At 34.2% G+C, this 69615-nt stretch overlaps 2 protein-coding genes across 2 annotated transcripts; both read left to right on the top strand.

Annotated features, from left to right (window-relative positions):
• The first annotated feature begins 43214 nt into the window (after positions 1-43214).
• On the top strand, positions 43215-49189 carry LOC131159781 (glutamate dehydrogenase 2). The gene is made up of 9 exons (XM_058114949.1): positions 43215-43696; positions 43785-43898; positions 45478-45699; positions 45841-45915; positions 46018-46134; positions 46283-46533; positions 47106-47181; positions 47295-47381; positions 48810-49189. The coding sequence occupies exons 1-9, from the start codon at positions 43589-43591 to the stop codon at positions 48993-48995; spliced, it is 1236 nt and encodes a 411-aa protein (XP_057970932.1). The 5' UTR covers positions 43215-43588; the 3' UTR covers positions 48996-49189.
• A 101-nt stretch (positions 49190-49290) lies between these two features.
• LOC131159782 (light-harvesting complex-like protein 3 isotype 1, chloroplastic) lies at positions 49291-52080 on the top strand. Its single transcript, XM_058114950.1, has 3 exons — positions 49291-50710; positions 51203-51340; positions 51424-52080. The coding sequence occupies exons 1-3, from the start codon at positions 50698-50700 to the stop codon at positions 51690-51692; spliced, it is 420 nt and encodes a 139-aa protein (XP_057970933.1). The 5' UTR covers positions 49291-50697; the 3' UTR covers positions 51693-52080.
• The last annotated feature ends 17535 nt before the right edge of the window (positions 52081-69615 follow it).

Below are 69615 nucleotides of genomic sequence, written 5' to 3' on the forward strand. Positions count from 1 at the left end.
AGACGTGCGATTGGTCTCATAACACCCTGGGCCCCACTTGGCGGGTTCGGGGTGTTACATATATAATATGTGCGCTAAAGATCCAAGCCTTTATTTAATATTTTTTTAGAAAATATCCCTAAAAAAAAAAACTTTAATATTTAATATTTCAATCAAATTGTTTTTGCAATAACAAAATATCAAGTCTTTGAATGAAAATAAAAACTTGAATATCGGCAAATATTCAACCTTTAACAAAATCATTTCTCAAATAAATTTTTTCAAATTATAACACAAGGATTTTTCTTCTCAATAAAAATAGTAGATATATAAGTATGAGAGATGAAAAATCTTTAAGATATGTATATATTGAAACCATAAATCAATCACTTATTTATCAAACCTCAATCACCAAGGATTGCTTGCAAGATGTGAAGATGAAATCTCTTTGAAAAGCTGAGATGATTTGCCCAAAGAGTATGGATGCAGTAGAGTGTTCGCAAAGTCTTGGAATGGAGGCACACTTAGCACAAGATGTGAAAATAGGTCTCTAAGACTCTTTCTTCTTGTGTTTTTAGGGTTTTGGGAATGTTTAAATAATGTTCTCGCTATCAGATTATTTTCTAACCGTTGGATCATGGAGATTAAAGGTTAATCTATCTGTGTTTGCGCTAAACTGCCATTTTGTGCTGAGACATTAGTCAACGAGAGCACACCTTCCTCGACGAGTGTACAACACTCGTTTGACGATGAGAACTTGAGTTCATCGATGAGAGAGCTATCTAAAATTTTTGGGCTCTCAGTATTTTCTCATCGACGAGAAAAAATTGTTCATCGCTGAGTGGCCTTATGAATTCGTTGACAAGGCCATAAGGTTCATCGACGAGGCCTCTAAAATTTGCCTCTAAAAATTCATTCAACCTAGAACTAATGTAAATGAATCTTTCATGAAATGCATGAGTCCTAAGGTCAATCTAGGGTATATTAAAGCTTCGAATTATATCATATGACATATGTAAATACATTCAATTCTAAATACCCATTCCAATTGAAGATTTTGAACTTGAAGTTTGCTTTTTCATCCTTTTACTTTTTTAGTTCCATGGACTGAGCCAAGTGATATGTACTTTAGGTTCCCCGTGGCTTCCATATCATGCTTACCATTTGTGCATTCTAAATCAAAATCATGTTCACAAACTCAATTGCACAAGTCAAATACCAAGTGATTTGTCATTATCAGAATAGGATTGGACTCATAGAGTCAACAATCTCCCCCTTTTTTATGATGAAAAATACACGAGAAAAAATGGGTTATGCCTAACAAGGCTCCCCCTAAGATAATGCATAATTTAGAATTTAGTAATATAATTTACACACAAGGAACTTCGTACATGTAGCGACCTGCTTAATAAACTGGGTATTTTTTTTTATATACTATAACATCCTACATGCTCTGATACCCAATTGAGTTAAGCCTATCCATAAACTTAAACAGCAAGAAGCAGAAACTGAATAAACATAAGCATAAACCATTATATACAATACAAAACCAATACCACTCACCAGAGTTCTACATGTTTTCCCAATATACACATATATCTTAATTCTCCAAAATACCCTCAACTAGCTAGGGTAATACAAAAATCCTCCCAAAACATACTCACTTTTCTGACAGGGCACTACAGACGCCCCTTTATTTGCGAGTCTGATCTGCTCGCCTACCTAAATCACCTGAAAAATGTTTCAACACTGGGATGAGCCAACGCTCAGTAAGAAGAAATATGCTATTACTAGTGTGTGGCAAATGAGCTACTATATATCATGAAATCTGTTTTCATATAAATATGAATAACTGAATGCAAAAGTATAGTGTAAATAATAAAATACACCACCCCTTTCCATGTTTCTTAACATAGTAGTATTATAGGTTATAATTCAAAATACTTCTAGTGTACATAAGTAGAGTCCCTGTTTCTATAAATCCGTACGTATGTAATAGTAAATGAAATTGTTCCCTGTGGCTATCTGTGTCATGACATGCCCCCTCATGACAAGGTTGTGCAGCCCGTAGGCTGGATTTACCCTGGCTGGCCAACCAAGAATAAATCACAGAACTCCGTCAGTCGACCTACGCACCTCAACCCATATCTAGATGGGGAGCCTAACCTCTTCAAGGGCCTAGGTGGTCGAATTTACCACGTATTATCTGAATAGGTGGTTGTACTCATAAAGTAACATAGTATCTGTAGCAACGGTACCGTGCTCTGTAGCTACAAGTCCAACAGGGTCTGATATCATATAATACTTTTCTATACATATCTATCTGATTTACCATGATTCTGAAGTATTCGTAATAACCATGATGCTGCATAATTGTACTGAAATTCATACATCGTAATATTGAAAATTGAATAATCATAACACTGAAATTGTATAATTATAATGCTGATATTCGTGTAATTATGGTACCGAGATCCGTATAATCATGGTACTAAAATCCATAAAATCATGGTACTGAAATTCACATAATCATAATACTGAAATTCGTAAAATCATGAAACTAGCATTCGTAAAACATATACCTGTACCATATTCATATTCACAAGTCACACCATACATAAATACATAATTTTCATAATTAAATAAGTTGTATAGTATTTTAAGAAATACCTAGCATAGCATATTTCTCTTACCTGACTACTGGAAAGCCCCTATGGAATACTAGCCTAACTCCCGCAGGGCTTCCTACAAAACACCCTGAAAACAATATATGCCAGAACATAATATCAGTATTTCTCCGCCTACATTATTTTCTATAACTACCATAAGGCCAAAAGGAGACTAAAAGGTCTTACCCTGAATTTGGAATGAATTTCAACTTTGTTTTCCCGATGATCCGCTTCGACAAATTTGCAGAGAACTCTGCCAGGAGCATTGTGGTACCTTTGGATCATCGATCTGGAGACTGGTGGGGCCAGAATCGAAAAGAGAAGGGAGAGGGAGGCGTAGAGAGAAAGAGGAGAGGGAGAGGCGAGGTGAAAATGATAAAAATCCTGGGTTTCCTCTATTTATAGGATCAGGTTCGTCGATGAGACACGTCACCTCATCAACGAGCGCTTCATAAAATTCGTCGACGAGACCTTGTATTCGTCGACGAAATTTAGAGCAGCCCGAACCATCTCTCGGTATTTTCTCGTCGATGAAGCCCTGTGTTCGTCGACGAAATCCTTTATACCTTCATCTACGGCCTCCTTCTGTTTCTGTATCTATTTCTCTCTCTCTCTCTCTCTCTCTCTCTCTCTTATTATTTAAATACTTTTATTTTTCGGGTCACTAAATTACACATTGTAGAATATGCAATATTTTTGCTAGTACAACTTCTCCCACTTTCATTCAAAATTATTTTTGCTAGTATATACTTATATACTTCTCCCCCTTTTGACATCAACAAAAAGGTATTTAAAAAATTGTTCTAACATAAATATATCTCATCTTTAAATTTTTTTTCTTTATGTGTCAAAATTGTGCTGCGAGATATATCTCCCCCTATGTTACTCAACTTACTTCTCCCCCTTTCTAAGGTATATCTCTGTTGTTGAATCAAATTTCAATGTGAACATACACAACAATTCAATTTACATAGACATGGATAAGCAAATCAATCCATTAAAATTAAAAAATTTATGTGAGCATCAACATATGTCATGTACCCATAAAGAATTTAACATGCAATAATCATTCGTTAATTTTAATACCAAATGTGAGAAAAAAAAATTTAGTCTAGTGTAATAACCATTCATTAACATGCAATAACCATTCGTTAATTTTTGCCAAATGTGAAAATTTTAACCAAATGTTTATTTTAATTGAAGTTGCTCCCCCTTAATTATGTAGTCTAATGTAACTCTAGGCAACTTCTCGACTATGCATCAAGCCTAATTCACGTCTAATTTGGATAAACCTATCCTTTGGAAGTGGTTTTGTGAATATGTCTGCCCATTTTTCATTTGTGCATACAAATTCAAGCGCCACATCTCCTTTTTGCACATGGTCATGAAGAAAATAATGTCTAATTTCTATATGTTTGGTTCATGAATGTGATATAGGGTTCTTTGAGATGTTTATTGCACTCATATTGTCACATTTTATAGGAATTGTGTCATAGTGCAATCCAAAATCCATAATTTGTTGCTTCATATATAGCGTTTTAGCACAACAACTTCCAGCCACCATATATTCTGCTTCGGCTATGGAAAGAGCAACTGAATTTTGCTTCTTTGAAAATCAAGATGCTAAAGAATGTCACAAGAAATGACATTTGCTGCTCATACTTTTTCTATCTACTTTACTACCAGAAAAGTTAGCATCTGAATAGCTAACAATCTCAAATGAGGTATACTTAGGATACCATAATCCAAGTTCCATAGTTCTAATCAGGTATCTAAGTATTCTTTTGACAACTAACTAGTGGGACTCTTTAGGTGTAGCTTGAAATCTTGAGCACAAACATACACTAAACATTATATCAGACATGCTGACAATCAGATATAGTAAGCTACCAATCATCTCACGATAGACCTTAACATCTACTGGTATGCCTTGCTCGTCTTTGTCTAATTTTACTGAATAGCTCATAGGTGTTCCTAGAATTTTACCATCTTCCATATTAAACCTTTTTAGCAAGTCTCTAATATACTTCAATTGATTTATAAAAAATCTATGTTTTGCTTGTTTTATCTAAAGTTTTAGGAAGAAGCTAAGTTCTCACATCATGCTCATCTCAAATTTGTTTTCAATACACCTTACAAACTCATTGCACAACTTTTCATTTGTTGCTCCAAAGATGATATCATCTACATATATTTGTGCTAGGAGCAAATTTTCATTTTTAACTTTTATGAAGAGTGTTGTGTCTATCTTCCCTCTGATAAATCCATTATCCAGTAGAAAGCAGCGTAGCCTCTCATACCAAACTCTAGGAGTTTTCTTTAACCCATACAAGGCTTTAGTTAGTCTATAAATATGTTTTGGATACTTATGATTTTCGAAACCTAGGATTTTTTTCTACATATACTTTTTTCACTTATGTACCCATTTAAAAATGTGTTTTTGACATCAATTTGATATAGTTTGAAATTCTTAAAAGTAGCATAAGCTAACAATATTCGAATGACTTCCTTTCTAGTTACAGGTGTGAAGGTTTCCTCAAAGTCTATTCCATCCTCGTGGTTATATCCTTGAGCTACTAGTCTTGCTTTATTTCTATCAACTATTCCATTTTCATCTTTCTTGTTCTTATATATCAATTATGTTCCAATAACTATATGATCCTCGGGTCCAGGAACTAATGTCCAAACTTTATTTCTCTCAAATTGATTTAATTCTTCTTGCATAGATATCACCCATGATTAAGCCTCAATTGCTTCACTCACATTCTTAGGTTCTTCTTGAGATAAGAATGCAAAATGATTAATCATATTTCTAAGTGAGGATCGTGTAGCTACTCCACGTGATGGTTCTCCTATAACTTGATCTATAAGATTATTCTTTATGTACTTTCATTCTCTAGGTAGCTCATTTACCTCTCTTTCTACTTGATTATCTTTAGAAGATGTTTCCTTAACTTCATTTCTCTTATCTGAATTATTTTCAATAGACAATGTTTCAAATTCCTTATTATCTCAATTTCGTCCTCATCAGTCTTTTGAGCAAATGGATTAGACACATTAAATACTACGTGAATGGATTCTACAACGGTTAATGTTCGTTTATTATATACCCTGCAGGCTTTACTATCTAAGGCATATCCTAGAAAAATACCTTCATCAGATTTCACATCAAACTTTCCTAAATGTTCATTGTCTCTAAGCACAAAACATTTGCAGCCAAAGACATAAAAATATGAGATGTTTGGTCTGTGTCCATTCCATAATTCATAATGAGTCTTATTTAGAGATGGTCTAATTAGAACTCTATTTAGTACATAATAGGCAATGTTCACTACCTCAGCCCAGAAGTACTTAGGTAGCTTATGTTCGTTAAGCATAGTTTTGGTCATTTCTTGTATAGACCTATTTTTTTTTTCAACTACACCGTTCTCTTGTGGTGTTCTAGGAGCTAAAAAGTTTTGAGATATTCCTAATGAATCACAGTATTCTTCCATACCTTGATTTTTAAATTCTCTACCCCTATCACTCCGGATTTTTGTGACTGTATATCCCTTTTCATTTTGATTTTTCTTGCATAGTTTAATAAATTGTTCACACGCTTCACCTTTGTGACCTAAAAATAGTACCCAAGTAAATGTAGAATAATCATCAATGATAACAAAAGCATATGATTTTCCTTCTAAACTTTGAATTGGGTTTGGACCAAATAAATCTAAATGTAGCATTTGAAGTGGCCTAGTAGTAGAGATTACTTTCTTCTTCTTAAAACTAGATCTTGCTTGTTTTCCTTATTGACACGCATCACAGATTTTATATTTCACGAATTTTGTTCTATGCAATCCCTTAACTAACTCTCCCTTAACTAGTTTACATATTAAGTCCATGTTTGCGTGTCTTAGTCTCCTATGCCAAATCCAACTAATATCAATCATAGCAAAGAAACATGTCACATATTGAGAAGTTAAGTTATCAAAGATGGTGGTATATACATTTTCATGACAATCAGCAATAAAGAGAATTTTGTTATTAGTTTTGTACTCAACAATGCATTTGTCATGTTCAAAGGATACTCTATAGCCTTTATCACACAGTTGACTTATGCTTAATAAGTTATGTTTTAAACCATCAACCAGTAAAACATCATCTATAATAAGTTATGGATCTTTACCAACTTTACCTACTCTGATGATCTTACCTTTTGATTGTCCCCAAAAGTGACAAATCCTCCGTCCTTTGGTGTGATGGATGTGAATTTAGCTTTATCCCCAATCATATGCCGTGAACATCCAGTGTCTATATACCATCTATCCTTTGAGGAGGATGATCTCAGGCATACCTACAATAGACATTTAAGCAACTATTTTTGGTACTCGTTTTTTCTTGGGTCCATGGGGGTTAGTGCTTGAATCTCCTTTAACTCTTTATACCTTTTTAATTTTAACATTTTTGTTCTTAAAAGGACAATCAAATTTTATGTGGTCCATCCTTTTACATTTAAAGCATGTGGTATATTTATAGGAATCTTTTGATGGAGTATAAACTTTTGATTCTCTTACAAAATAACCCATGTAAAGATGCTTTTGTTTCACATTTTCTTTTCCATTAAAACCAAGTCTTTCTTTATCTAGGAAATTTCTTGTGCCCCAAGAAGTATTTCAAAATTACTTTGGCCTTCAGTGAACTTTTGGATAATTTTAGACTTGTCTTTGAACTTTCTTTCCAATTCCACAATTTTTAAATCCTTTTCTTCACAGATGCATGAGACTCATTCTGTTTTTCAATAAGTTTTGAGAGTTCTTTTCCTTTACATTTCAAATTAGAAATTTTCCTAATTTTCTTCCCAAGCATTTTAAGAGTCTACAAATATTCTTGTTGCAATTCATTATAGGAAAGCATGTTATTTTCATTTTTAGAATCACTCGAATAATTAGAAGATGTTGAGAAAGATGATTGTACCTCAAGGTCATCATATGCCATTAGACACAGATAGGCTACTTGATCATCACTGGACTCAGTGTCTGAACTGCTCGTGATGTGCTTGTCCCAACCGACTTTTAAAGGCTTCTTCTTTTTCTTGGAGGATTTATTTAGTTTAGGAAATTCATGTTTGATGTGTCCAACCTCTCTGCAATTGTAGCAAGTTGGCAGATTGTCCTTCTGTTTCCTCTTGCCTGACTCTCCTCTTTCTGATTTCAAGTTCCAGAATTTTCTGTCAGACTTCTTATTCTTCTTCAGGAACTTTTCGAACTTCTCTGTTAACAAGGCCATGCCATCTTCCGATTCTGAGTCACTTCCTTCACTAAAGCCGTCAGATGATGCCTTAAAAGCTGTAACTCTCTTTGCTTTATTCTGCTCATTTTTCCTTTCATTTATTGCCAGCTCTTAAGTGATTAGCGATCCGATCAGTTCATCTACCGACATCTATTTCAGATTCCTTCCTTCGGCTATAACAGTAGCTTTAGCTTCCCAAACTGGTAGTAGTCCCCTAAGGATTATCCTGATCAACTCATAAGCAGGGTAAGATTTACCAAGAGCATTTAATGAATTCGTGATGCGTGTGAATCTAGTGTACATGGATTGAATAGATTCATCAGCAGTCATTTTAAATACCTTATATTCACTAGTAAGCATATCAATCTTACTATCTTTTACTTCCTTAGTGTCTTCATATGTTACTTCTAATTTTTTTCATATCTCTTTAGCAGTTTTACAAGCCATCACCCTATTAAACTCATTAACGTCTAGTGCACAGTATAGAAGGTTTATTGCACTAGCATTTATGAACAGATTTCCAGTCATCCTTTGTATATTCATCTTCATTTACTTTATCAACTACTTTCATAGGAACATGATTTCCTTTAGAAACTATTCTCCACACTTTCCAATTAACATTTAAAATATATATACTCATCTTTCGTTTCCAGTAGGTGTAATTTACACCGCAAAAAATTGGTAGTCTAGTGGACAAGTGTCCCTCACCAAATGGGGATACACCGATGTGTGCCATTGTGATCTTTTACAAAAATAACGGTTAAGTCTATGTAACCTGACTCTGATACCAAATGTGAATTTTGGTGTTATCCCAAGAAAGGGGAGGTGAATTGGGTATTTTAAAAAATTAAGTCCTTCAAGTTCTAATTTTGAAAACTTTCAATTACAAACTTGCAAGCTACTTACAACTAGCTCAATGTTTTACAATTAATCAAGTTAATGTAGGTTTTTTTCAATTAATCAATTTTACCCAATTACTTTGCAGACCTATTATATACTTAAAACATTCATAATAATCAAATAAATAATATTACACGGAAATTATAAAGAGTGAAGGGTAAGAGAGATGCAAGCTCGATTTTTACGAGGTTCGGCCTACCTTGGTGTACGTCCTCGCCTTGAGCAACCCACTCAAGGATTCCACTAAAAACCCGCTCCTTTAATTGGGTCAGATATTCCCTTACAGTCTGCTACTTACAAGAGGCGTAACTTCCTCATCAACCCCGGTTCACAACCCGAACTGTGAATACAATATAACGAATACAAATTTTTTGCAAAACTCAAAATTCTTCTAACCAAGTTAGTGAGTATAATAGAATTCCTAGTTCATAATCATATGATAAAACATGAAGCTCAATGAGTTTATGCAAAGTGGTCAATGAATCCATTTTATAATCCTTGTATAAATATAGATATGACTATTCAGCTTCAAAGATTTAATCCAACTTGATGGTCTTTGTAAAAATATACATAAATTAGTTTTGTTCCAAAGATCTAAATCAAAAATATGATCTTCATATATATGCTCTAAAGATCAAAGACTTTATTTAATATTTTTTAGAAAATATCCCTCAAGAATATGTATTTAGGAGCTCTTAGAATTTTCAATCAAATAGTTTTTGCAATAACAAAATATCAAGTTTTTGAATGAAAATAAGAACTTGAATATCGGCAAATATTCAACCTTTAGCAAAATCCTTTCTCAAATAAATTTTTTCAAGTAATAACATAAGGATTTTTCTTCTCAATAAAGATAGTACATATATGAGTATGAGAGATGAAAAATCTTTGAGATATGTATATATTGAAACCACAAACCAATCACTTATTTATCAAACCTTAATCACCAAGGATTGCTTGCAAGACGTGTAGATGAAATCCCTTTGAAAAGCTAAGATGATTTGCCCAAAGAGTATGGATGCAGTAGAGTGTTGGCAAAATCTTGGAATGGAGGCACACTTAACACAAGATGTGAAAATAGGTCTCTAAAACTCTTGCTTCTTGTGTTTTTAGGGTTTTGGGAATGTTTAAATAATGTTCTTGCAGTCAGATTAATTTCTGACCGTTGGATCATGGAGATTAAAGGTTAATCTTTCTGTGTTTACGCTAAACAATTGTTCTGCGCTGCGACATTCATCGATGAGAGCATGCCTTCATCGACGAGTGTACAACACTCGTTCGTCGATGAGAACCTGAGTTTGTTGACGAGAGACCTATTTGAAATTTTTGGGCTCTCAATATTTTCTCGTTGATGAGAACAAACTTTTTGTCGCTAAGTGGCCTTATGAATTCGTCGAAGAGGCCATGGGGTTCATCGATGAGGCCTCTAAATTTGCCTCTAAAATTCATTCAACTTATAACTAATGTAAATGAATCTTTCATGAAATACATGAGTCCTAAGGTTAGTTTAGGATATATTTGAGCTTTGAATTATATCATATGACATATGTAAATACATTCAATTCTAAATACCCATTCCAATTGAAGATCTTGAACTTGAAACTTGCTTCTTCATCCTTTTACTCTTCTAGTTCCATGGACTGAACCAAGTGATATGTACTTTAGGTTTCTCATGGCTTCCATATCATGCTTACCATTCCTGCATTCTAAATCATAATTTTGTTCACAAACTCAATTGCACAGGTCAAATACCAAGTGATTTGTCATTATCAAAATAGGATTGGACTCATAGAGTCAACAAAATTCAATTTCCATATACTAGAATATTCAGAAAAACGTGTATATAATTCCTATAATCTCATATTACAATTTAATCCGTTAATTTATAAAAATTCTTGACGTAATTTATTCCCCTTACCTCACCCTAGGAGAAGTACCTAAGAAGTCCAAACTAAAATCTGCTCCGATTAACTTACTAAGGATCAAAGCTAAGACCCTGTAATGGTGTCTGATCGTCAATTTGGCTAAAGATTTGAGAGAAATTGAAGAGAGAGAGAGAGAGAGAGAGAGAGAGAGAGAGAGAGAGAGACGCCTTGAGTTCTCTGGATCCTTTACCGGAAGGAATGAATTCCTTCAGGTTACTTTAAGTATATATCTACTTTAAGTGTATATCTATATTATTATAACTTAATTAATATTATATTTTATTAATATTATATATATAGACACACACACACACATTACTCTAATCCATATTTTAATATCTATAGTTATATATCCATCATATCATTTATTTAATTACTTTTGTTTTAATAATGTTTAATTAGTTAATTGATTAATAATTATTTTTTTCCCTAGTTACTATATCCTCCCCTCCTTACATAAATTTCGTCCTTGAAATTTGCTAATCAATCATTTTACGTAACCATAAAATTATTTGACCATCATTATACCATAAATTAAATATACTCCACAGATATGCATAAATATGTTACTTAATATTCAAATCCTCAATTAAAAACATCAAGCACCCAACTTGACCACAAACTGTCAAATCACAACACTTAAATTACCAAGATTCTCTTTTAAAGATTTTTCTCCACAAATCAACCAACCTAACCTTCGAGTTCAAATTTCAAGTTCCAGTATCTCTACACAGAAACATCACCGTCGATGGATTTACCACGATTTTCTGAAACTCTCGACTAATTTAAAAAATCACAAAAGACCATCAAGGGGTTTCTACCTCCAGTCCATGAAATAAAACTCAAAATTCCTACCAGTATCCTAATCTACCAGTTTCTATCCTCGTCTTAACTCGAACCTATACTCTGGTATTAATCCGTCCTAGAGCCTGCAGAATCTAACAACTTAAAGCTCTAATACCACTTTGTAACGTCCCGAACCCGAAAGTGGTGTTCGGAGGGTTATTCTAAATAAATCTCTGATACCATAATATAAAACAGCAAAAGATCTCCATAATAAATTACCGGAGTACTTGTTTATCCCAATACATTACAATATTCATCTCAATATGAACAATAAAGATCTAAATTCATCAAAACACAAATAGATAATAACAATAACAATTCTAGACAAGATCTTCTATTTCACCCACGCTTCCACTGCGCACTATGATTACTGCTATACTTCTCATGGCATCTGAAAAAATGATATAATAATGATGGGGTGAGACACCTCTCAGTAAGTATGAAATAAATTATCATTAGTCTGTGGCCAATGAGTTTAGTGTATACAAAATATAACCATTTGTTAATCAACAACAACAACTGTTAAGACACTTATAGACTGTATTTACAAATGCAACATCTTTTATAAGCGAGAGTTCCCGAGGATTGAGGAGATTCCACGCCTATGCACGTAACGCCCCTTTACTCTAACACTTTATGTAACCTTACCCATTTAGTTTGGGTGTGGCTACAACTGATACCTATCAGGGCACTCGCCTTACTCAGCAAGCCCTCGATGGAGAGTTTACTTCGCCCCAACCACATGTAATACCGCATTATAAAATACATTTAATACTTTACTATAAATAAATTTCACATGAAAACTATAACTCACGCCTATATAAATAATATAAACTGTAAGTTGTTAATACTTTTGCAACTATAAGATGTGTAATGTAAATACTTTGCAACTATATTTTGTGAACTGTAATTTATGGAATACTTTGCTATGTTATACTCTGTTAAATATGCAAATATGAATATAAGAACTCACTCTCAAATGGATAAATGACATGCTTCCCCCCATGATGGGTTGTGCGGCCCGTAGGTTGGGCTTAACCCTGACCGACCTGCCACTAGGCTAAGTCAACTATACTCCTTCTCTGCTAGTACGACTGGCCTTCCCATGTTGGTCTAGACTCCAGGGGGAACTCTACAATTCATTGGCCCAATCGACTATTTAATACCAACACTCTCCTCGAGATGTGTGATTGCGCTCTACTCTTCATTACTGTAGCTACGGTACCAAGCGTGATATGGTCCATCAGAGTTCTTAAGCAATGCATTGCAATTTAACAATAATAATACCCTATACTTTACTTTCTTTTCCACAATTCCAAAAATAATATAATACCCACACTTTTCAGTATATCAATATATCATACTATAAACTCATAACTTTAATTTAAACAATAATATTATTTCTCATGCCACACGATTTGAGTGTTTCTCATAATTATATAAACTATTGGAAAACCGATCGTTCTATTTCCAATATTTGTTTTACTGAAAACACAGGTTTAATCATCTCCACAATTTATCTAACTCAAAATATATTTTTAACAGAAAAACGAAGATAACCAACCCCACTTACTTTAATTCTTTTACAAAATATATATAATAAATCAAATTAATAATTTTAACCGGTCAAATCATTCAGAAAATCTACTACAATAATTTAGATATCAAATATTTTAGTTCAATCGGTTAGACTTTAAATTACAATTATTATAAAATCCCTAGGCTCACAAATACCAATTTAATTAACTCATAATAATAATAATATTAATAATCCAAAATTCAATTTCCATATACCAAAATATTTAGAAAAACGTGTATATAATTCATGTAATCTCATATTACAATTTAATCGGTTAATTTATAAAAAGTCGTGACATAATTTATTCTTATTACCTCACCCCAAGAGAAGTGCCTAGGAATCCCAACCTAAAATTCACTCTAATTAACTTGCTAAGGATCACAGTCAGGACCTGTGGTGTTATCCGATCGTCAATTTGACTAAAGATTTGAGAGAGAGAGAGAGAGAGAGAGAGAGAGAGAGAGAGAGAGAGAGAGAGAGAGTTTACCTTATCCTTGGAGTGGTGCATACGACACCCTAATCACAAATTCATTCCGATTAAAATGTTGGTGGTCGAGATAGGAACGCAGTGGTATTTTCCATTCTTTAATCGACTGGTATTTTCCATTCTTTAATCGACCGAGAATTTGTCAAGAAAATGAGGAGAGAGAGAGAGAGAGAGAGAGAGAAGTGTTTGATGAGAGAGAAAGAGAGAGACGCCTAGAGCTCTCTGGATCCTTTTACCTGAAGGAATTCATTCCTTCAAGTTACTTTAAGTATATATCTATATTATTATAACTTAATTAATATTATATTATATCAATATTTTATATATATATACACACACACACACACATATTACTCTAATCCATATTTTTATATGCATACTTATATATCCATCATATCATTTATTTAATTACTTTATTTTAATAATATTTAATTAATTAATTGATTAAAAATTAATTTTTTCTCAAGTTACTACAATAAATGTCTTAAAAAATAATAATATTAAATACAAATAATAATATATGTTAAATATAACAATAAAATATTTTTTATATGAATTAAATGCTTATAGCTAATTAGAGACTATTTTATAACTACAAGTACCTCTTAAATAATACAAACTAAAATAAAAAATCATATTTATCATGTGAATTAAATGCTTATGGGTACTAATAGTCAATACCATTTTTTTATTCAACCATGAATATTTTATGAGGAAGCTAACTCCACACGATAAAGGCAAGCTTTTAACGGATGTTAGACTAACTTTAGTTCATTTTTTCAACATTATATAATCATCGTATTGCAATTGGATTTAGATTTGTGCTTTGTTTGGTTCAAACCATAGACTAATCCACACAAAAACAAAAACAAAGACAAAAGCAAAAGCAAAAACAAACACAAATTTTAGCTTTGAGTGGAACACGTCAGCTACATATATAATTTTATATATGTTTTTTTATTAAACTATAATAAAATTTTGAGATTAAAATACAAATATTTGGTTTGATTTTACTATATAAAAAATTACTGTATTCAAATAAATATCTAATAATATATTTTGAGATATCTTGGAGGAAGATAATTATAAATTAAACATTGACAATGTACTTAACAAAGTAGGGGTTTCTAAACTAACGATCTATTTTATTGATATTTTTTTATAGTGCGTCCCCCAGAATATAAGGCTCTTCACTTTGTGATGGTAAGGAGAGGGCTATTATAGTATATGCAACCTTACCTCTACTTTTATGCAGAGAGATAATTTCCTTGGACTCGAACCTATGACCAATCGGTCACACAGAAGAAGCAACCATACCGTTAATCTAAGGTTTGCCCTCACAAGATGTGTTTGCAATACTGCATGTTTTTTTTTTATTTAAAAATTAATTTTATTAGAAAAGTATCGTTCTGAAGGATAAAAAAGTGTTGAATTTGAAGAGTACTAATAATAATATTTAATATTCAGTTGTATCTAAAAATAAGTATTGATCAGAATAACTTATTAAAAAAATAATGTTATCGGAATAGTCACTTTTATTATAATAATATTTTATTAAATTTTAACATATAATCAATGTATTATAGTGTAAAATAAAATACACAGACACACACACACACACACACACACACACACACATATATATATATATATATGAAATTATGTTGAAATGTCACTAAATGAAATAACATTTGTAATTAATATTTTGTACTTAATATTTATAATTAACAATTTTAAGTAAAAAATTTGTATTAAATAAACCAATATTCGTATTTATTTACATTAATGGGTGACCATGAAAGCTCATTTTAAAATTGATTTATTAAATGAGATAAGTGTGAACAAATTATAGTTAGAATAATTTTTTATGCTAAAAAGAAATTAAACCAACCTCAAGCAATGTTTTTTACGCTAATAAAAATCGAACCAATCTCAAGCATTGTTTTTTAAACTTCTTATAAATAAGAAGTTTCTAAAATTCATTTGATTAACTATTATTGATTTTGGCCATTAAGAGACATTCCAATGGTTAAAATTTAAAAATTTAACATTAGAGGTCTCGATTTTGAATCTTAAAGATATGAAAAAAAAAAAACAAGTATGAAATAAAGATAAGCTATCTTCCATTTTTTTCCATGCTCATGTGTTCTTTAAATAAATGTTTCAAAAATTTTCAAGTAAATTTTGAGAAATAACTCAAGGTGATTTTTTGCTGCTTATGCTTATAGGAAGTCATTGTTCATGCATAATGACTTTTTTGTTTTAGACTCTATGCCTCCTCTCTGTCTCTCCATTGCATTGTTCTTGGGAAAACTTTGTTCATGATCAAGATTAATTTTTGGTAATCGATCCGGCCGTTCAAAAACTCAGTCTACAAATTGTTGGGAGCGGAGGAGTTTAGGGTGGACTTGATACACATGAGTGAGTACTAACTTGATCCAAAAGTTTATTGAGTATTGAACCTAATCATGTATATAAGCACTCATCATCCACTTTATTTTTCTAATGTCAGATAAACTTACAAGTAGAATTTTCAATACAAATCTAAAATTAAAGTACCATATATTTGAAATTGGGCTCGAAATCTCTAAAACATTAAAATTTCGAGCCACATTAAAACTGGGCACTCTATCATCCTCCTCCTTGTGCAGCCTCCTCATGGCCTGTCTTCCAACTTGGCCTATTTGGCCCTTACACCCCTCACAATTTTAAGACTTAGTCTTTATTTTTTTAATGTTTTGGAGTTGTGAATGTAACTTTAAAGGTTTGCCTTCCTCTAAAAAAATATAATTTTATTTTAAGTTTACTTTATTTAAAAAATATTATAAAAATATTGTTTTATATTAAATTATCATTAATCTATTATCAGTCTAACTAGCTATACATCCAATAACTTAATCTCTCTATTCGCTCAATGTTTCAATTAAGTATTAAGTTTAAATATATTAATTAGAATTCTGCCATACACTACAAAAAAACTAGTTTTTAGTGACGAAAATATTAGTGACGGATTCAATTTCGTCACTAATAGTGTCGTATTAGTGACGGTTTATAAGAACCGTTACTAATAGTGTAAGCATTAGTGATGGTTTTAGCAACTGTCACTAATACGACACTATTAGTGACGATTTCAAAACTGTCACTAATAATTTTATCATTAAAAACTGGTTTTCCCGCTCAATCTATCATGGGAAATCATTTTTCGCGCAGAAATTATCTCAAGAAAATATTAGCGACAAATCTTGGGGTATTAGTGACGGATTATATTCGTCACTAAAAGTCAATTATTAGTAACGATTAAGTAACCGTCACTACTATTATTATATTAATAAATAAATATAATTTATTTAACACTATTAGTGACAGTTTAGAGGATTCGTGACTAATAGCCAATTATTAGTGACGGTTTTAGGAACCGTCATTAATAGTTTTCTTATTTAAACGATATCAAAAAAATTATTTAACACTATTAGTGAAGGTTCAGATGAGTTGTCACTAATGGCCAATTATTAGTGACGGTTTTAGGAACCGTCACTAATAGTTTTTTTGATTTAAAAACTATAAAAATAATTTATTTAACACTATTAGTGATGGTTTATAGGATTCGTCACTAATAGTCAATTATTACTGAAGGTTTTAAAAATCGTCACTAATAGTTTTTATTTAAAATATATGAAAATAATTTATTTAACTATATTAGTGATGGTTCCTAAGATTCGTCGCTATTAGTCTATTATTAATGACGGTTTATGAAACTGTCACTAATAGTGTTTTTATTTTAAAAATATAATAATAATTTAGTTAAAAATATTAGTGACGATTTAGAACATTCATCACTAATAATAGGGTATTATTGACAGTTTAGAGGATTCTTCACTAATAATCTGGTATTAGTGATGGTTTTGTAAATCGTCACTAATACCCTAACCTATTAAATTTACCTTCTTCGCGCGATTTCCTAATATGCCTCCATTTTCCCTCACATTTCTCCCTCATTCCTAATCTCCCGGGTTGAACCCCCCTACAGCCATTCCCGCCGCCACAAATTGCCACCACCATTGCTTCTCTCTGCTCGCCTGAGGTCATTCCGTCAGGTTCTTTTTCTTCTTGTTCTTCTTCTTGTTGTTGTTCTTCTTCTTCTTCTTGTCATTGCTGAAATTTTTTCAGTAGTTCCTCGAGAGAAGTTTTTCATTCCCTGTTATGGATTCCGTTACTTTTTTGGGGTTCTTATGTTTCACTTACCATGATCTCTATTTTTCCTTCACTAAACCAAGAAAATATTGAATTAGTGAATTTATTTGAGTGGTCTTGTCCTCCCTTTGTTGTAGGGTTTCGTTGAAGCAGAGAGATGGAAAGGATGAAGATAATGAAGCACTTGAAGTGACCGTTTACAATTATTTTGTTAATTATCGTCACATAGAATTGTGGTATTCAATAGATCTTCCATGTATTAATGCGGGGAAGTCAAAGCGATCCACATTCATTCCTCTTGAGGTGAATTGTTGGGGTTTTTTATTTCTTTTTATTTGAGAGATTTGCCTAATGATTGTTTTATATATGGTTTAAATATGTGGGCACTTTTCTTGCAATAGCTTTGTTCGTTGTTTTCATTGCAATGGTATACAAAAGCTCTAAACACCCTACAAATTAGGCTTCACTAGTTGGAGAAATCAAGACAAAATCCCCAAGAAAGGATCATAGTTTTGGGTGATGTAGGTGTCTCGACTGAAATTGTAACTAATGATGTAATACTCATCATGATTTGCTTAGAATTTTGGTCAGTATTTCACGGGTTTCTTGTAGACTTTAAAAATCAACAATTATGATGCTGAGCCTATGCTACGTTCTTGCGGGGTCTCAATTAGTTCCTAGTTTGCTCAAGTAGAAGGTCGAGTTTTGTCGGCACCCAGGGTGCGTATGTTTTTCATTTAAATGAAATACTGAAATAAGTTGTAAAATTGTTTTAGTTGTACGTATAGATTGAATTTTAACTTGACCTTCCCTTGCATGGAATGCTGAGCTTGGTTTTGTATCTTATTTGATCTTATTTTGTTTTATTGCAGTTGAAAGTAGGAAATGGAGAGGATTTCTTCCCTCAAAAATGGGAGATGGAATTTCAACAATAAGATGTTTCTCCTTATGTTCTGTCATATTAGGATCTTAGTTCAACTGATCTCACAATATTCTTTGTGCTTTGTTTTAGAAACTAGTGGAGCAAGTAAAGATTGAACGTTGGGTTGTTGTAAATTTCTCAGCTCGATGTGATATATGTGGTCTTGTGAGAGATCTAATCAAATGTGGAGAAATGAAAGGAACTATAAGTTTTATTACTATGTTTTTTGCAATATAAGAGTCGAGATTAATGGAAGTTCTTAGTCATGTGTTCTGTAGGTCATTGAACCTCCATTCAATGTATTTGAAGAGAACCCTCAGTCTAGACGGGCTCCACCTATTGTTAGAGTGGAGAAAATGTTTGAAGATATACAATCTAAACTTCCCGGAGCTCCAAAATTCCTTCTTTGCTTTCTTCTGAAGAGGAAGAACTTTGATCTTTATGGTTGTGGCTAGTTTGTTTTGTATTTATAAAGTTAATTTGTGGTTGGTGCTAATGAATCTATCTAATGTTTAAGGTCCTTGGAAGTGAAAGAATCTTACTGATTTTGGAATTGTCACTCAATGCATTACTCCTACTAGAGTTAACGACCAGTATCTTACAAATGTTCTGCTCAAGATCAATGCCAAGGTGTATACTTCATTAATTTGTGATTTTTAATTATGCAATTGAGCTAGTTTGAGAGATCTTTTGAAACTGTTCATGGAATTAAGATGATTACAATTCAGAGCTTGTCCTAGGTTTTAAGGGATCAAAGCCCGTACACATCATATTAAGTATATAGCTTGTCCCCCAATGAAGTTCCAGTACTTTCACCATCTGAGAAATATTTTTCCAGCTTCTTTGAGATAGACTTTGTAATATTGTGCAAAAGTTTCACAGAAGTATTACTCATTTTTAGTTTTAACTTCTTGAATGAATTAGGTCGATCATGAAAATATTTTCTCACTTTTCTTAGCTAATAGAAGTAACCTCTTTCAAATCTAAAGGAAAGATCTATATGTTTGACCATGGACTGAGATTATTGTTCTTAACATAGTGGATGGAAAAAAATTGGGAGAGATGTCATTGATAGTGAACCAGGCGTATATACGGATTACCAGGAGCTAACCATCTGAGCAGAGGAATTCGAGGTTGGTATCGGCTGCAATTAAGCCGGAATGAGTTCATTCTGCAACAGCCATGTCTGTGCATGCATAGGTGGGTTGCTCGTGCAGATGATTGCAATTCAGATGGGCCAGTATGAGACTATCTTCGTAGCTTGTGGATAGATAGGAACTGTTGTTGATATATATTGTCCATAAAGAAAGACCGTCAATAATAGTCTTTATATTTGTGACGATTTTCATCAATCGTCACAAATCATTCAGCTTAGTTAAACAGCTAATTAGTCTATTAATTTTATTATTAATAAAATTAATAAAATATAAATTAGTGGCTAAATGGTTATCAAAACACTCCAGCGTAGCTTTAAGCATTAATTATATTTAAGTTTGTAATTAATTATTAATTTGGTTAACTGACCCAATCTATTAGCTGAACTAAAATGACTAAAATTGGTCGCTTAATTTGACGAATTCGGGTTTCCTGCAATTATATATGCATACCCGTAATTGGTACTACATTTTTAATTTTAGTTTTAAATGACAGACTATTAGTGACGGTTTAGGAGAACCGTCACTAATAATAGACTATTAGTAACAGTTTTAAGAGTTTTAGTGATAATTTTAAAATCGCCACAAATAGTCTGGTTAAAATCCCCAAATCCCCGAGCTCTCCCTCGGTTGCCCTTTTCTCTCCCTCAGTTGCCCCTTTCTTTCCCTCCCTCGGTTGCTCACCGTTGCTCACTAAAACTCCCCCCACCGCCGCCGCTTATCGAATCTCATCGTCGTTGCTTGCCGAACCTACAATAACCCTTTTCTTGTTCGTTCTTCGAATGACGCTAGTGGAGACTAATTCCTTCCGGCTAATGAAGATACTACTCCAGTCTTCCCATTTCAACTTTGTTTCCCAGGTTTTCGACAACCTAGAAATCGCTAATTCTGATTTCCATAGACTTGCACAACATACGCTATCGCTTCAATATAATATTGGCCTTCTTCTTCTTCTTCTTCTTGACCGTGTGGGCGTACGTGGTGCCTACATCTATCCGTGTGTGTGGGTGTGTGATCGTGTGTGTGTGTGTGTGGGTCTAACTATGTGTGGGCGTGTCTGCGTGGGTGTGTGAGTGTGTGTGTGTGTGGATCTAATTGTGTGTGCATGTTTCTGCGTGGGTGTGTGAGTGTGTGTGTGTGTGATTGTGAGTCTGTGTGTGGGTTTGAGTACTGTGGTTGCCTACTACAATCTGGTTCCTAATCCCCCTAAATTGTTACATATAATTTTTATATTGTTTGAATGTGTTGTATAATTCTGTTAGAAATTCAAGATTGAATGATAGAATTATATTAATTATTTTGTAAGTAGTTTAAATTTTAGTTTTATTTGATTCTTATTTATGTTGTATTTGTTTATGTAAATTTTTGATTTATTCGATTCTTGTTTTGGGTATTATTATTTGTCATCGTATTTGTATACTTTTATAGTTATTGTATATTCATTATTATTGTATTATTATTGTTATTATTGTTTGTATGTTTTAGATCAATTATCATTATTATAAATTACAGTATTATTTAGTATTCCTTGTGAGTTTCGAAACAGTTATAGATGGTGAGAGGCAATTTTGTTCTTGTCCTCTTAATACATGCCTCCTTCCATAGGGGGATACAAGAGCAAAGAAACCAAAATCCAACTAATGATGTTGCATGCTAGTTAACTAAACAAATTGAGAACTGTATTTCATATGTTCATTGAAGCTTAGACCCATTCAAGAATGGTTACTATACATTCATGCCTCATCGTACATGTGATACAAATCAATTAATGAAGTTCAATTGATTATTAGTCATACGATGTAGACTAATAATCAATTGACCATGTTCATTATTTGTTTCATTTACAATTAGTGATGTTTGTATTTCATCCATTCTTGAATTGTCCAATGTGGACAGTTTAGGAAGTTGTATTTACATTGTTACCATCATTCACGCTTAGTTCATTATCATTATATATTTCGAGCGTGTCTCTAGTTTTGTTCTTTGGGTGCATAGTGGGGTGTCATAACAATTTTTTAGTGATAGAACAGTAGCAACATATTCACTTCCCCCATCTCGTGTACTTGGAGAACCATGGGGAGATGCTGCCGAAATTTAGAATGACTATGATGAAGGAATTTGAGCAATTGACTGCAATGCAAATGCAACATTCCTAAATGGGATAGGATTCGTACCCTTTAGATGGAAGGTGGTTTATTTTAGGATTCACGATGCATGCGGTATAAACATTATTCTGATAGTGTAATCAACAACATTTACTTGAACATGTTATAGGGTAGTTAATGAACATGGATAAGAGTTGGATGAACGCTCGGGGTAGGTTTTTGGATGAATACGTGAAAGGAGTACATGATTTCATAGAGTTCATGTGTCCTCATGCAGACAAAGCTAGTAGTTTATAGTGTCATTGCAAGAAATGCCAAAACATAACATTCAAACACATTGATTTGATTCGTAGACATCTATTACACTTTGGAATAGAGAAAAGCTACACAACATGGGTCGGCGAAGATTACGCAGTTCAGAGCGATGATGAAGAAGATGAAGCTAAGGGGGCAAATATAGTAGGTGGTGATACACGTTCGGAAGGGTTGATCAAAATGTTAGGTGACTTGCAAAGAGGGAATTGCAATGGACATGGACGACGTCAATGTCTCGCATAATGGTGATAAATCTACTTCAGTAGGTACCATGCCTTACAATCCTAATACGTTAAATTGACTCGGTAAACCATTTTCTAATCTCATGAGGGATGCACGGTTGCCCCTATATCCAAACTATATAAAGTTCTCAAAATTAAAGTTTCTGATTAAATTGCTTCATGCAAGGACAATGCATAGATTATCTCATAGCACATTCAGCATGCATTTAAATCCCATTAAGGCAGCATTATCTGATGGTGAAACACTTCCGAAGTCTTTTTATGAGGCGAAGACATACATGAGTGAATTGGGTCTCGGTTACACTCCAATACATGCTTGTAGGTATGATCGTGCACTTTTTTATGGTGAACTTGAAAATGCGAATGAGTACCCAGAATGTGATGAACCAAGGTATAAAACTAATCAGAAGAAGGGTGAAAAGATCTCCCAAGAAGTTTTGCAATATTTTCCATTAATACCACGTCTGCAACGATTGTACATGTGCAAAAAGACTGCTACAAATATGAGATGGCATACAAAGAAACGTCTTCAAGATAAAAACACCCTTAGCCATCTAGTAGACTAGGAAGCTTGGACCAAGTTTGATAAAATGCATCTGTGGTTTTCTAGTAATCCTCGCAACATCAGACTTGGCCTTGTTTCACATGGGTTCAATCGTTTCAGTAACATGAACAACCCATATAGCATGTGGCCAGTTATGATGATGTCATACAATATGCCGCCATGACAATGTATGAAAGAACCCTTCATTTATATGTCTCTGCTTATTCCTAGACTAAGGGCACCTGGTAATGATATTGATGTTTACCTGTGTCCGCTAATTGATGAGTTGAAAGAACTATAGGAAAAAGGAGTGGAGACATTCGATGTGGAAACCGAGACAATATTTCATATGCATGTTGCACTATTGTGGACAATATGCATGCTGCACTATTGCGGATAATTAATGATTTCCTCGCTTATAGCAGCCTATCGGGTTGAAGCACAAAAGGTTACTTAGCATGCCTAGTGTGTAATAAGGATGTTGGGTCCTTATCCTTGAAGCATGGACACAAGTTCTGCTTTATGAGTCATCATCGTTTTCTACGATCTTGACATCCTTGAAGGACTCGTGGTGTCAGAAGCTTTAATGGAAACCTTGAACGAAGGTTACAGCAAAATCGACTAAGTGGGAAGAGATATAAAACCAGCTCAAGTTGATCGGAGATGTGAAATTTGGGAAACCACCAAGTAGTAGAAAAAGGAAACGTGTTGAGTGAGAGTTGAATTGGACAAAGAGGAGCATCTTCTTCGAGTTACCATATTGAAAAGGTCTTCCACTTCGCCACAACTTGGATGTCATGCACATCGAGAAGAACATTTGTGAGAATGTCATTCATACATTATTGGATATAAATGGGAAGACAAATGACACTAAAAATGTTTGTCGGCATATGGAAGATATGGGGATATAGCCTGAGTTACATCTAGTTCGTGATGGGGACAAACTTCTCATGTCATCAACTTGTTACACATTTTTGAAGGATGAGAAGAATAATTTCTTTGAATTGTTGAAATTAGTAAAGTTCCCTGATGGATATGTATCGAACATAGCTCGATGCATAAGCACGAAGGAAGGGAAGATGTTAGGAATGAAAAGTCATGACTGTCACGTCCTTCTGCGACGGGTTCTACCCGTTTTCCTTTGTGGACACTTGATTGAAGATGTTCGTTCAATGCTAATTGAGCTAAGGATCTTCTTCCGACAATTGTGCTCCAAAAAATTGAGCATAAACATACTAGCACGATTAGAGGAAGACATTGTGATCATACTATGCAAGTTGGAGAAAATATTTCCGCCAACACTCTTCGATGTGATGGTCCACCAAGCCATCCATTTACCAAGGGAGGCCATAATTGGAGGATCGGTGCAATATTGTTAGATGTATCCTATTGAGAGGTAAATTATAAAGTCCTTCTACAATGTTCACGTGATTTCCTCTTCTTCTTCTTCTTCTTCTTCTTCTTCTTCTTCTTCTTTTTTTGCGTACAAGTCACTAATGCTATGTAAAACACATAGGTTCTTGTCCACTTCGAAGGGGTATGTATGCAATAAGGCACGACTGGAAGGTTCAATCATTGAGGCATACATTTACAGTGAATGTATTACGTTTTGCTCAATGTATCTACATGATATTGATACAAGGTTCACTCTTGAGGAGCGAAATGCAAAAGTTCATGCTATTAATGTCGAAGATGAAGAACCGAGGAGTTCTATTTCGAGGAAATGTTTGGTCGTTTGGTGCACGGGTTTACGATTTCATTGATATTGACGACTTACGAAAGGCCCATTTTTACGTCCTCAATAATTGTGATGAAACTATTCCATATATCGAGTACGTGGTTCCAAACTCCTTACTTTGCATTATATTTACATATACATACATACATACATACATATATATATATATATATATACACACACACACTTAGTTGACATTAACATGTACTATTGTTGCGTGTAGTGAACATAAAGCTGAACTTCTGACCCAAAATGAAAGGAATGTTGACGAAAGACATAATAAAGAAGTTGTCAATTGGTTTGGGAGCAATGTAAGTAACAAATTTTATGTGAGTTCGAAGCAATGTACATTTTCAATATTAATGGTTTGTGAAATCTAAGCTCCTTTTTAATTAATATATGAAAGTCATGTATTACAATAAAGAACCAACGACAAGTAAAGATTTGTACGCGTTGGCATGTTGCCTCGATCAACGAGTTAACCGCTACAGTGGTTGCATTGTCAACAGCTTACGATTTCATATGAAGTCCCTCGAAGTGTATAAAAGAAGCCAGAATTGTGTGGTTTTGGTGCTATGCGCAGAAGGAGATGAGGAAATTGACTACTTTGGTGTATTAGATGACATTATAGAGCTTCACTATGGAGCCAACAAACTCATCCACATGTTCAAGTCTACCTTGTGGGACATTAGTAATAAAAAAATTGGGATAAACACAGATGCCTACTTTACCAGTGTCAATTTTAGCAAGACGGTATCAAAATGACCCATATGTGCTAGCAACGCAGGCAGAACAAGTGTTCTACCTTAAGGGCACAAAATTGAAAGGTGAATGACATGACACCCAAAAAATTCATCCCTGAAGTTTGTATGCTATTATAGAAGTTGCAGATGCGAAGAAGAGTGTCAGCTAGGATGCTTTCCAAGACGATGAGCCATCTATCAATGTAGCAATGTAATCTGCTGCCAACATTGTTGAGGAATGAGCTGATCCTATACCATTGAGTAGGGTTAATGCCACAACATAACTCGTACGAACTGCTGACATTGGAATTGAACCTAATAAAGACATTGACTTCATCGACAATGATGAAATTAATGGGGAAGATGAAACTCTGGTCGAGTACTGTAGTGAAGAGGAAGACATATTGAAAGTGAGGATGATATCAATATTGAGGATGTTGATCTATCAGCTGGGCATCACACCCAGGGTGAGTTGCCCACTATGATGAACAGCGTTGGTAAGGTTATGAGTATATGATTTAGAATAATATATTTATGGTCGTACATGTTATTGATAATGGTATTGTTCGAAATTAACTCTTCTTGTAGCATTGATGTCATCGGGGAGACAAATGACGAGGTCAGGCCATGGTGTAGCAAAGAACACGGTCTTGAAAAAACACCTGGACAATAATGCGGGGTAGCGGATCTAGATCAATATTCACGGCCCACTAAACGATTGGTGCACAGGTTGGACACGAGAGATTGACATTATATGTTGACAATATGCTCCAGTCACCTGCTTCAGATGGCCAGATGTGACAGAAGCGCAGCGCTTGGTTCTATATGAGCGCATCTTGGTAAGTAACTCTAAACCATTTCTTTCACTTTTAATATACTACACAATTAACTGTATAACATTATATATGCATTTCATATGCAGGTAAAGTTTGACTTGGACATTTTTAGCGCCGACCATGTCAAAAAGGCGATGAACACTTAGTTGTGCGCTCAATTCAAGAGTTTTCATGCTGAAATGAGCAAGCATTTTAGGGTGATGGGAGATCAAGCAGAGGCTCACCTATTCGATACGATGTCCCTAGATGATTGAGAGGTGGTGTGTTGCCATTTCTGCGACCCGGCCTATCAGGTGATGTGTTTGTATTGTGATAACTGTTTTGTCGTATTGATGTCGCTAATTAATGAAAAGTCATTTTTTTTCTTTTTTGAAGGCTATCTTTAAGAAAAATGTTGAGAACCGCAGCAAACTAGAGATGACGCATTGCAGTGGGTCGAAGCTGTTCGTCAGGCATCAAAAGGTCATTTCTATATTTATATGTCTGATCATTACCTGACAAGTGTTATTTTTGTTTACACCAAGCCTAATTAATATTACTTATGTGACCCCAGATCTTTATCAGAGGCCGTCGGGGGAGTGGTGCCCGGGTGCAGAGAGGAAACATATACGTCAAATATATTATTTAGTTCATTATTTTATTCAAAATGTCAAAGTTGTATTCTTATTTCTTCTTTTTCTACATTTTCATGATTGAAAATAGGCGAGGATGGTCAAGCTGAAGAATGCACCTATTCCAGTGGGGATTGAGCTAGTTTCAAATGACGACATCTACAGGCAGGTGCTTGGGGAACGCGCTGGGGGGGGGTGCTGGTTGAATGGTCTTGGAAGTGGATACATCGCCCCAACATCGACATCTACTTTGACCATGGCATCTCATGCCGAGCTTGACCGAGTGCGTAGGGATGCCCAATCTCGAAAGGAGGATATGGTTCTTTGGGTGCTAACAGTGGAAATGGAGAATGAGCAGCTTAAAGATGAGGTGTCCGCTTGGCAAGCAAAGGTGTCCATCATCCAAGCGAAGATGCAAGCAATGAAGAACTAGCAAGTGCAGATGGAACAAATGTTGCGCCAATCTTGTCCAGATGCTGCGGGTGCCTTCTCCTCTCATTAGATCAGGTATACTCAATATGCGGTAGGAAAATTTGTATTGGGAGTTTTGAAATTGAGTTGTTTTAAATTACACAATGTAATTGTGCAGTTATATTTTCATATTTTATTATATGTATTGTGTATGCAATGAATTGATAGAAGTTTTTTCCCTACTTAGAAGTAAATTTAGAATAGAAACAAACTACTTAGTAAACTTAGTTCATTTTAACCATCCATATGTCCAATTCGGGCATTCGAGGTCCAAATTGAGTTCGGTTAGTTCCAACACATCCATCATATTGAACTAGATGTGCCGGATTTGATAGTCCCCATAAACTCCATGCCAATGGAAAATTATATGCTTAGAGGCAAACTTAGTACACTTAGTTCATTTTTAAGCACTCAAGTGTCCAAATCGGGCATACAAGGCCCAAACCAAGCATGGTCAATCCTGACACCTCTATCACATAGAATTGGATGCACCAAATTAGACGGTCCCCAAAAACTCCATGCCAATTGAAAATTATACGCTTAAAGGCGAACTTAGTACACGTAGTTGAATTTAACCACCCATGTGTCCAAATCGGGCATTTGAGGTCCAAACTGAGTTCGGTTAGTCCTGACACATCCGCCACATCAAACAAGATGTGCCAGATCTGATGGTCCCCATAAACTCCATTCCAATTGAAAATTATACGCCTAGAGACGAACTTAGTATACTTAGTTTATTTTTAAGCACTCAGCTATTCAAATCGGGCATACAAGGCCCAAATGAAGCGTAGTCAGTACCGACACATCTGTCACATCGAAGTGGACATACCAAGTCCGACGGTCCCCAAAAACTCCTCCCCAAAAGTTTTTTCTTTACTTAGAAGTAAATGTTGGCCTTACAAGGCTTAAAATCTTATTATCTTGTTTTGATACTAACAAACAAGTGGAATTTAATGTATTTGTGTGAGTAATGTTATTTCAGGGCTCATATATGAGAAAGCAAGGTCAAAGTGCTCACAAGGATCAAATGAAGCTTAAAAGAGTCAAAGCATGGATTTAAAGATGATATATTAAACCTTGAAGAATATAAGGACATGAATGAGTTGTTGAAAGCCAAAGAATATTAAAGTCAAAAGAGCCAAAGAAAGGCAAAGTGAGAAAGCTCAAAGAATATGAAAGTTTGAAAAAAGATGGACTCAATCCAAGGACAAAGCATGAAGACTCAAGAACCTAGAATGAGAAAAGTCTTAGAAGTCTTTATGTAAGTACTTTAATGTTTAAATATCGTTTGAAATATTATGAAGCTCTTAAGTTAACTTCTTGGACCTAGATACCTTTTAAAATACTTGAAAAATATTTTTATAAAGTCAAAAATTATTTTAAAAAGTTTAGAATCATTTTTGGAATGAAAAGCACCAAAAAGAGTTTTTCCAAATGATGTCAAACTTCAAAAGCTAAAAGAATGAGAATGATTTCAAGCATGGCATATAAAGTTTTTAGGAAATCCATTGTAAGTATTTCAAAGTTAAATATCGATTGAAATATGTTTTGAAGCTTTTCCAGGAGATTATGAGGACTTAAAAACCTATTTAGGATTATTAAAACAAGTTTTGATTAAGAGAGCAAATCATTTTTTACGGAAAATGTTTTCAGCAGTTTTTTTCTGTTCAAATGACTAAACTCTCTGTCCAGATGTCTGAAGAACTACTTCAGACGTATGAAGAATAAGCTCAGTCGTCTCAAGATTTTCTAGGAAGAAACAGAAATAGGAAGTAGCTGTTCAGATGACTGAACCTAGACTTCGATCATCTGAACTCGACTATTCGGTTGTCTGAACCCTATCTTCGGTCATCTGACCCTGTGTCCAGTTCATTTTTTAAAGGGTCTCAGGAACTTCAGATGAATGAATTCAACTCTTCAGTCATCTGAACATTGTTAACGGGCATATTTTTCAAAAGTTTTTAAATTAAAACTTATATTGCTTGGGCTCCAAACTTTCTAAAAATTTGGGAAATTATCTAAGGAAATTTTAGGAACAAGGAAACAAGTTTGAAAGCCTATAAATACATGGTTTTGCAAATCAAAACAAACCATGAATTGAAAATTTTGTTTTAAAAGCTAAAAGCACTCTTGTTCTTCCAAAGCTCTCTTATTCATTCATTGCAAATATCTTTTGCTGAGATATTCTGAAGTGCTAATCCTTCCTTCTCTGAATTCCTACTGCTAATCCTCATCTAAGAAGGATATTGGTGAATTCTACACTTAAGTTTCATTGAATTTCATATTGATATTTTACATTGAAGTATAAAGTACTGAAATTGTACTAACTTGCTCTTTGTGAGAGTATATTTGTACGCATATTATATCTTATTTCTTGTAATTCTTTGATGTTCCAAGGATTGTTTGGATCGTTGGATAAGCAAGGGGATAATTCTTGGAGAGGCGGGCTCTAGCCTAAAGGAGTGACCAAATAAGGGGACATCGTTTAGAGAGGCGGGCTCTAACTTAGTGAAGGAGTGTTTGAGCGTGGGGTTTCGCTTGTAAAGGTTTTGTTCCATTCGTCAACAGAACAGGTTTAGTGAATCCTTTGGTAGTTTGCCAAAGGCGAGGACGTAGGCTGGGTATAAGCCGAACCTCGTAAAAATCTCCGTCTCACTCTCTCTTTCCCTATTCTTTATTTTTAGTACTTATTTAAATTGTGTGGATGGTTTAAATTTGAAAATTATATTAACTACGTATATTTGGAAATTAAGTAAACCTTAAAGTTTGATTTTGATTTGGGTTACAGAAATCAAAAGGGAGTACATTAGTTGAACCATTCTTTGTGGAAACCATACGGGAGTACATCACTTGGCTAAACATCCCAAAGATAAATTAACTTAAGAGTTTATTTGAATTCTGAAGTTTGGAAAGAGTGATTGAATTTTATATTGCACATCATATTGAAGAAGCAAATTCATTTATACAAGGCTTAGTTCAAATTTGGCTAATATAAACAAACAACCATCTTGAGTTTTTATATTACATAAGTGTTGTGTATTGGCTTGGTTGTTTGCTTTCTAATTATAGTTGATTGGTTTGATTGAATGATTGGATGTTTGTATGGTTAAGGATTAAATAAAGAAACTAAGTTCTTGAGTGCTTAACAAATTAAACAATCAAGTCACAAATTGGTTAAAAGAAATAAAATAAGTTTAAGAATTCTAAAAAGGAATTAAAAGAAATTTTTTAAAAGTCCAATTCACCTCCACCCCCCCCCCCTCCTCTTGGGAAGCTATTCCTAATTTCAATTGGTATCAGAGAGGGGTTGTAGCGATTCTTAACTAGTAGCTATAAAAAGATCTAAATGGCTCACTTAGGCGTAGCTCCCTTTGGAGAGGGACAATCTTTAACTAGGCCACCAATCTTTTGTGGTTTGAACTATACTTTCTGGAAAAAAAGAATACAAATCTATCTTCAAACTATGAATTGGAAAGTTTGAGAGGTTGTCATGGAAGGTGACCAAATTCCTTTTAAACTAGTCGATGGAAAACAAGTTCCCAAGGAGAAAAATGATATAACAGACTTAGATTATAAGATGTTGCAAATTAACTCTAACGCCATGAATGCCTTATATTGTGCTTTAGATGCCAATAAATTTAATAGAGTAATGGCTTACAAATCAGCTAAGGAGATATGAGACAAACTAGAAGTAACATGTGAAGGCACTATAGATATTAGGGATAATAGGATCGATATGCTCACGAGTGAATATGAAGCCTTTAGGATGAACCCGGATGAATCCATAACTAATATGTTTACTAGGTTCACTCACATAATCAATTCCTTAAATGTACTAGGAAAAACCACAGTACTTATAAGATGATAAGGAAAATTCTTAGAGGGCTGCCATCTAAATGGGAACCAAAAGCTACTACTATAACGGAAGGAAGAAATCTGAAAACTACTTCTTTTATAGGTTCTCTCCTTACATATGAAATGGCAATAAATGAAAAAAATGAAAAAACCAAAACCCAAGAATCAATAGCCTTCAAAGTCTTAAAAGACAACTCAAGTAGTGAAATAGATGAAGATGAAGTAGCCTCATATCTAAAAAGCTAGCAAAGATTCTAAGAAGGAAAAATAAATTCAAAAGAAAATCCAAATTTGAATCAGATGAAGAAGAAGAAGTTCGTAAGAAATCTATAAATAAAACTCCTACATGCTATAATTGCAATAAAGTCGGACATATAAAACCGAAATGTCCACTACTAAATAAAGAGTCTAAGAAGAAAAACAAAAAGGCCATGAAAGCCACTACTTGGGATAGTACAAGTAGTTCAGAATATGAATCAAGCGACTAAGAGGTTGCTTACACGTGCTTTATGGCATGGGATAACGAAGAAGGCTCCTCAACTAAATCTTCAAATAATTCTTGTAGTGATGATCAACTGATGAGAGTATGTCATCTTATGATCAACTTCAAAATGATCTATTCAAAGTACATAAGATGCTGATGAAAGCAAATAAACAAAACACCTCATTGAAGAATAAGAATGAAAGTTTATGAAAGAGTTAGAATTCTTAAAGAATGCTGAAAGAGATAAAGACTCAAAACTCAAGCAATTAGAACATAAGTATGAATCAACAATGAAAGAAATAGAAAATCTTGCTGAAAAAGAAAACTTGAAAATCAAGAAATTAGAAAGTAAGAATGAACAAATGATAGAAGACCTTCGATCTCTATCCTCTACGATATATGAGAAAGATATGTATATTTCTGGATTAGAGGATAGAATAAGAAAATTATCTCTAGAGCTAGAGAAATCATTAAAGAAGGTTGATAACAAGAAAGACATAGAGTTAAATGATCTCAAGAATCAAATCAAAGATAAAGATAAAATTATTTACAACTTTACAAAAGGAAAGGAAAACCTTGATAAGATGATTGGCCACAAAGAATGTCATTAAACAAAGAAGGCATTGGTTTCAATGGAGTTGAAAATAAAAAGAAAAAGAGTCTGTGCATGGGATATTTCTTAAAAGGATCCAAAGATTATGCAAACACGTCTTCTAATGCCTACACTAACATCATATGCTATCAATGTAAGAAAAAGGGGCATATAAAATTTGAATGTCCATTTAAGAGAAAAGATGTTAAAACAAAACAAGTATGGAAGATAAAAGAAACATCTCTTGACAAATCAACTGGACTCAAGAAGGTATAGGTACCAAAATTGAAATAATAACTTCATACAAACATTAAGAAAATAGCATTGTTGGTTCAAAATCATAGGATGATTCTTTACAACGCTTAAATTAAGAAAATATTAAGAAATAATCAAATTGAGCTTATTACTTAAGTACCTTGATTAAGAAGAAGATATTTGAGAATGAAAACCTACATGCCTATATGATAAGCTTCCTGCTTATGTGATGTGTTGATATGCTATATGCTACATGAGTATGACTTGACTTGATTTGACTTATTTTGATAATTTATGGCTCATTATATTGCAAACTTGAGCATGATTATGAAGCTAAATCTTGATATAAGAAGAATAGAGTTTGAGCATGAGATTATTGAGCATGAGCATGATTCTTGATATAAAATTAATTTTTGACTATGCATGCTAATAATGAATCAAGTGGATAAATTTGTCTTGTGCTGCTCTTTATATTGGTATCCATGAGTTATGAATGATATTTTTTATATCCATGAACTATGCATGATATGATATTTGTGACGACCTGCTTAATTTTCACATTTTTTTTAATATAATAAATTCAATATCCCACATCTTAGCAGATCATAATCCACTTGGACCCATGGGTACGAGGGATACATTAGAACATACAACGAAAGCCTAGGCAACAGGAAACATACAATCACATTATCATAAATACGAAAACATCCAATGCAATACCATAAATACCATAGTCACTATATCTACTGTATTTCAGTATATACATCCCAAAAACAAAATCTAGGGACATTTCTCACAAAATCCAATTGTCCCTACTAAAACTTACCCTTCCAAGAGGGCAGATAAACAACACTAGATCAACGGGGCTTTCCCCGCTCTTCTATCAGGGGCTCCTGAAAAGTTTATAGAATTTTGGGGTGAGACACCTCTCAGTAAGGGAAATAAACTAATACCAGTGTGTGACAACATGAGTATTCTGTACTGTACATATACCATACAAATTATATTTAGTAATTGTTTGTCAAATCTGGGAAAACATATATATCATCAAAACATGGTAGAACATACTACATTTTCATAAACATATTTCATCTCATATAATAATAATACAAAAACATTCCTAGTAGGTTAACTGGTTGTTGTCATATATTACCCCCACATGAGTGGGTTGTGTGGCCCGAAGGCGGGATTTGGCAATGGTTGGCCAACCACTACCAAGTCAAAAGTACAGTTTATAAGTCTGATGGGTCTGCCAAACCTAGTCCATACACCAGGGGCACTCACACACTTCTTAAAAACCATATCGACCATCCAATCTCACACCACTCTATACAGCAGCGTTAACACAGATATCATGATCATGATGACTATGGACACATAGCAATAGTACCGTGCAAGTGCTAGCCTAGACCAAGCCAACCAGGTTCTAATATCATATAACATATACTGAAACTGTGATACATTGATATTTCATATAATTAATTATCAAATCAATCATGTCATTTTGCATATATACGTATATCATAAAAATCATTGGCCCGTACGCCGGTATTACACATTTACCATAGTTCGGCCTGTCCTCCGGTAAATCATAGCACAGCCCATATACTGGCAAATCACATCTATAGCTTTGCCCGTACACTGGCAAATCATATTATAGCACAGCCCATACGCTGGCAAATCGCATCCATAGCACGACCTGTACGCCGGCAAAATATATGTAAAAACCCCAAAAAGAGATATAAAAGATTAGAGAATTGATTTCCAAAATAATAATAATAATAATAATAATAATAATAATAATAATAATAATAATAATAATAATAATAATAAAAATAATTAATCGAATTTAAAAGAAAAAAAATTAAAATTAATTAAAATTTATTTTTATTTTATTAATAAAATATATTATTATTAATATTAATTAAATATATATTTATTATTATTATTATTATTATTATTATATATATATATATATATGTTAACCACCTGAAGCTTCAAAGAAGCTTCAGGATGATGCCTAAATTAATTCACGCCGCGGGGCCGCCCCCCCCCCCCCCCGAGATATCTTCTTCTTCTTGTTCTTCTTCTTCTTCTTCATTCTTTTCTTTTCTTTTCTTTTCTTATTCTCCTGCAACCTGCAATCTCTCTCTCTCTCTCTCCTCACGTTCTCTCTCCCTCTTTCCTCGATTTCGTCACGAATTTTCACTCGATCGAAAATCTGAAGATACCACTGGACTCCATTCGCCGCTGCTGTCATTTCTACTGGAGCGGATCGGTGGTAGGAGCGGCAAAGGCATATTCCCTGGGGTAAGCCATTTTTTCCTTTTTCTTTAATTTCTTACAAAATATAAGCTCAATTGACGAACGGACACCACCACGAGAATCTAGGGATGATTCTCTACAAGTCTAGTGGGACGGAATTCTCGTGGGGGTGTCGGGCCAAAATCCCAAATTTGGGGTGCGGCAATTATTAAGGGGCTTATTTTTAATTAATTAGCATTAATTTAGAAATGATAAAATATTAAACATCTGAGACTGAAGTAGGATTTCTGAAATTTAGGGCCCGGGTGAGTGCCACGGGTCTAATTTTGGGACCCGCAGGCAAAATTTGGAAAATTAAGTGGGGATGTTAAATAATAGTTTAAATATTAATTTGAGGTATACGGAGCCTAAGGAAGGCTAGATGAGTATTATTTTGGAGAAATAGATTAATTAATCTGGGAAAAAATGTAAATTTCAGGAGTTGAATTTCGGGCGCTAAGGGTGTAGGATTTGGGTTCTAAGGAATTTCTCAATAGCCAGGTAAGGGAATAAACTAAAGTAGTTGTTTTCCATATAAATTATTATTGATTATGAGTAAATTTATTTTCAGAAAAGCATATGTTATATTGTGTATTACAAATGAAATGTACGATTGGGAAAATACTGTTATGATGATTAAAATGTATATGTATGTATGAAATGTAAGGAATTCACGATTTTAGAATATGAAGTATGACTTTTAACAGCATATGTATGGCATGAATATTATTTTATGTGAAATGTATTATGATGTGAAAGATTTTACGAACCAAGCATGATTTCAGGTATTATGAAAATATGAGTTATGTTGTAATGGTTTTGACGATTATGTGATAAATGATGTATTTTCAGTATATATATGTCTGAAACAATTTTGGCGCGAGGCCATATATTTATGTTATCGGCACGAGGCCGTATTTATGTTATTGGCACAAGGCCATGTATTTATGTTATCGGCACGAGGTCGTATTTATGCTATCAGCACGAGGCCGTATTTATATTATTGGCGCGAGGCCATACTTACTATGATTTTGGCGCGAGGCCATATGTATGATTTTGGCGCGAGGCCGTATCTATGTTTTCGGCATGAGGCCATAATGATGTTACGTGTGATCATGTATTATTTGTTTTCACAACCAAGATGTTAGTTTAGTTCAGACCAGGAGCTCGGTACCGTAGCTATGGGTTCATTTTGGCACGAGGCCTTATTAGTGCTACCGTCCCACGAGGGGATGGGAGATGGATAGTCGATGTGGCTTTCAGTAGAGTGTGGACGTCCACCTGGTAGTCCGGACCAGGGTGTGGCAAGCTCATCATACTTACAGACATATTTGATTCGGCAGTGGTCGGCCAGCCATTGTCGGGTCCCGCCTTCGGGCTGCACTACCCGTCATGGGGGGTAATACATGACACTAGCTAGCTAGTCATCCTGGGTTTGTTTTCAGTACTACAGTTATAACAGATAATTTTATGTATGATATGATTTATTAACAGATGTGAAAATGTATGTTTACCCAGTACGATATGATTATGTTTATAGAATTATGAAATGTATTGTATACGTACAAATGCATTAAATATTCATGTTACCACACAGCTGTATTTAGTTTATTTTCCCTTACTGAAAAGTGTCTCACCCCCAAACTTAATTAATTTTTCAAGAGCCCCTGAAAGACCGGCAGGTCAGGGCCGCCGTTGAGCTAGTGAGATTACCCTGTGAGAAGGGTAAGATTTTGTAATAGGATCAGAGTTATTTTGTGTTTGACCCTAGAGATATTTTGATGTATATGAGGATGTAAAGAATGCTCTGGTATTATGTTTTATGATTGGATGTTTGAGATTTTATGTTTACTGCTGCTAGGTTTTCCGCTGTGTTTGACAGGTGTCCCCGCTACCCACGGGTTCGGGTTGACCATTTTATTTATTATGTGATATTTTATGTTAAGAAATTGAGGGACGTTACAATATATCCATAGCTCAGCCCGTACGCTGGCAAACCATACACATAACACAACCCGTACGCCGAACAAACATATAAAAATCTCGGCCCGTACGCCGATTTTTCATTATAAAAATCCGTATCATTAACACATTCCAAAAAAATAGTATTTCATAACAATTTTTACTCATGCCACACTAACAGGTTTTTTGCATATTCAACATACCATCATTTTTAACAGTATTTTCCCAAATATAAATATATTTATTTTCTTGAAATCAAATGCTATAACAATATACATATTTTTCATAAAATACTAGATTAGTTTATCTTCTTACCTGATTCCTGAAAAACCCTTAAGAAAATCTGTCCCACACCCACAGGGTTCCCCGTTCAACACCCTGAAAACGGAATTTCCCAAAACTAAAGTTCACTATTTCCAAGCGTATAATACTTTCTACAACTGTTAAATAACCAAATACTAAGAAGAAAGTCTTACCCTAGATTTGGGATGGTTTCCAACTCAGCCCCACCGATGATCCGCTCCAGCAAACTTACAGAGAACTTTCCCAGGAGCGTCGTGGTGGCTTCAGATCCTCGAATTGGCGAAAATCCGGCCAGAAATCGAAGAGAGAAAGAGGAGGAACCGAAGGGTAAGAGAGAGAAGTGCTACATAAAAAATTTTGGCAAAAAAAAATGAATTTTAGGCCTATTTAAACTGTGGCCTTCGTCGACGAGTCACGTCACCTCATCGACGAGTCCTGTAGAAAGTTCGTTGACGAAATCCAACCCTCGTCGATGAGCTCCTATTATACCCTCGTCGACAAGGAGCCAAAAAATTCCTTGGGATTTATCCTTTCCAAAATGCAATTGTCGTCGACGAACGCAAACGAAGTCGACTGCCTCCTTCTGTTTCCGATTTTCATTTCCCTTTCTTTTATTATTTAAATACCATTATTCTTCGGGTCGTTACAATATTAGCTTTGGTATCTATAAAGTTTTTTTTTTGGTATCACATTTTAAAAATTTTAATTGGTATCACAATGCAAAAGACTCAATTGGTATCACAAATTGATATTTAAGAATTATAAGCATTGATGATGTTAACATGATATTGGTATTCAATGATTGTGTTCATGAGAACATACAGGATATAAATCAATATATGAAGCATGGATAATAAAAGCATAATTGGTATTAAATCTAAATGTATTAAATTCAAGGGGAGTATTATGACTTATTGCTTGTATTATGGTTCTTCCCTAATTATTAAATTGGAATCATGGAATAAATAATCGGTATCATGAATTATTATGCATGCTAAAGTTTAAAGTACTATACTTTTTATGATTGCTCATAACCTTAGTACCTAAAGTCTTACTTTTTTTTATCGATGTCAAATGGGGGAGAAGTTTTAGGCAGCAAAAATTGAGCATGATATTAATAATTTATAAGCATGATATATATATATCAAAAGGAGGATAAGTACTTGATGTTGATCGATATTGATATTAAATAATGTGATTTTGATATATGAGCATGATACGTGAAAATATTTTTTAAATGATGCTTATTGAAAGAGGGAGCCTTTTTAAGGCTTACTCAATTTTTTGCTCCTTATTTGTCATCATCAAAAAGGGGGACATTGTTGGCCTTATAAGGCTTAAAATCTTATTATCTTGTTTTAATGCTAACAAACAAGTGGAATTTAACATATTTGTGTGAGTAATGTTGTCTTAGGGCTCATATATGAGATTTTGATATATGAGCATGATACAGGAAAATATTTTTTAAATGAAGCTATGAAAGGGGGAGCCTTTTTAAGGTTTACTCAAATTTTTGCTCCTTATTTGTCATCATCAAAAAGAGGGAGATTGTTGGTCTTATAAGGCTTAAAATCTTATTATCTTGTTTTGATCCTAACAACCAAGTGGAATTTAACGTATTTGTGTGAGTAATGTTATTTCAGGGCTCATATATGAGAAAGCAAGGTCAAAGTGATCATAAGGATCAAATGAAGCTTAAAAGAGTCAAACTATGGATTTAAAGATGATATATTAAACCTTGAAGAATATGAGGACATGAATGAGTTGTTGAAAGCCAGGGAATATTAAAGTCAAAAGAGTCAAAGAAAGGCGAAGTGAGAAAGCTCAAAGAATACGAAAGCTTGAAGAAAAGACGGACTCAATCTAAGGACAAAGCATGAAGACTCAAGAACCTAGAATGAGAAAAGTCTTAGAAGTCTTTATGTAAGTACTTTAATGTTTAAATATCGTTTGAAATATTATGAAGCTCTTAAGTTAACTTCTTGGACCTAGATACCTTTTAAAATACTTGGAAAATATTTTTATAAGGTCAAAAATTATTTTAAAAAGGTTAGAATCATTTTTGGAATGAAAAACACCAAAAAGAGTTTTTCCAAATGATGTCAAACTTCAAAAGCTAAAAGAATGAGAATAATTTCAAGCATGACATATAAAGTTTTTAGGAAATCCATTATAAGTATTTCAAAGTTAAATATCGATTGAAATATGTTTTGAATCTTTTCCAAGAGATTATGAGGACTTAAAAACCTATTTAGGATTATTAAAACAAGTTTTGATTAAGAGAGCAAATCATTTTTTATGGAAAATGTTTTCAACAGCTTTTTGTTTGTTCAGATGACTGAACTCTCTGTTCAGATGTCTGAAGAATTACTTCAGACGTTTGAAGAATAAGCTCAGACGTCTAAAGATTTTCTAGGAAAAAACAGAAATAGGCAGTAGCTGTTCAGATGATTGAACCTGGACTTCGGTCATCTGAACTCGACTCTTCGGTCGTCTGAACCCTATCTTCGGTCATCTGACCCTGTGTCCAGTTTATTTTTTAAAGGATCTCAGGAACTTCAGATGATTGAACTCGACTCTTCAGTCATCTAAACACTGTTAACGGGCATATTTTTCAAAAGTTTTTAAATTCAAACTTGTATTGCTTTGGCACCAAACTTTCTAAAACTTGCGAAATTATCTAAGGAAACTATAGCAGCAAGGAAACAAGTTTGAAAGCCTATAAATACATGATTTTGCAAATAAAAAAAAACCATGAATTTATAAGCTTTCAAACTTGTTTCCTTGTTGCTAAAGTTTCCTTAGATAATTTCCTAAGTTTTTAGAAAGTTTGGAGCCCAAGCAATATAAGTTTGAATTTAAAAACTTCTGAAAAATATGCCGGTTAATAGTGTTCAGATGACTGAAGAGTCGAGTTCATTCATTTGAAGTTCTTGAGACCCTTTAAAAATTGAACTGGACACAGGGTCAGATGACCGAAGATAGGGTTCAGACGACCAAAGAGTCGAGTCCAGACGACCGAAGTCCAGGTTCAGTCATCTGAATAGCTACTACCTGTTTCTATTTCTTCCCAGAAAATCTTCAAACGTCTGAGCTTATTCTTCAGACGTCTGAAGTAATTCTTCAGACATTTGAACAGAGAGTTCAGTCATCTGAACAAACAAAAAGCTGCTGAAAACATTTTCCATAAAAAATGATCTGCTCTCTTATTCAAAACTTGTTTTAATAATCCTAAATAGGTTTTTAAGTCCTCATAATCTCCTAGAAAAGATTCAAAACATATTTCAATCGATATTTAACTTTGAAATACTTACAATGGATTTCCTAAAAACTTTATATGCCATGCTTGAAATCATTCTCATTCTTTTTGCTTTTGAAGTTTGACATCATTTGGAAAAACTCTTTTTGGTATTTTTCATTCCAAAAATGATTCTAAACTTTTTAAAATAATTTTTGACCTTATAAAAATATCTTTCAAGTATTTTAAAAGGTATATAGGTCCAAGAAGTTAACTTAAGAGTTTCATAATATTTCAAACGATATTTAAACATTAAAGTACTTACATAAAGACTTCTAAGACTTTTCTCATTCTAGGTTCTTGAGTCTTCATGCTTTGTCCTTGGATTGATTCCATCTTTTCTTCAAGCTTTCATATTCTTTGAGCTTTCTCACTTTGTCTTTCTTTGGCTCTTTTGACTTTAATATTTCTTGGCTTTCAACAACTCATTCATGTCTTCATATTCTTCAAGGTTTAATATATCATCTTTAAATCCATGCTTTAACTCTTTTAAGTTTCATTTGATCCTTGTGAGCACTTTGACCTTACTTTCTCATATATAAGCCCTAAAATAACATTGCTCACACAAATACGTTAAATTTCACTTGTTTGTCTTATTTGTTAGCATCAAAATAAGATAATAAGATTTTAAGCCTTATAAGGCCAACAATCTCCCTCTTTTTGATGATGACAAATAAGGAGCAAAAATTTGAGTAAGCCTTAAAAAGGCTCCCCCTTTCAATAAGCATCATTTAAAAAATATTTTCCTATATCATGCTCATATATCAAAATCTCATATATGAGCCCTGAGACAACATTATTTACACAAATATGTTAAATTTCACTTGTTTGTTAGCATCAAAATAAGATAATAAGATTTTAAATCTTGTAAGACCAACAATATATATATATATATATATATATATATATATATTCCATTTTGTCACAATCCCAATATAAAATATTATTCGCATTCCTCATGCCACACAATTTCGTCTGATATTTACAATACAATATTTACAGGGAAAATATTATAATTACATTTTCACATATTTACTCAACCAGTAATTTCTAAAATAACTGTTATAATTTATTTCCCTTACTTGCTTACTGAGAGGTTTGTTAAAATCCCTAGATCCATGCCTGCGACGTTCAGAACTTAAAACTCTAAAATCACATTTTCCCTAGTTCAATTAAATCAAACCTATAATTAAAATTATTTTAACATTTTCTAGGCCCACACACTCCCAATACTAACTAAACTTTAAAAATAATTAACGGATATAATTCTACTATCTTACCATAGACTTGGAGTGGTGCCTAGGAAATCTAAATTAAAAATCTGCACCGATTAAAATGACAAGAATCGGAGCTAGGATCCCGTGGTAATGTCTAATCGTCGATTTGACTAAAGATTTAAAGAAAATTGAGAAGAGAGTAAGAGTTTACCTTACCTCAGGAGTGGTGCCTATGACGCCCTAATCATGAATCCACTCTCGTTAAAGTGTTGGTGGCCGAGATAGGAACCCAGTGGTATTTTCCATTTTTCGATCGACCGAATATTGGAGAAGAAATTAAAAAGAGAGAGTGGGAGAACGTAAGGAGAGTGAAAGAGAGTTAAGAGAGAGAGAGAGAGAGAGAGAGAGTTGGCGAGAATCACGCTAGGGGAGGCATTCTCTGATTTCAATTGAATTGAAATCAGGAAGCTTGAGAAGCTTCTTGTTTTCACTTTACTTTAATATATATAATAATGATATTATATTATATACTTTTATATATATATAACCACCATATTACTTAATTTTATTAATTCAATTTAATAATAACTAATTAATTAATAATTAATCTTAAATATTTTTTTTTGAATCACTACATCCTCCTATAATAATTATTTTTGAAGTGTTACAATTATAGTAATATTCTCCAATCATTTTAAAATACTAGCTATCCATGAAACTAGTAGAGAATGTGGGTGGTTTAAATAAAAGATTTCTCATATCCAAGTAAATTGTGGTTTTCAATCAATCAAGGTTATTCCAACAGTTTTATATGAAGACAATGTTACATGTATAAATTCAACTAAGAGAATGATACATAAAGGGTGACAGAACAAAACATATCTTTTCAAAATTCTTCTATACACATGAACTCTAGAAGAATGGTGATATAAATGTTTAGCAGATTTGATCAATTGATAATCTAACAGATTTGTTTACCAAAGCATTGTCTGCTACAGTATTCAAGAAATTAGTTCATTTCATCAGAATGAAACATATTAAAAGTCTTAACAGAAGAAGTTAATATATGAGTGACATTTAAGAAAAAGTGTTATGAAAAATATGAATGTTACTCCCATATCTTCCAACCCCAATAAATGTTTAGCTATCCTCATTGCCCTCTAAAAGGGTACCCTCTCTATCACTTTTGGAACACACATACATTGCATGCTTCCATGTAAGTAGATATATAGTAAGGATAAAAGAAGAGATGGAGAGAGGAGACATAAGGTCGGTTTCAAATTATATTATAATTTTTTTCAAAATAATAAAATTTTTTATCACATCCCTGGGTCGAGTAGACATAGTGCTATCTCTTTCCTATTTATTTTCCAACATATTTTATAATAGTTAAGGAAGTTTATTTATGACAGTGATGCGGAAATACGAATTCGCGTTTTACCGAAGTGGGTCCCCAGTCTAGCTGAGTTCCTCTTCGGAAACTTTGGAGAATTTGCTCGACTAATCAACATTGCCGTTTCTCAACTTCCCATCTTCTCTCTCTCCCTCCCTCTCGTTGTTATCCATCCAATTCATACCAGTCAAGGCACAGCCATTAATTATTGAAAAAGCAACACTGTTCACTCTCTTCTCTCTCCCTTATATATACCCATTCAACTCCCACCTCTCCATTCATCTGTCATTCGATTCAATCTCTCCCAAGTGAGAATCATTCAATTCCCTTCAATCCCAAAATTTTTCTTCCACTTTTCTTTCGGGGTTTTCTTTGATTAGTCCTATTTTGCCCAAACATGAATGCTCTCGCCGCCACCAACCGTAATTTTCGCCACGCTGCTCGCATTCTGGGTTTGGACGCAAAGCTTGAGCAGAGCCTTTTGATTCCCTTCAGGGAGATCAAGGTACGCTGACTCTCTGGCTTCTGCAAAACGGTTCTCCTTTTTTCTCGATTAAAAATTTGATTTTTCACTGTGTCATTGGTTCGATCAGGTGGAGTGCACCATACCGAAGGACGATGGGACCTTGGTCTCGTACGTCGGATTCAGAATACAACATGATAATGCCCGTGGACCCATGAAAGGAGGGATCAGATATCATCCCGAGGTATGAATAAATAATTTCTTTTTTTCAAGAGGAAAAGAAGATGTTCATTGGATACATTAGGTCAATACCATTTGTCTCTGTGTGATGCTTTTCGGTATGTTTTTTGTTTGTGTGCGTGTCTTTGGGTTAATTGGTTTTTAGGCCATTTGGGATTCGTGGTTGGTCTGATTTAGTTTAGGCTTTAGGTATCCCGTGAAAATAGAATGCCTCCATTTTGTCTATCTATAGCATTTGATTGTGCAAGAGTACATTTTAAATGGAGCCAGTGATGAGTGAAGTGAGAGCAAACTAACTGTTTACAAACATAATGGTGCAAACTTGAAACAATTGGTTACTCTTAAAATGATCCCCTTTTTACTGACTGGTTGGTAAATCACAGTTTAGTGATTCAGCTTTGGCATGCATGCTCTTAATGCTTATGATACAGGATCAATTGCTTGACAGTTGACAGAAATAAAAAGAACAAAAGTAAATGAATAATAGATACGCTTCATTGATTTTTGAAGTTGAGTCTTTAATCCCGTGACATAATGGATGGCATTTTCTGCTAGTGATTACTTGGTGCAGTTAAACTGCATATAAAATTATATTTGGATCATTTTTGCACAATCCGAGAGCATCCTAGAGAAGGAAAGCATCTAAATGTGATGTTGGGGGTTTGAGTTCTACATCTATTGATTTGGCCATGAATGTCTAGATTAAAGTATGTAGGATCATACTCTGGCAGAGAATGTCTACTCTCGGCATCTGTTTTGCTTCATGAAGACCACTTTTATGGTTCAAAATATTCATTCAAAACTCATATTTTATATTATTCCTGTTTCTGAAATGGAAAATATGTGATCTTGGTGAAGACTGCTGTTTCTTTTTTTTAATCTCTTTCAATTATTAGTTGATGCCATTCTTGAAAATTCTGAAATCAATTTTTTAACATTTCCTGAAAATGGCCTGTTTTCGAGAGTGTTCTTTAAAAAAAGCAGTATCCAAGGACAGTATTGAATGTGTTTTATGTCCTTTTTAAATTTTATGTTTTTGAAAAAAAAAACATAAAGCAACCAAATAAGCCCTATTTAGTGCAATATGGTAAAATGTAGTTCAGGTTGTCGTATTGTTCCAGCCACGATAATCATCTAACATATTCTGTTTTGTTGTGTTCTATTTCTGTTTTCTTCAAAACCTGTAGATACATTGAATGTGTAAGTTTGAATATCAAGCGAATATGACTTCTTATAGCGACTTAACAGATATTTCAACAGTTTTATTCAAGTTATATCTTTAAGTGAAAAATGGAATTGCTAATATTGTGCCATTTTAACTGTTAACCACTCTCTTAAGTTCTAAGCTAACCTATGATCTCTAGAAAGGCCATGGTTTATGGCACCGTCTAAGGACTTTTAGAGAAGCTAATATGATTAAAAGTTGAAATAAATTCTCAAGGGTATTTTTTTTGGATTTTCATCATGAGGGGTGGTTTAACTTGAAATTCCTTGCCTGATCCTTGTGGAATAACAGAATGAAACTTCAATTGTGCTGTACATATGGATTTCATGTTGAAAAATTTTTTACCTTCATTTTAAAGGTTGACCCTGACGAAGTAAATGCGCTGGCTCAACTAATGACCTGGAAGACTGCTGTAGTAGACATCCCATATGGTGGAGCAAAGGGGGGTATTGGATGCACACCAAGGGAATTAAGTAATTCTGAGCTTGAACGTCTCACCCGTGTCTTCACTCAGAAAATTCATGACCTTATTGGAGTTAATACCGATGTTCCTGCTCCTGATATGGGAACTAATGCACAGGTTTGCTAATCACCATAGAATATGTCATGTCCTTTAATTTTGATTTAGTTCATCTATATCCTTCCGAACATGATTGCTTTCACAAAGCTGAGGCATGACCTTTTTTTTTTTTTTTTATCATTTTTAAATTACTTTGGACAGACTATGGCATGGATTTTGGACGAATACTCTAAATTTCACGGTCACTCACCTGCTGTTGTGACAGGAAAGCCTATAGTAAGCATGCGAGTTTGGGAATCTAAACTAGTATTAATTTAATTCAAGATGAATTTCATAACCCCCTTCTCCTGTCTTTCACATTTTTATTTGTGATATTAGGATCTTGGTGGATCATTGGGGAGGGAAGCAGCAACTGGGCGAGGTGTAGTTTTTGCAACTGAAGCTTTACTTGCTGAATATGGAAAATCAATAAAGGGTTTGACATTTGTAATCCAGGTGAAATCTGGCATCCATTCACCCCCCAAAAAAAAAAGTTTGCCTTCTTTTTTTATTTTTCTGATTCTTAGTCCATCCACTCCTTAAATTGCTTCCTTGGTCAAGGCAACTGGTTATTGATTCAGCAAATGTTACTAATGATATATAGGGCTTTGGAAATGTGGGATCTTGGGTAGCAAGACTTGTTCATGAGAGAGGTGGCAAGGTCATTGCAGTGAGCGATATCACAGGTGCAGTTAAGAATGAAAATGGCATTGATGTACCAGCTCTGATCAAGCATAAAGAAGAAACTGGGAGTTTGAATTATTTTGGCGGTGTAGATGCCATGGATCCAAATGAGTTGCTGGTACATGAATGTGATATCCTCATCCCATGTGCCCTAGGTGGAGTTCTGAACAGGTTAGCATTGCTTTGCTAAGAATTCATTACGGTTTTTAGTGTAATTTAAATTTTATTTTTCCCCTCTTATATATATATATATCCCATTTTATAGATTATGAACCTAGATGCATAAAATTTATGCATAAAGTTAATATAAAATAATACATTCATACATTCATTCCCTCATACATGTCCCCATACATAGCTGCATATAGATGAATACATAATTTTATATGCATCCATGTGTGTGCATATTGATATAAATCCATATGTAAATAAATGTAGGATTTGAAGTATATATTGATCAGAGAACGGAATCTTCAATGAATAAAAGCTGAAACCTCAATTGGACATGTAGTATCAGTTTCTTTTCTTTTTCTTTCCCATCATTCATTTTGATGGGTTCTATTGTACTGCCTTCTCTGTTTTATAAATCAAATCGTAAGCAAAATAGTATGCTCAAATTCGATTTTATTAGGCATATAAACTCAGTCTACTAGATGCAATGAAAATGCATTGAATGTTCCTGATTTTTCGTATCTCAACTGATTTCAACTTTATTTCTTCTTTTTTTTTTTCCCCCCCTGAAGAGAAAATGCTGGAAATGTGAAGGCTAAATTCATAATAGAAGCAGCAAATCATCCTACTGATCCAGAAGCTGACGAGGTGCATCGCATTTTATTTAACAAAAAAGGAGTTTTGTGACACCTTATTGACAAATGAATTCTATGAAGAAAAGAAGTTCTAGTTCTCTAATGTGCAAGTTTTTATTTCTGCAGATTCTCTCAAAGAAAGGAGTTATAATACTTCCTGATATATATGCAAATGCTGGAGGTGTGACTGTGAGCTATTTTGAATGGGTTCAGGTAACACGAGAACAAAAAACTAGTTTATACGGCTTGCAAATTAAAAGATATAGACCCTGGAGTAAATTACAATAACAACAACAATAAAACCAAGCCTTTGTCCCATTAAGTGGGTCGGCTATATCCTTTTCCACCAATTTATGCATCATGGACCATTTCTTTTGATAGATTCAAGGATATTAAATCCTTACTCACTATCTCCTCCCAAGTTATTTTAGGTCTACCCCTACCCCTTCAACTGCCCCCCACAGTAAGTAAGTCATTCTTCCTCACAGGTGCACTATGTGGCCTACGTTGCAAGTGTCCATACCATCTGAGTCGTCTCTTCCTTATCTTATCTTCTATAGGAGCTACACCTAACTTACCAAGAATATGTCCATTCCTTAATTTATCTTTCAATGTTATATCACTCATTCATCTAAACATTCTCATCTCGGCAACTTTTACTTTTTAAATATTATGTTTCTTCGTCGCCCAACATTCTGATCCATATAGCATAACTGGTCTTATAGTTGTCCTATAAAACTTCCTTTTCAATTTTAAGGGTATTTTACTATCACAGAGCTTAAAGCACTTCTCCATTTTACCCAACCTGCTTTAACTCTATGCATTACATCATCTTCAATTTCTCCTTCAGCTTGCATAATAGATCCAAGGTATCGAAATCTACAAGTGCTATTTATTTCTTCATCATCAAGTTTAACTTTGTCTCCAATATTCCTCCTATCATTACTAAAATTACATTTCATATATTATGTCTTATTTCTACTTATCTTAAAGTCATTCCATGATTATTAAAATTTGGAGTTGTTGCATTGCTCTTCCATGATTATTGAGTCTCTCTGCAAAAAAAGGAGAGTGGGGTCATTACCATTATAAATGTTGAAGGTCCTGCATATTTATTAATATTATTTATGCATCTGTGTGTGAGTAGAAGTGCCTTAGCATTTCATTTCTTTTGCTGGGTAACCTCAAACTGCTTTTTATGTGGGTTGTGCACTTCCAAGTCAAATAAATAATAATAGTCCTTCTGTTTTGAGATTTAAGGAGAATCATGGAGCTAAGCCAATTGATAAAGACTTGAACAAGTGTCTGGGGTACGTATGATGGGCCATGTCTAGATATCTTGTTTGAGGAGGAAAGTGGCTGTTGAAATTTCATATATATTTTTTCAAAAACATTGTGTGGTTCCGAGGAGTATGTTTCAGACTAAGTGTGTTTAGAAGTGCTTGAGAAATGCATTTCCATTCCGTGGTTCTTAATTTTTGCAAGTTGAGAGTGCTTGTGAATTGCTTGGAAAACTTATGAGAGATGCATTTTTCCATTACAACATTTTTAATTCTTTTTTCATTCTTGAATTCTCTCATTCATAAGTCCATGCATAAATTTTCTAATGCTTCCCCCTCATTCCTTCTTCTAATTTTGCAGAATATTCAAGGTTTTATGTGGGATGAAGAGAAGGTGAATGATGAGCTCCGTAGGTATATGACGAGAGCTTTTCATAAAATCAAAAACATGTGCAAGACACACAATTGCAACCTCCGAATGGGAGCCTTCACTCTGGCTGTGAATCGGGTTTCACGTGCCACTCTATTAAGGGGTTGGGAAGCATAACCATTTTCCTTGTATTAATTGTTCTTTTTCCCCAATTCAGATAGAAGCCATTAGCCACTGCTGAAGAAGGCAGTAATTATTGTTAAATTTTTGTTGCAGTTTTTTTTTGCTTATGAAATTTCATGCTGATTAATGTATGCATCCTGGGGGTTCATTTAATAATAATAAAAAAAAAGTCATAAAATTTCTTATCAGCATCGTGTCTTAAGACTTTTGAGTGAATTGTGTTTTCTTCTCAATATAATTACAGTGATTTTACAGCATGCAATGTGCATTGTACATGCATTATGTGCAGGAAAGCCCCTTGCACTATCATTCTGGACCGCTTGATCTTTGAGCAGCAGATGCAATTTATCCCTGTCCATCTATCAAAATTAGTTCAGAAGCATGGGTGGTAATAGCTGGTGTTCTGAATGACCAAAGATGATTGGTGTTCTTTTTCAAATAAAACTTTTATGCTTCATTTGGATCAAGATTTTATTTGAGAAGAGAAAAAAAAAATCAAATTTTATTATATTTTATCTCATATCAAGAATGACATTTGTTCAAATATTATTACAAATTAAGAACTTTTGCTGCATTGTTCAAATTTTCTTTTCCTTATCATATTTCTAAAATTTTCTGCATTTTAATCTTTGGCTGGCTTTTTGTTTTCTAAAGAGAGAAAATATGATATTAACTCCCAAAAAAATAAAAATAAGGGTACTTGTAAGTCTCCAATCATTGAGACTCCGTTTGGAACTTGGAAAATATTAGGGAAATAAAAGGAAAATATCAAGGAAACCACATTTTCATATTTGGTTATTAAGGAAAATGAGAAAGAAAATGAAATATATATATATATATATATATATATATGTATATATATCCTATTTATGAACAAAATTTAAATTTTACACATCATTAATATTTAGTTTTTCTTAATTTAAATAAGTTTTTATTTTTGATAGTATTTAATAAAGAAGGAAAATACAAAGGAAAATGAATTTCTTCCTTATTTTTCTTTTCTTCCCTTTCCTAAATCTTTTATCCACCTAGCAATGCAAAATCAACACACTTTCATTTCCAAATTTTGGGGGACCTTTGCCTGATCTGTGCAGCTGATTTGTCACATACCACATCTAGAATTTAATAGCTCTTCATAATACTAGAAGATCATATAGCAGATACAGATAAAATTTGCCCATGACCTTACTGACCGAAGCAGGAGAAGGGAGGATGAGCTTATTTATTTCAAAGCATGGGATTCTTTCCCACTGTCTATATCCCATTCCAGCCACCAAGAGAAAAGGAACAGAAAAACCAAAGAATTCAACTACATGAGATCAGCCATGGCTTCCATAGCCATTTCAGCCTCACTGCAAAGAGCTTGCAGGTCTCATCATGTCGTCATGAAGCAGCTCTCTCAAGCAAAGCCTGCATGCTCATTCGGAACAAACCAGGCAGACCATGCTGTGACTCTCCATATTGATGGGCAAAAAGGTTTTGATGTAGCAGAACAGCAAGGGAAAGCCACTGTACACATCAATCAATCAGAAACAAAACCTTCTGTCACAAAATTTATGGATGAGCGAGGGAAAAATGGGACCTGGGATCTAAGCATGTTTGTTGAGGATGGCAGGATGAATTGGGATGGTGTAATTGTTGCAGGTTACAGGCCTTCCCAATCCATTTTGAAAATTATATTTGATCATTCTATCAAATGCAGCATAGAAGTGAGTAAATTATATGGTGGGAAGTTCATATATTTATATATTTAAGCTGTTTCCATCAATGTGTGCTTCTTCTCTTTATTTATTTATTTATTTTTCTCTATACATGAGAAATCATTACCATCACTAGAAGAATGGATCTACACAAAATGCTGACCGATCCATGTGAACTGTTGGGAGTCTCAGGATGCATGATCAAAGAACTCTTCTAGGACTTACTAATTGGGTTCAAGGGAAACAAAGAAACACAATTATGTGTCTCATGGTAGCTACATATCCAGTCCCCCATTTATATATAATGCCTAAGGCTTTTTAGACAAATGGATATACATACACATTTTAATTTTCTGCACAGCTAGCCTACCTGCTTAGATTACTGAGAAGGCAAAACTCAAATAAGATTAAATTGCATAGAGAAGAACATAAGTAAAGATGGAGAAATTGCTGAATTACAGCTTTTTTCCAACTTCGCAATCCCATATATTGGTCTTGTAGAGGCAAGGAGGAGAAAGTTTCTTGAACTGTGTCCAGAAGCAGCAACAAACCAAGATCCAGTGCTCTTTAAGAGCTCTATCATACCATGGTGGGCATGGCTTAAGAGATCCTATCTCCCTGAGGCTGAGCTGCTAAATGGTTAGAACTCAAAACCTCAACTCATTTCACAATCTTCAAATATCTTTCTTAGAACTCTCTTGCTAAATCGAGTAATCGTGCAGGTCGAGCTGCAATGGTGGGGTTCTGCATGGCATACTTTGTGGATGCCTTAACAGGACTCGATGTTGTTGGGCAAGCAGGCAATTACCTATGCAAGGCAGGGCTCTTCTTGACAGTCACCGGCGTAGTCTTCTTCAGACAAACTGAAAATTTTTTGAAGCTGCAAAAGCTGGCCGATGACGCAATGAAGCACGATAGGCAATGGCAAGCATCATGGCAGGATCAAAATGCAGGTATTGGCACTTCTTACCAGAGGGGAAATAAAGTCTAGCCATGTTTCTGTACTGAAGTGTGAGCTTATCCATCTACCGATACTGGATAGAGCCAAAGCTACTTGCAGGCACTAAGTCCTATCCGCAGAAGAAAATCATGTAGCTGTGGTATTACCACAAGATCAAACAACTTGTAATCAATGTTAGCTCATACAAGGGGAAAAATTTCACATTTTCTCACATGGGCAAGTAGGCAACATAGATTTGAAGCACAAATATTGTTATTGTTGCATTGGAATACTAAAAGGGGAAAAGAAAAAGAACTTGGAACTTTTCATGACTTGACAGGACCATTTCAATAGTTCTGGGATCATGAAAATCATTTCATTCATTCATTCATTCATTCATTGGCACAAGACTAATTCATGGTGACTACACATTTGGGTCCACTAGTTATCTTCTTGCCTCCAAAGTGAGAGGGGAGGGAAGGGAAGGGTTTGAATCCTGTATCTCATGTTTGGGAATTTAGGTTTTGGATCTTAAATTTAAATTTATATGAATTTGGATAACATACACTATAGTATATTACATTCAAATTCATATAGCATACACTATAATATTATCTTAATTCTCATTTTTCTAGGTTTTGTTTAACTTTCCTGATCTTCACAATCCTCTTGATGAAAAAAAAAAAAAGTTGATTTGAGTTAGAGTGAATATTGTTTTACCCCTAAAAAAGTGAAGTAACTAAAAAAAATTGCTCCCAAGTGTTTGCCATGTCTGAACATATCTTTATATTATAAACATATTATTTTTGTAGCGTAGAAGAACTTTAAATTAGACGAGTGAAATATCGTAAAAAAATAAAATAGCTTTTGCATTTTAAAAGAAAGGAATTCAAGTTCTATTCATATTTTAAGAGTTAACACTTTCAATAATATCTCATTAGAAAGAGAAGTTAAGACAAAAGTAAAGCAACGTAACACTTTATATTCCTCTTATGATCTACATAAGAGATACTTCTTTGAAGAAAAAGTTACATAAAGAAATGGCATACTATTTAAGTCCTTCCATTGCAAATTCAATTAGAATTTATTGGATTTTCAAATAAATTTTGCAAAATAGAATTCAAAAGATATGTACACTAACATATTATTTTTCACAAACAAATTATTTTTCGAACATTATAATTCAATAAAAATCCTGTAGAAATATGTCAAACACAAGGCGTCATTTATTATGAGTTTCACTTAAAAACTCATATGCATGAATTTTGTTTTTATTTGCATTGAAACAGAGGGTCAAGGCTTTTTTATTTTTAAGTTTTTTGATAAAATAACTATAAAAAAAATATTCAAACTATACAACCACTAAGTATCAGTGTTATGAAGGTCATTCCAAATTATACTGACAACAGGAAGAGAAAGAGCTACATTTCAATGCAAAAAACCAAGTAGAAAATAGTTTTAAATTTTTGTTTTTATTTTTAAAAAATTATAAAATTTTGCTAATTTTTATTTTTATAATATTTGTGTGAAATAAATGAACAATAATGAATAGGTTTGACACCATTTCTTGTGGAAATAATTTTATTTTTCATTTCTAGTTTTTCAAATAATTAAAAAATATCACTTTATTTTTAATTTTCTAAATTTATATTAAAAAAAAAACTATAAAACATAATTTTTCATCCTTTACTAGATTTCTAACTTTTACTTTGTCGCAACGTCCCAGAAAAGGTTGCATAATGACGAGAAATAATAATATTGAAAATTTGATGGAGTCGCCACTAACATGTTATTTACCTCAGTGCAGTTAGATCACCTAATTAATACTCATTGATTGGTCTGTAAACTAATCCTAGGCCAAGGAACCAGTAACTCAATATGTTTTAACAAAGTTGGTATCGGGAGTACAGTTATGCGAGTGAACGATATTAGCATCTCCTATACATCCGTTCTACGAATGGAACATAATTAATCATGAATTATCCCTAAATTGAAAGTAATGGTCTTTAATTAAATCCCTTAGAAATAAACAATTAAATAAATAAGCAAACAAATAAATAAATAAACCAATAAAATAAATAAATAAAGTAGATTTAAAAGGAAAATAAAAATCAAAGTGCGATTAAGAATGTCTAATAAGACCTCCAAATGAGGATATATTGTTAAATAAACCCCCCTAAGAGTTAAAACAGACGAGGTCTGAAATATCTCTTTACTCTTTTTAAAATTATTAGTACGCACACACACAAAAATCAGTTAAAATCATCAAATTTTAAAATAAATAATTTTTAAAAACATTCCTAGATTATTCCAAAACTCTGTTGAAAATTTTTTTAAAAATTTTTAGCATTTTAAAAATAAGTCAAATAATTTTCCTGACTTCAAAAATATTTTTCCTAATTTTTTCTGATATTTATCTTTTTTTCCCAATTTTTGAAAATTTAAAACCAATTAAAATTAAAATAAACAATAAAGAAAATAATTAATAAAAAAAAAACGGTTCAGGAAAACAGACCGGTTCAACCAGTTCAGTTCAACGGGCCACGTGTCCACCTAGAGTGGTGACATGTGGCATTTTTATTCTTTATTCTTTATTTATTTATTTTTAAATTCACTATAGCAGGAATCGCTAACGTGACAGTAATCCAAATGTCTACAGAAAACACAAATTGGACAGTGAGATCAAGTCATCTCGCCCATTTAATACCTGAACCAGAACACGACATGTGTCACCATGCGGAGGTGACACATGTCACATTACTCTAAAATATAAAAACCCATTTTTCTCTCTCCTCTTTCAATACTCCCGTTCTCTCTCTCTCTCTCTCTCTCTCTCTCTCTCTCTCTCTCTCTCTCTCTCTCTCTCTCTCTCTCTCTCTGTGTTCCACCTCTCAACTTTCACCCTCGCAGATCTACATTCTCTTTCTTTCTTTGTTTTCTTTCTTTTCTTTCTTCCTTCTTCTCTGTTTTCTTTCTTTGATTTCTTCCATTTCTTTTTCAATCTCATTTTTTCCTCATTTTCTTGCATATTTATTTAATACACTTCTTTCCTCATTTCTCTTTCAAATTTTCATTCACTTTTTTTAATTTTGTAGGCTTGATCTGTGACAAAGGAAATGGAGATCTTCAAATCTCCAATGCCACACCAAAATCAAGATAAGTACCCTTTTATTCTTGCTTTTCCTTTATTTTCTATTGAACCAAGCAAAACTCTCGAGTTTTTAAGTTCTGTTTGGTTCTAGATTGACCTAGGCCTTTTGTTTGGCCATGAAGATGGATTTGGCCCTCTAAGTTAACTAATGGGCTTGGAGCTCCAACCCACAGTTGGGCATTGGTTGAATTTTTGGGCTCTAGCCCATTGTTGGGCTAAGCCAACTTGGGCTTTGGGCCTAACTCATCCAAAATTAATTTGGGCTTCGACCCACTATTGGGTTGGTTTAACTGGGTTTTGGGTTTGGTTTTTCCAAAACTAATTTGGGTTTTGGCCCATTATTGGGCTTTGAATTTGAATTTGAATTTGAATTTGGGCCTAACCACTTTGGGTTTTGGGTTTTGGTTCCAATATTAGTGGAGCCAAATCCAAATTGGATCTGGGTCTTGGTTTTTTGGATCCTCCAGTCACATGGGTCGGGTCAACCTAGGTTCAATGGATTGGGTCAATGGACCTAGTCTAACGAACCATCAGTTCATTTTTAGAACTGGATTAAGCATGATAAACAGAACAAAAACAAAAACACAAAAAATGTAAAACCAACGTTTGGCTCTCTATTCCTTCAATCTTTAGTTTCCCTTTGGTTTGGTTTGCAATTCTCTCCACCCTGAATCTGACTTTTAAATCACCCCAACAACCTCTGACCTTCGTTCTTTTTTAGTTTGATCTCGCCTAGCAACTCAAATACTCTGTAATTTCTTCATGAATATCTCCTCGATCAAAATTTCTCTAAACCTCTTTACCAAATTGCCATAACACTCTCCAAAAATATAAATGTTACTGAGCAAATCTCACTCTGTGTGAATTTGTCTGTATGAATTTCTCACTATACGTGTATCCTTATGCTTTCAGTATAAATTTTCCACTGTGCGTCACTGTTTGAATGTTCCTCTATTTAGAGGACTTAAAGAATGATTTGCATTCAATTTGATTAATCAATCAAATTTGATTGCTCAATCAAATTTTATAAATAATCATCAATTTGTAATCAATCTGTCAATCATATTTAATTCTGATTTCTTTGCACATATCTAATTTTCTCTTTTCTCTTTCTTCGTAGGTTCAAATTTATTGCAAATTGAAGATTTGCTGGCCCACTTCCATTTTTTGTATGTACAATTTTTTTCCTTGTATTTTTTTTTTTTATATTTGTATTTTTATGAAATAAAAGTTCTATTTTTTATTTTGGTTACATAACGCCCCGAACAATTTGGGGTGTCTACAGCTACCCCTCTTTATAGATTTGCTACTTAAGATGACAGGAAGAGCAGTTTCTTTTCATCTTTTAGTAACAAATCTATAAAGACAAAAGACACAAATTTTGGATCAAGTCTTATACAACAAAACCTCTATAAAAGAAAAATGTGTGGATTTACAAAGATGTATAGAATTCGAGATCAACTCAAAAAACTTACATAATAAGGTGTAAAGTGTCCTAGATTATGGAAAGGATTACTACCACAGGTTTGGAAACCATGCCATGAACCATGAAAGTAGCTCACATGACTGCTCAGATTTAGGAACTAATGCCACATGTCTCTGAAACAATCAAAACAATTTGTTAGTACAGCTTAATGTGACTACTTAGATTTAGGAATTCTAATCATCACAAACCGTTAGGACAGCCAGAGCAACTTGAAGTGTTAGTGGTCAGTAGAACTTGAATGAGACTACTCAGACTTTAGGAACTATAAACATCGCAAACATCTGAGATAATCAAAACAAATTGAATGTGACTACTCGGATTTAAGAACTTTAATCACTGCAAACCTCTGAGATAGCCAGAGCAACTTGAATTGGACCATTCAAACTTTGGGAACTATAATCGCCGCAAACATCTAAGATGGCCATAACAACTTGAATGCGACTACTCATATTTTGGGAACTATAATCACCGCAAACATCTGAGGTAGTCAAAACAACTTGAATGTGACTACTCGAATTTGGGAACTCTAATTGCCACAAACCTCCGAGATAGCCAGATCAACTTGAATGGGACCTTTCAGACTTTGGGAATTATAATTGCCGCAAACGTCTGAGATGATCAGAGCAACTTGAATGTGATTACTCATATTTGGGAACTCTAATCGTCGCAAACCTCTGAGATAGCCAAAGCAACTTGAATGGGACCATTCAAACTTTGGGAACTACAATCGTTGCAAACATCTAAGACGGCCAGAAAAACTTGAATGAGACTACTCAAATTTTGGGAACTATAAATGCCGCAAACATTTGAGATAGTTAGAACAACTTGAATGTGACTACTCAGATTTGGGAACTCTAATCGCTGCAAACCTCCGAGATAGTCAAATCAAATTAAATGGGACCATTCATACTTTGGGAACTATAATCGCCACAAACATTTGAGATGGCTGGAGCAACTTGAATGAGACTACTCATATTTTGGGAACTATAAATGGCGTAAACATCTAAGATAGTTAGAACAACTTGAATGTGACTACTTGAATTTGGTAACTTTAATCGCCGCAACCTTCGAGATAGCCAGAGCAACCTGAATATGACTACTCGAATTAATGAGATGGTCAAGGAAACTTGAAAATGATTACTTGAATTAATGAGATAGTCAAGGAAACTTAAAAATGATTACTTGGATTTGGAGACTAATGCCCCAAATATCCGAAATGGACAGAACAACTTGGAAGTGACTACCTGGATTTAGGATGCCCTATGCTTAGGTAGAATGCAAGCTATTTTGATTTACGAAAGACAAATGAATTGGATGGGTAAAACTAGAATGAACAAAATTTACACACGAAAACTTGTATGATATGAACATCATGATACATGATATAAGGACACCTCCCAACTCTACTCATGCTATGATTTTTTATTTTTTATTTTTTTGCTAAATGCAAGTGAATGGCTTCCTATCACATTTGATGCAATGCATGAAGATGCATGAACTTTTTAAAATATGCCAATGCCTTATCCAATCAACCGTTGAGATTCTGAAATCCAGCCTAAGCATGCCTTTCAAATTTCATTCTGGAAAGCAATTTATGTTTTATCAATGATACCCAAATAATTTTAAGCAGAAAATACCAACAACACCATCTTATATGAATGCCCCTAGAGTTTTATTCATAACTTGATATGTCATCTGCCCCATACTACTTATGACTAGGCCTCTTCATCTTGAGATTGTTGAAATGCTTCACTAAAGTTTCTCAGCAAGGACTCTTTAGGGATTGAACTCTTAATGTTAAAATCATTTTTAAATTTAAATGAATAAATATGCAATCAGATAACACAATCTCATTAGGAATATGAATGGAATGCTCAAACTTATCTTTTTTTACCTGGTTTCTATGCTTCTTTAACAGGGAATAACTTTTACCAGTACTTTAACACTGAGTAACTTCGTTGTTAACTTAGAGAATCACATCAATGGGCAAAGGCCTCTAAATTTTCTTTTCTGACTAGCCTCCTATAGCAAAAAGAATAATTCATCTATTGTATCCCCTTCTGTAAATCTGACGCCCACCTCCATTGATACCTTCTTGATTTGTATTTCATAACTCATTTCAAACTTTTTATCTTGAATTATAATTAGTTTCTTACTAGGTATTTTGATCAGTATTCCAATCTCGAGGTGGACTTTAATATACGGGATGAAACATAGGCTAGGGATACAGGTTTCCAAAAGAACAAGAAAACTAAGGCTCAAAAGCCCTTCCCAAAAATGACATTCGTGCCCTTAATGGTGGTAAAGGTTGACCGAACTTGTTCTTTGAACAAACTTCTTATGTACCTTATTAGGATCAGGTCATAATGTAGTTCAAACTTTATCGAATTTGACAATTCATTTAAGGTACTAGTACATACCAATCATGTCAGAACTTTCATTTCAGACTGTAATGTAAACTGGGGATATGGGCTAAAGAAGGAAAAGATTTAACAAGGCTCAAAGTCATCAATTTTATTAGGTTCATCATTAGCCAAGGATCACCTATGAAGTATGCCCCTGATTTTCCCCTTCATTTTTATTTTTACCACATCTTTGCTTTTTCCTTTTGAGAAGGGATTTTTGTTTCCCTTTTTATTTGGGATCCCCTTAGGGCTTTATATTAATCCTTTTGAAATTGTCCCAATGTAGGGTGTCATCCTTTGACAAATTATTCAAGAAATATATTTTTCAAACCCAAAAGGGCTAGCAAGGGATTTTTTATTTGATTTTCTTTTGGGTAGTAGAAAAATGGTTCACCATACTTTTGGCAGTAGCTATTGTCTCAAATAAATTGTCAAACACTAGAAGACCCAAATTCAGGTTAAATTTTTGGTAAACTGACTTTAATAAAAAGATGGTTTAAAGTAATGGCTCAAATGGGTTATCAAATGGTAAATCAATACGTCATTTGGTTCTTTTAGGAATACTAATTGGGCAACGATGGGCACCCCTCATTTGATTAGAACACAATCATTTCACCCATAAGACACTAACCATAATTTAGACAAAAATTCAAGAAACTTTGTTCATTAATTTCATCAAAAAGACAAACATTCATCAGGAAAAATATTTTTTTTTAGTAGCATCCAATTTGATAACAACTAACAGCAACCCTTATAAGAGTTGCATACAATCCTTCAATTCAAAGCCCATTTTCCACAAGGGTCCTTGTGAATCATGAACATCCTCTTTTGGACGAATACATCTTTTTAAAACTATCGATGACACATTGCTCCACTTGGCACCAATCAGGATGTTTTTTCATTTTTATTTATTTATTCATCTTTTCACCTTTTTTCCATTTTTCATCCTTCATTTTTTCCCTTTTTTTTTTTTTTTGTTTTTTTCTTCTTTTTTTTCCCTATTGAATGGATTCTCAAAATTATTGGCTCTAGCAGGCAAAACCATTTCTTGTATCCTTGCACGAAACACAAGCAAAATTAGACAAAATTTGCCAAAAAGGTGGACCTGAGATACAAGTGAAAAATGCATTTTATTTCATTTAAAACTCAAAATAATATGAACAAAGAGAATTTATAGGAAACAATACTTTTTAAGAATGAAGGATTTCACTAATTCTATCACCATTGGGTACTCAAACACATGTTCAATTTTCCACCATAACTTCTGTATCATATTGACTCACCCCCGAAGTTGACAATCAGTCAATCCTCCAACCTAGCATAAATCCCTTTTAAATGAACATCCTTTTCTTTTTGGCATTACCTTCTCCATAAGGATGTCCTTGTATTGTTTGCACCTTCTCATATTTATTCTTTTCCATTTCTTATTTCACAGCTCCCTGTCCAATACTAGAGTTGCTCATCCTTCCTATCTTAAATGCCCCTTTAATTTGCATTTCGGTGATTACCAAATCTATAAATTTCAAGAGACTACTTATGATAATTTGTCCAAAATAAGGATCCTTGAGAGTGTTGATAAATAAAGAAATTGCTTCCCTATCCTCAACCGAAGGATAAACCTGTGTTACCATTTCTCTCCATCGGTAAGCATATTCTTTAAATGATTCACTCGTCTTCTTCTCCATGTTTTGCAAATTCAACCTATCTAGAGCTATCTCAATCACATGCATATACTGTGTAATGAAAGGATGAGCTAGATCCTTCTAAGAGCAAATCTTTGCTTAGTCCAACCAAATGTACCATCTTATAGCTATCCCAATCAAACAATCTTGGAAACAGTGGATGAGCATCTTATCATTATCAAAATGTGCATTCATTTTCTGACAATATATCCTTAAATGAGTTCATGGATATTTGGAACCACTAAACTTCTCAAAATCAGGGACTTTGAACTTTGGGGGTAAAATCACATTGGGCACTAAGAAAAGATTTAAAGCATCACCGAACCAAACATGTTTGTCCACTTCATAGCTCGCAAATGTTCTTCTAATACTTTATATTTATGATTCATCTCTGAACTAGGGTCTACTCTTTAGTCATTTCCCTAGCTATTCCCCTTCCTTGGATATTAGGATTAATGATTGGTGGTGCTTGTGCATTTTCCCTCTATTAAAATGTAACGCCCCGAACCCTTAATCCCGGGTCCGGTGCGTTCTACCTAATAAAATCCTGATAATCCATAAATCAAAACATACGCAGCGGAAAACATAAACATAATCTCCATATATATAATGTCAGAGTTTACTATTTCAATCTATAATCCATGCCAACCATTCATCCACCTGTATTCGCAACTCCATAAACCTCCAAAAACTCAATCTACAACTAGTATTCACAATCATTCCTTTCTCAACAAACTTAAAACATAAAGCATAAAAACATAAACTTAAACATTATACAACCCAACAGTATTATCAAAATATACCCTTTCTCTTTATAATCCTCAAAATGCTATGAACCCTTGAGCTCTCTAAGCTCGACCTCGAGGATGTCCTGAAACAGAAATATTCATATTCGGGTGAGACACATTTCAGTAAGGGAAGAAACAATATATTAAAAACAGCGTGTGGCTAACATGAGATTATATAACAACGTAATATTTAACATTTAAAAATCGTTAACATAATTTCTGAAATCATTCTCTAAATCTAATCAATCACAGGAAAAATATTTAACCCATGAGATTACCTGAAGATAGGGGTGATTATCTGCCCCTACAAGTAGCACCCCTCTAATCTGATACTAAGGCAACCCTAGGGCCACTGCTGAAGCATATCAGGGCACTCACCTTACTCAGTAAGCCCTCAAGTATTAGATTGATCTCGTACTCACACAGTTCAAATAAAGGTTTACTAGTGAAGGCTCCCAAGAATAGGAAAATCTACCCACCTATACAAGTAGTTTCCCTTTGCCCTAGTACGTTATGCAACCTATTGTTACACCTAATGCAACCAGGGCACTCGCCTTTCTCAGCAAGCCCTCAAGCGAAGAGTTTGCCTCGCCCAAACGTAACATGTTCTATTAGCATAAATACTTCTAAGATCATAATACATTATTCTTTCTATCATTATTCAACCATTCACTTTTGTTTATGTTCATAGCTTTAATATTGCATTACATTTCACTTTAAGTGACTATTTCCCATTTACATCGTTCACATTTCACATTTCATTCTATTGTCATTTCATTCCATTTTCATTTCATTCATTCGTACTACAGCTGCTCTTTAGCCGTCATCAGTTAGCCCACATAGAAATGAGCTAGAATCTGCTAACACAATTCCTTTTAACTGTCATCAGTTAGTCCACATAAAAATGCGCTAGAATCTGCTAACACGGCTCTTTTTAGCTGTCTTACATTTACATGGTTGTATTAACATTCACAAGCAGCATAGTTCATATCATATTACATTTTCAATGCATAACTTACTTAGCTTGCATCTCATACATTTAACATATATTTGCACAGAACTTACATGTACTCATGCCACACAATTTAGTAGTAAAGTTCATGCATATTCTTGTAAAATAAGTCAATCAACTTTTAATGTTCATATACTGAAAATATATCTTTCATTTCTTACATAATTATCCTGAAAATATTATTTACTTTCATTGGTTTATTTTCACATATACATATATATATATATATATATATATATATATATATATATATATAGATAGCTAAATAAGCAGCCCTAAATTCAGAAAACATAATTTACATGATTGGCATTTTATACCCACATGAAAACTCATATACATATATAACATAGTCCATTTTTTTTAATTCATAAAAATCTGATTTAATATATAATTTTCCCTTACCTAACTTCCTGGACTACACCAGCAGGATCCCAAAAAATGCATGTGGCGTTGACCCGAACCCTGAATCAAAAATCCTAATTTCATTAAATTAACCCAAAATAAAATACTATTTTAATATTTTCTAGGGTCATGAATTCTAAATAAATAGTTATACCCTCAAATATAACCAATTTACCTAATTCCCCAAATCTCACTCTTGCTTGGGAGTAGGGCCTAGAAAACCTAAATTGGAAATTTACTCGGCCCAAAATGACGACAATCGCGACTAGGACCATGTGGTGGTGTCCGATTGTCGATTTAGCAGCAGATTTAAAAAGAAATTGAGAAATTAGGGAAAAGTTGCCTTACGTCAAGAATGGTGCCTACGCCTCTCTCAGGACAAATCCGCTCCAGTAGAAATGTCGGTGGCGGAATTAGGAATCCAACAACACCTTCTATTTTCTGATCCTCCGCAAAATCCGTCGAGAAATTGAGAGAGAGAGAGAGAGAGAGAGAGAGAGAGAGAGAGAGAGAGAGAGAGAGAGAGAGAGAGAGACGGAGGCGAGCAGCAAGAGAATTCAAGGGGGCGGCCTCCTCTGTGTTGAAATTTCAATCTGGATGCTTCTTTAACCATCCAGATTTCATATAAATATATATAATAAAATATTTTTTTTTATAGTATTATACTATTATACCTTATTATATAAACATACATATATATATTCCTTCATTCTTACATACACACATATATATAAATATATAAATATCATATACTTAAGTTAATTAATTCAATTAAATAAAGTTTAATTAATTTATTAATTCAATTTAATAATATTTAATTAATTAATTAATTAATAATTAATCTAATTTCATTTTATTTCATATATATATATATATTTTTTTTTCATACTATTCATTTTATTTTTTTATTATTTCATTTATTATTATTTTTTCTAATTAATTTAATCATTTTAAATTTTACGGGTTACTACATGAAATCCTGAAATTGGTGCCATTGGGATAAATGAGTGCAAGCTTGGTCCTGAACCAGTTGACAAATTCACCGATTGTAATGATAGATGTAACGACCCGGAACATTTTGACTATTTAAAATAATAAGAGAGATAATAAAAGGAAAAGGGAAAAAAGGAGAAAAGGGAAAAGAAATTGGAAAAAGGAAATAAGTAGGCGCTCGTCAACGGGTTGGATTTTCTCGTCAACGAGCAGTCTACAGAGCCTTGTCGACAAGTATGCTTGTCTCGTCAACAAAGTTTTGTTGAAAGAGGGTTTTGAATACCTGAATTTCATCAACAAGCTCCCGGGCTCATCCACGAGTGGTGTTCTTGGGCTCGTCGTTGAGTCCAGACGTCTCATCGACGAGGCCACATGACAAGTTGCTTATAAATAGGAAGAAAACATATTTTCAGCGAGGATTTTATTTTTCTTTTTGTTTCTCTCTCTAAGCCACGGTCCTCTTCCTTCTCCCTTCGATTCTGGGCCAGATTTAACTCGGTTCGACGATCGGAAGCTACCATGAGACTCCTGGGAACATTCTCTGCAATATAGGCGGAGCGGATTTTCAATTTGAGAAGTTTGGGAAACATCCCAAAACTAAGGTAAGTGAGATAATTTAAGATTTTATTATTATTTAGAAATATTTGGAGCCTAGGAAGTATTATATGGGTATTTTTTTGAGATTTGAGGAATTTGAAATTTTTGGAATACAGGGTCTCGTTTTGTTGATTTTAGGCAGGAATTCCGAGGAGCAGGTAAGGGGAAATATTTTATAATAGCTTTTTAATAATTTTAAACGACTAATTTCGAGTATAATTTCTACATATTCAGGTAAAATTTTTCTGAATCATCCTGGTATTAAAAATAGTGTTTTTAAATATTTATATTATATTGGGGAAAAATCGTGTGATTGAAACCATTTTTGTTAATTAAATGATTGTGAGCATTGTGGAAGGATGAATCATTAAGACTGCGAGTATTGTTTGGCCATGATTTCTGCTTGGTTGAATATACTGGTTGATTGTGGATACTAAGGTTGTGTATATTGTTGTAGAACTATGGATGTGTTGAATGATCGATTTGTTGTTGACATGTGTTGTGGTTCATGTAAATTGTGATATGGCATTGGTAGTGGTATAAGGAGGTCGTTATATGGGCGTTTCTATTGGGAGGTAAACATTGGCAATGATATGAGGAGGTTGTTACCAATTTACCATGAACAGAGTGTTTGTTTTGTAACATGTGTGGTTTGATTAGTCCTGTGTGGACCATTCCTATGTGGACATATATGTTGTGTGATTGGTTTGTCCTGTGTAGGCCGTGTAATCTGTGCGATTGGTTAGTCCTGTGTGGACCAGTCCTATGTGGACATGTAAGTTGTAATTGACAGTCCTGCGTGGACCAGTCCTGTATGGACCAGTCCTATGTGGACGTGTATGATGTGTGTGTTAGAAGTCCTGTGTGGACAATTACATATTGTGTGGATGTAGACCCTGTGTGGGTATGATTGAAAACTCTATGTTTATCCTGTGTGGATTGATTGTGATATGCGTATATGTGTGGGGTTATGTGAGACGAATATAGTTGGCTACGTGTGACTTTAATTAATTGAGTATTTTGGGAAAAGTAGATTACTCCACCCGAGGACTTGCTAAGGAAGGTGAGTACTCTAATAATTATTTGTGGATACCAGAGTAGAGGGAAGTCACTTGTATGGGCGGGTGACCTTCCCCATTCTCGAAAACTTTACCTGGATACATAACTCGAGGGCTTACTTAGAAAGCTGAGCGCCCTAGTGGAAATCTACTTATATGGGTGGGTAGACTTCCCTATTCTCAGGAATTATCAATAAAATATTTATGTATGTGGGCATGTGATTGGATGACAGAGAAATTTACCTGGTGCGATTTGAACGTCTTAACTCAGCTGCTAATAGATTATGAATGTGTTTATATGGATATTTTAATTATATATAAAACACTTCAGCCACACACTATTTTAAATTATTTCTTCCTTACTAAGAGGTGTCTCACCCCGTCGATGATTTAATCTTTTCAGGTTATCCAGGTGATCGAGCTTAGATAGCTCCAGGGCTGGGTAGTTTTTTGAGTGGTACCAGAACGGTTATGTTTTTTTTTTTTAACTTGTATGTTTTATATACTTTATTCAGGTTTTGTAATATGAAGAATGAGTTTGTAATTATTATGGATCTACATGTGTAAATATAGAACTCTGGTATATTATATTTAAGGTTATTATGTTATTTCCACTGGTCTCTAATACTCCGGGCCCCACGTGGCAGGTCCGGGGCATTACAGTTGGTATCAGAGCATAACAGTCTTGCGGACTTAGGAGGATTAATACTAGAGTATAGGTTTGAGTAAATAAGGGTAAGAATTGGTAGATTAGGGTGTTGATAGGAGCTTGAGTTTGATTCATAGCTTGGAGGCAGAAATCCATTAATAGACTTCTGTGATTTTTTGAATCAGTTGACAGTTTCAAAAAACCACGGTAAATCCATCAACGGTGATGTTTCCGAGCGAGGGAACTGAAATTTGGAATTTGAATTTGAAGGTTAAAATGATTTCGGATAATTGGATGTCGGATGTTAATGACGGATATGGATATTAAAATGATTACTTGTTATATGATTTTGTCAGATATATTAAGATGTGGAGATTCTAAACTGCCTCTGTTGTATATTTATATTCAGGGATGGATCCTAGAGGCAAAGGTGTGGATGAAGGAGGAGGAAGCAAAATGGGAGCTTCTAGCGGGAACGATATTGACACCTCTTGACTATTACAAGGAATAGCTCATCATGTTAGGGAAGAAATGAGACAGGATTTCGAGGGGGACAAGTTATCCACCGGTGCACTAGGGTGCACCATTGATCAATTTACCCATTTGAAACCTTCATTTTTTGAGGGCGGCACTAACCCAATTAAGGCTGAGATGTAGATACAAGAAATGGAAAAGATACTGGCTATGTTGAATTGTACCGAGGAGTAGAAGGTTCTCTTCGTCACTTAAACTAGCCGGAGAAGCTGAACGGTGGTGGCATGCAATGAAGCTGTTGAAGGAACAGCGAGCGGTGCCTATAGCGATGACCTGGGGTCGCTTCAAGTAGGTCTTCTACGACCAATATTTTCCCGCCACCACCAAAAATGCAAAGGCGAAGGAATTTTTTAGTTTGACTCAGGGGCACCTCACTATTCAGCAATATGCCGCTAAATTTCTGGAACTATCTCGTTTTGCACCTTCTATGGTTCTAGATGAATATCAAAAGGCGATGTGGTTTGAAAGGGGCCTGAATCAAAGGATTCACAAGCATATGGTGTGTTTGCAGATTCAGGATTTCACGAAGTTAGTGGAGAAAGCTACTGTTGCAAAGTCGAGTATGCAAAGGGGTATAGAGGCATCAAAACGAAGGAAAAGGGTTGCATCTCCTCGTTCCCAAACAAATGTCAGACAAGGGTCGTGGAGGGGAGACAGAGATGTAGCGGGCCAGGGGTAAAAAAAAAATGATTGGGGAGGACAGGGTGATTTGTCACGCCCCCATTGCCCTAGGTGTAATCAGCGGCATTGGGGAGAATGTCGAAGTAGGGGTGTCGTATGTTATAGATGCAGCAAACATGGTCATATAGCCCGGGAATGTCGAGAACCGTCAAATAATGCACCAGCTCCGAACCAGAATTAAAGGATTAACCTGGTGCCTCGCGGCGGCGATGCCCCAGCGCGTGACATATGTTGGGTACACCTGAGGAAGGCAACACTAAAGGCCTGGGTAATATGTTTATGTTAGCATGTGTATTCATTTTGTTTGACTTTGCATGATTTGATGCTGCATATATTTGAATTGTTAGAAATTCGTGAATGTGATTAGTTAGCTTTTTGGTTGTGAAAATAGGTGACTAACAAATTTCGAGGATGAAATTCTTTTAAGGAGGGGAGAATGTAACGACCTGGAAAATTTTGACTATTTAAAATAATAAGAAAGATAATAAAAGGAAAAGGGAAAAAAGGAGAAAAGGGAAAAGAAATTGGAAAAAGGAAATAAGCAGGCGCTCGTCGACGGGCTGGATTTTCTCGTCAACGAGCAGTGTATAAAGCCTCGTCATCGAGTATGCTTGTCTCGTTAATGAGGGTTTACCGAGAGAAGGTTTTGAATACCTGAATTTCATCGACGAGCTCTAGGGCTTGTCCACGAGTGGTGTTCTTAGGCTCGTCAATGAGTCCAAACGTCTTGTCAATAAGGCCATGTGGCAAGTTGCTTATAAATAGGGAGAAATCAGATTTTCAACGAGGATTTTATTGTTCTTTCTGTTTCTCTCTCCAATCCACCGTTCCTCTGCCTTCTCTCATTGATTCTGGACCGGATTTATGGTTCGATGATTGGAAGGTACCATGAGACTCCTAGGAAGATTCTCTTCAATATAGGCGGAGCCAATTTTCGATTTGAGAAGTTTGGGAAACATCCCAAAACCAAGGTAAGTGAGATAATTTAAGATTTTATTATTATTTGGAGATATTTGGAGCCTAGGAAGTATTATATGGGCATTTTTCTTAGATTTGAGGAATTTGGAATTTTTGGAATATAGGGTCACATTTTGTTGATTTTAGGCAGGAATTCCGAGGAGCAGGTAAGGGGAAATATTTTATAATAGCTTTTTAATAATTTTAAACGACTAATTTTGGGTATAATTTCTACATATTCAGGTATAATTTTTCTAAACCATGCTGGTATTAAAAACAGTGTTTTTAAATATTTATATTATATTGGGGAAAAATCGTGTGGTTGAGACCATTTTTGTTAATTAAATGATTGTGAGCATTGTGGAATGATGAATCATTAAGACTGCGATTATTGTTTGACCGTGATTTCTGCTTGGTTGAATATACTGGTTGATTGCGGATACTGAGGTTATGTATACTGTGGTAGAATTGTGGATGTGTTGAATGATTGGTTTGCTGTTGACTTGTGTTGTGGTTTATGTAAATTGCAATATAGCGTGTGCAGTGATATGAGGAGGTCGTTACATCGTACTTGGTATAACCGTCATATAACGTTGGAAGTGGTATGAGGAGGTCGTTATATGGGTGTTTATATTAGGAGGTAAACATTGGCAGTGATATAAGGAGGTGTTTTACCTATTTACCATGAACAGAGTGTTTGTTTTGTAACCTGTGTGGTTTGATTAGTCTTGTATGGACCAGTCCTGTGTGGACATATATGTTGTGTGATTGGTGTGTCCTGTGTGGACCGTGTAATTTGTGTGATTGGTTAGTCTTGTGTGGACCAGTCTTGTGTGAGCATGTATGTTGTAATTGACAGTCTTGTGTGGACATGTGTGATGTGTGTGTTGGAATTCCTGTGTGGACGATTACATATTGTGTGGATGTAGACCCTGTGTGGGTATGATTGAAGACTGTATGTTTATCCTCTGTGGATTGATTATGAAATGCATATATGTGTGGGGTTCTATGAGACGAATATAGTTGGCTACGTATGACTTTAATTAATTAAATATTTTGGGTAAAGTAGAATATTCCACTCGAGGGCTTGCTAAGGAAGGCGAGTACTCTAGTAATTATTTGTGGATACCAGAGTAGAGGGAAGCCACTTGTATGGGCAGGTGACCTTCCCTATTCTCGAAGACTTTACCTGGATACATAACCCGAAGCTTATTGAGATAGGTAAGTGCCCTGGTGTTAATACTAAAGTAGAGGGAATCTACTTGTATGGGCGGGTAGACTTCCCTATTCTCGGAAATTATCAGTAAAATATCTATGTATGTGGGCATGTGATTGGATGACAGAGAAATTTACTTGATGTGATTTGAACGTGTTAATTCAGCTGCTATTGGATTATAAATGCGTTTGTATGGATATTTTAATTATATATAAAACACTTCAGCCACACACTGTTATAAATTATTTCTTCCTTACTGAGAGGTATCTCACACTGTCGATGATTTAATCTTTTCAGGTTATCTAGGTGATCGAGCTTAGATAGCTCCAGGACAAGATAGTTTTGTGAGTGGTACCATAACGG

This window comes from Malania oleifera, chromosome 7, assembly GCF_029873635.1.
Source record: "Malania oleifera isolate guangnan ecotype guangnan chromosome 7, ASM2987363v1, whole genome shotgun sequence".
In the NCBI taxonomy this organism is placed as follows: Eukaryota; Viridiplantae; Streptophyta; class Magnoliopsida; order Santalales; family Ximeniaceae; genus Malania; species Malania oleifera.

Bases quoted from the DNA above. Each gene is read 5' to 3' on its own strand.
- LOC131159781 (XM_058114949.1), top strand. From the start codon at position 43,589: ATGAATGCTCTCGCCGCCACCAACCGTAATTTTCGCCACGCTGCTCGC. The intron at 46,135-46,282 runs GTGAAATCTGGC...AATGATATATAG, and splicing joins GTTTGACATTTGTAATCCAG to GGCTTTGGAAATGTGGGATC. The intron at 46,534-47,105 runs GTTAGCATTGCT...CCCCCCCTGAAG, and splicing joins CTAGGTGGAGTTCTGAACAG to AGAAAATGCTGGAAATGTGA.
- LOC131159782 (XM_058114950.1), top strand. The intron at 51,341-51,423 runs GTTAGAACTCAA...GTAATCGTGCAG, and splicing joins TGAGGCTGAGCTGCTAAATG to GTCGAGCTGCAATGGTGGGG.